This window comes from Carassius gibelio, chromosome B5 (genome assembly GCF_023724105.1).
Source record: "Carassius gibelio isolate Cgi1373 ecotype wild population from Czech Republic chromosome B5, carGib1.2-hapl.c, whole genome shotgun sequence".
NCBI lineage: Eukaryota > Metazoa > Chordata > Actinopteri > Cypriniformes > Cyprinidae > Carassius > Carassius gibelio.
The window spans coordinates 19,487,736-19,559,824 of NC_068400.1; the positions used below are offsets into that span (position 1 = coordinate 19,487,736).

The 72,089-nt window shown below is 38.4% G+C and overlaps 1 protein-coding gene across 9 annotated transcripts; it reads right to left on the bottom strand.

Annotated features, from left to right (window-relative positions):
• Positions 1-1,734: 1,734 nt before the first annotated feature.
• On the bottom strand, positions 1,735-27,929 carry LOC127958869 (phosphatidylinositol 3-kinase regulatory subunit alpha). Of its 9 annotated transcripts, none has more exons than XM_052557902.1 (16): positions 27,589-27,929; positions 25,926-26,562; positions 14,834-14,929; positions 14,665-14,739; positions 13,162-13,293; positions 11,374-11,575; positions 11,209-11,291; positions 6,361-6,463; positions 6,160-6,258; positions 5,885-6,065; positions 5,639-5,764; positions 5,368-5,510; positions 5,103-5,279; positions 4,877-4,951; positions 4,621-4,791; positions 1,735-4,432 (listed from the first exon to the last, which is right to left on the bottom strand). In XM_052557902.1, the coding sequence occupies exons 2-16, from the start codon at positions 26,254-26,256 to the stop codon at positions 4,243-4,245; spliced, it is 2,184 nt and encodes a 727-aa protein (XP_052413862.1). In that variant the 5' UTR covers positions 26,257-26,562; positions 27,589-27,929; the 3' UTR covers positions 1,735-4,242. The 9 variants fall into 9 exon arrangements, with proteins under 9 accessions (XP_052413862.1, XP_052413863.1, XP_052413866.1 ...); XM_052557903.1 differs by having other exon boundaries at positions 6,160-6,254; positions 6,357-6,463; positions 27,589-27,923; XM_052557906.1 differs by lacking the exons at positions 11,209-11,291; positions 11,374-11,575; positions 13,162-13,293; ... (2 more) ...; positions 25,926-26,562; positions 27,589-27,929 and adding exons at positions 7,863-7,968; positions 8,110-8,452.
• Positions 27,930-72,089: the final 44,160 nt, after the last annotated feature.

Consider the following 72,089-nt stretch of genomic DNA (forward strand, 5'->3'; position numbering starts at 1 on the left):
CAGTATGATAAATAAAAAATTGGTCCCATATTTATCTTTTAAGATAAGACTCCTATGTAGAATTTTTAAAGATAAATTAGTAACTTTCCTAGAGGATTCTTAGAAGCTTTAAAAATAGAAGGAGTATGATAAATACACTACCCTGTTGCATCACTGTGAAAGTAAAAGAGCGACATATCCTCCTATACTGACAAACACAGTCAGATGGCCTCTGTCTACATGTTGCACAAGTGAAGAAATCTCACAGTCTTTCAGTCATACTCTAGATTTTTTCTGCATGCCATTCTGAACCTATTACGATCTACATGACATGCTGGCAAATGCACGGTATGCTTGTATATCAGACAACTTTGTAGCTGTGACCTGTTTTAACAATGTGAGAAGACGGTTTTACACTCTTCCCTTTTCCTGAGAACAGTGCATTTGACGCTGCTATGACTGTGGTTTACAGTTTCCGTCTTCTCTTGCTACAGAGTGGCGTGGTAAAGAACTGCATGGTCAACCAAATCCTATAGTACGACAGAAAGTAGATCACAACTTTAAAAGTCACTTCTCAAGTCTTGCATTATCAATGTTATTATTTTCTTAAAAAGGTGACAATTGCAAATATTATTGCTGTTTTGTGGTAAGTCACATTTGATATTCGGTTTTAGAATGTACACATTGTTGTTAGAGGGGACACAAATGCGTATACAAAGTCTCTTTCACAATTCATCAATAGGACTACTGACTTCTGAATACTTCAGTTATGCAGGTAGTCATGTGAGAACGTTTCTGTCCTTAAGCACGTGGATTAATGTTTGGTGTTTTTTTAAGTGAGGAGACAATGTCTAATGTGTGTGACAGCTTTTGTACCTTTTTTTTTTTTCTGAGAGTGTGGTAGCCATTGACATCCATTGCATTGATAGAACTCAGCATTGATGGAAGTCAGTGGCTTCATTTCAATTTACATTAAAGTGCAGTGATATCTATTTAGACCTGCAGCATTTTTATTTATTTTTATTCATTAAATATTTTTTTATCAGCCAAATCAGCCATGAAAATAATTATCTGGTTTTCCGGCCAGAATTTGAATAGTGCATCCATGCAAAGTCAGTTAAGTTGTGTCACTTCATATTGGATGTTTTAACTACTATGTGCATATATCTCAAAATATTATCACTTTTAAACTAAGTTGCACATTTGTACATACTACTAAAAGCAGGGTCCCTATCCTAACATGTTTTTCTTTTCTTTTATATTTTATTACTGAAGTTGTTTAGACTGTCTCAAATTAAACTCTCCAACAATATTTTAGCATATTATTGGACTTATGTAAGGCATGCTCAATAGATTTTAAAGTTTTGAAAATCAAACAGTGTTAGTATTGTGTTGGACTGTCACCATTGAAATGTTGGGTTCTGAGGTACAATTAGTTAGGCCCTTGTTTAATTAAATGTCTTCACAATTTGTTAGCCAGGAAAGAACTAATATATATATATATATATAAGGCAAAAGCAACAACCTAATGAAGTAAACGTGCTACATTTTCAGTGCAAGAACATAACGTTCTGTAACCTTCACCCCGTTTAGTGACTTATGACATCAATGCCGTGCCATCATATCACACCATAACATTTGCATAACCTCAAAAGTCTCTGAAACGGTACAGGGAGTTCAACAGTCAACTGGCAAATTATAGATCTATATCTATATCTATAGAAAAGCCCCGAAATGATCACAAAACCCAAAGACTTTTAGTTTCTAAAACATCATTTTTATTTAACTTTTTAATAAAGCCAATACAGATCTGAAGCATTTTTTAAGAACTGGAACACACTGGTAAAACTCAATTTCAGCATTCTGGTAACAATGTCTGTAAACCAATGCTGTACAATTTCAAAAAAAGAGAGAGAGAGAGAGAGAGAAAAAAAAAAACTGGATTCACAAAATACAAGATTAGAACAGGGGCTGCAGAGAGAAGATTATCATGATTATGTGAAATATTGAAGTTTCTGGCCTATAAGTGAGAGGTGAAAGAGTAACATGCAGAAGGGGGGACAAAAAGAAGAAAAAACCCTAGATAAATTACCATGAAAGTTAAAAAAAAAAATGATTCCATTGCAATTCAGAGTGAGATTTGCAGAGACTCAATAAAAAAAAAAAAAAAAATAAGAATTATGTCAACTTTCTGACATTCAAAATCACAAGCAGTAAAAGTTTGAAACAAGTTGGCCTATGAAATTCAAATATTTACTTCAAACCACAAGCTAGTTTACTCAGTAAGAAGGGGACTCAGAGAGAGCCCATCTTATCATTTGAGAACTTTATGCTAACTCGATGGACAAATCATAATAGTATAGATCAATTGTGCGTATATGTCAGAAAAACGCAAGCATTACCATTCCTCTTAAAAATCTTACATCAAAAGACTTTCAAATACTTACAAAACGCAAAATGGTGAAATTCAGCAGTACTCTGCTTAAAAAAAAAATACACAACTGACTCATTTTAAGGCAATCAGGCCAAGTCAAAAGGAGTCAGACAAATTCAAAATATAGGAACAAAGAGTTGACCAAAAGAAAGTGACATATTAAGTGACAAATTAATTAATTGTGCCACACTGATGTTTATTTATGCGGAACATGAAATGCAAATTTGCATTTGTCAAGTGCAAAGCTGATATGAGAAGGCAAAAGCAATACTGATGTCAGTGATGATAAAATCAGAACTACTGTAGCAAGCTTTAAATGTCAGGCTGGTAGGTTCCCTTAACTTTGTTGCATCAAAGTAATATTTTTTTTTTTTTAGAGAATGTGACGCAAACTAGAACATTGTGTACTAGTCGAACTGAGTTGATCCATGTAAACACTAATAAGGATTTTCTGATACAGAAAAAATACTGTGTTGTCAGAATGAGAGGGAGTTATGTCACCGAAATGAATTTTTTTTTTTTTCATCATTCCAGAGGATCAAATCAATACGCTTTTCAAATATGGGAAAGATATCACAAAATGAACCTCTATATTGGATTAGCAACCTGTAGTATTATGTTGTCGTGAAATTAATCATTCAATTGCAGTTATTTCAAACATCATGGTTTATTTGTTTATGTTTGTTCTAGTGAAAATGTTCAGATATATATTACCATTAACTGTAGACAAAAGCAGCACTAATGTCCTCCAGGCTCTGCCCAAGAGAAAATCAGCAAGTGAAAAACACTAATAAAATACTCTTTAATTTTACCAGTGGCTGATAAAGAAATATGTAATATTACTTTTTCCAGACTTCTTCTGTAAAACTGAAGCCACTCTTCTTGGTGCTTTGACACTTAAAATATCCTCTTAGATACATAAAAAAAGACTTTAAGCAATAAAAACAAGTTTATATTATGGGTAGCAACGTAAATTAAAATCACAACTCTGCAGAGAAGATGGAAAATACAGAATTTGCATAGCAGATTAGAATACAACTGAGAAGGAACTGTGTTTTTGGTACAATATGGTTTTGTCACATAGCTTTTGATGCCATCTGTATGTACAGTTTGAAGTCCGTTTCAGTTCCTTTCTTGCCAGTCCATAAAGCAGAAATGGATTTAGAGTCTGTCACTATAATGCTCACAAAAGAAATGCCAAGCATCTCGTTTACTTCTCGTCACACTGCTCCTTTCAGGCGAGATGTGTCATATCAATGCTTGTGTAGGAGTCTCTTACAGGAAAACAAGTAGATACTGTTTCGAAAGTGCCATCTTGCTACATTGGATCAGCTGATTCCATGGTCTGTTCGTAAAAAAAATTAAACATGTTGAACATCCCGATAGCTTTCAGATACTGTAAGTTTTGGTCACATTCTCTCGTACACACACACACACACACACACACACAAATGGGGACCTGCACAGAGCAGGTCGGGGGTAGAAGAGGTAAAAAAAAGATGCACTCTAGAGGTTTAATCATTGTTCCACATTTCAGCAGCGGGTAAAGCTTTGAAATGAACAAGCACCATTTGGAAAAGGCCCCCGAAGTCCTCCAGTTTGGGAGAGAGAGTTACATTTTAGCAGTTTCCACTCAAAGAAAACTACATTCAGACTGGCAAAAGTCTCAGTGGCTGAAATTTTGGGTTTTGCTTTCTTGGCTTTCCGATATGTTTCAAGGCAAAACGCAGCCCTCGGGAGCAGCCTCACTGGAGGCGTCTCCATTCCAGGGGAGGCCCTATCTCAACTCCCGTGTTTGTAACAAGTCCCAAGGGTGTGTTCATGAGTTCTCATCGCCTCTGGTGCGAGTAGACTGGGTACGCTAATGTGACATTCAAAGAGTCATTGTGCTGAACCAGGGACGTATGCTGGTAGTGCAAGACCAGTTCTTTTAGAGAGCTGTAAAGGTTGTAGGGCTCAGCAAAGCCATATCCTGTGGGTGTCTTGTTGATGACGCAGTGCTTGACCTCACCATCCACACTGTGAGAAGACAAAGAGATGGTTTTAGTCATCAGTGCCTTTTGCAATTTCCCATTTCAACATGCAACTGTTCTAGTAGTCATTGAATTGCACAGAATGTCCAGTGATTTCTATGTATAAAAAAAAAAAAAAAAAAAAGAACATGTGAATTGATGTTGCCATACAAGCACGAAAAAAGTGGTACGTACACAACACTACAGGCGTAACATCCAGCTTTGCTGCTGTCCCTGACCAGGAATGTTCCGTCTCTCTTGCCCCGCAGCAAGGCCTCTGCCTGGATGCGGTTAATGTTACCCAGCTTCCAGGAGCGTTCGTCATGGTGTGGCAAATCCTCATCGTCATCCACCATTGAGTATTGACTAGCACAGAAGTGGAGAGTTTGATTTAGAAACCGGGAAAACTTTTAAATGTCAAGTGGCAATAACATGATAGCAGAATACTCACTCGTCCTGGTTGTCGTTTTTGATTCCCAACCATTCGTTGAGTTTTTTCTGTCGGACCCCTTTCTGTGTCAACCACCTGTCCAGCAAAAAAATTAAATAAAAAAATAAACAAATGAAAAAAAGAGAATTGCTTATTACATTGTACTCCATATAGTCATTCTGAATGTAAGATTGTATCCTGAGTGTTAAATTTGAAGTACAGAACCTATGTAGTACGAGTTACTTACATGAGGTACTGATCCCTGGTCTTTCTGAGCTGGATGAGGTCAGGCTTAATGCTGTTCATCCGCTTGTCGATCTCTCTGTAGTCTGCTGCTTGCTTCTTTAGATCTTCCTCAAGACGACGTTTGCTGTCCACAATTTCACTGATGCGCGATTTTAACTTCTCATAGTTGACCATTATGCTGCATTGAAACATTGCAGAGAAGCTGCATTACAAGTCTGATATGCTTGTCAAAAGACTACTTAGAAATTCTCAGCTTCAGGACTCACCGTTGGATTTCCTTCTCATTGCCTTCTCTCCTGAACTTCTCAATATATTCTTTGCTGTACCGTTCTTGCGTCTGGCACTGCTCTTCAAAGATCTTTATGGTCTCATTAAAAGCTTCAATAGCAGTCCTTTTCATTTGTATTTCCTAGTGAGCAGAACAAAGTTTGTCAGTATGTGAGCTTTCCCTGAAGAGATTTTCTCAAGCTCTGGGTGAAATACTTGACTGAAACACATATAATAAGCCATCTACTATAAACACATTTAAGGGCACACCTGTGATGTTCGAGTGTATTCCTCATAGAGTCGGTCGTACTCTTTGTTCTTTTCTTGGTACTGCTGGTGGTATTCGTGCAACTTCTTCCCAACAGCTTCAACATTGTCCTCCTTTACCACCTGATCCTGTAAATACAAATAACATACATCCAATAAAATGTTCTTAAATGAAACTTGATGATCTAGACTATAGAGTGAAGTTCTTCAGGACACTCTTTATTCTAAGTGAAATCAGAGGATAATTACCTGTTGGTGCTTGGACACAGGGTACAGTAGTTTCACATCTAGTTTGGGGTTGTACTGGGCGAGAGACTCGTGCCGATAGTGGTTGATCAACTCAACCACAGAGTTGAAAGTTAGGGGGTCTGAAAAGCCATATTTTCCATCACGATGGAAGATTTTGATCAGCTTGTTGTTACCTCCTTTCCTGTATGGCCAACAAGTAGTAGTATTTAGATCAAACTTTTTAGATCAAGGCAAGCACCTGCAATACATATGGGTTTTTACAAAGAAGAACGTACCTCAATGTCAGTGTGTAATCCCCATGCATTTTAGTGGAGGCATCTCGGACCAAAAATGTACCATCGGCAGTGTCCCTAAGCTTTTCGTTGACCTCCTCCCTGCATCAGAAAGGGAGTCAAACTTTTACAAAAAGAAACATTAAAAATAACAATTAAACAAAAATGCATGCTTATCTGACCAAAGGTATGATGAGTACTTGCCTGGAGATGTCCCCCCAGTACCATTCAGCATCTTGCAGAGCCATGTTGTTGTTCATACCGTTGTTAGTGACAGACATTGGTTTGGGTGGCTTGGGAGGTAGTGCTGTAAAGAGAAAAAGAGAAACTGGTTGAGACCAGAACTGCTGATGAACCAGCAGCACCCAATGTCATTTACACAGACAACATATGCAGGCATGCTCAAACTTGTGTGTCAATATGAAACAACAATATTACTAAAGGATGCTTTCATCTGATGAGGAGAAAGGAAAACCCCTCAAACATCTTTTGGTATGAATGTTGTTTTTCCCGTAAATGTGACAGTCATGTTTTAAAAAAATGCAACGGTTACTGCAGTTTTCTTCATGCCTCGTCCCCTTTCAGCGTTTTCCATTTCATTAAATGCAGCTGTGTACATGGCTCTTGAGCACTCAGCAGGGAGTTGGATTCTCTACTCAGTGAGAATGTATTTCATTGAACCTTCCTAAAAATATTTTCATCACCATTTCTGGATCTGGCCAGAATTATACCACATAATTCTGGCCAGAATAGTGGGTGGGGGGAGTGCATGTACAGTTCTCTCTCCACCTTCAATACCACGACTTAGGTGCCCTTGAGCAAGGCATCGAACCCCAAACTGCTCCCCGGGCGCCGCAGCATAAATGGCTGCCCACTGCTCCGGGTGTGTGTTCATAGTGTGTGTATGTTCACTGCTCTGTGTGTGTGCACTTTGGATGGGTTAATTGCAGAGCACAAATTCTGAGTATGGGTCACCATACTTGGCTGAATGTCACGTCACTTAAGCTGTTCCTGAGATGCACAATCAAACATATAAGTCACGGAGATACAAGACTGGGAAAGGAGCTTTTATTTGAATTTGATATCAGTTATTTGACCTTTACAACAAGTGTTTCAGAATAGAACTAGCCCCATCTCTAGAAGTAATGACATTTGCCAGCATGCACAGACCCAGCCATTGCAATATGCACATTCATGCAAGAATCCTTAACCATTGAGAACATGTTGCTTTGCTGAATAGAGGCAGAGATTGCATCTGATTGGCTGCTGGGCCGAGTGACGGGAAGCAGCAGGGCCAGTGCAGTCTCCGTGGAGCACGGGGCAGAGCTGAAGCGGTGGGCTATTTTTATCTTCCAACCCCCCCACCCCCTCATGCACACTCACTGTCTCCCCTTTGTTCACTTCAGTCACTATCATCGCTAAGCATTTTCTGCCTAGTGCAATCACACAACGATATTAAACTAGATACCCCTACAAGAATCTATCTGACAAATCACCCAATGCTCTGCGGGACTTGCAGAAGATACATCCTCCATAAAAGACTCACAATAATCTATGTAATGACTAATCCATGTTTCACCATAAGAACAAATATAACAACGGTTTTGAGATGAACGAATGCATCCAAGACAACATACAGTGCTGACACCAAATCAAATTGAGCCTTAAGAATGACATGTCTGTTATGTACAAACTTCAACAGTTACCTGGCACATCTATTTCTATGCAAAACAGCAGGTCTGATCCAGCTCCTGATCCAGTGTCAAGTCTCAGGCTCTCTAAATCTGCCATGCTTAATTGTTTGTTGCTTATCTGGAAGGATTCACATACAGTTTTTGACAAACTTCCTCTGAATAGATACTTTAAATCCAGGTTCTTCTTGCTCATTGCTTCCAGATCAATTTTCGAAAAGCCTTGGAGAGTGGGTTCAGTGAAAACCATTGCATCACTTACCCCAGCCAATGGTGCAGCAGGACTGTTTTTTAGGCACTCCTGCCTCATCACCTGCTTCTATTTCTAAGTCCTGAGAGCAGTAATGTCATTGCAACAGTGCTTGGTCCATTCAAATGTCAGCAATGAGAAATGTATCAAAGAAAGATGTATCTGCTCCAAAGTATGTGACCCAGCAATGTCCTTTATCCATGTGGAACATAAGCGTTGTCTAAGCTGTTTCAATGCTGCCAAACTCTGGGAGGTAAAACACTGACAAGGTTCACTGCAGCACAGCATCTTTCAAATGAGGAAAGGAACTGAAGGCTCACACAGTCTTTCTCTGTCACCCCCTCCCTTCCTGTATCTATGATGCAGCTTTGCTAAGCCCCTCCTTTCTCTGAAGCGATCAGTACTGCCCCTCTGCTGGTAGGCAGACAAAAACAGAGCTCTGATCGCTGCTGCAGTGGCACGTAGGCAGTCCCTACGTCAAAGACAATGCCAGAGTAGGAGGCAGGCAGGCACAGCTTGCAAATACTTCTTATAATCCCCAAATGCGACTCATGGAGGACTGTAGAAGGGGAGAGATCAGCTTTTTGAGCTTGAGAATGTACCTGAAATAGTCACAGTTCTAAGTAGGGTTAAAACAGCTCCAGGAACGTGGGTTATTGTCATGCTCAGCACTCTAATGACAGGTCAGAGAGGCACTTCAGCTGGGGTGTTTAAAAGTCATGCAGTAGGTCAAGTGTAACTGACTGTTTCTGGATAAAGCAGCATATTAAAAACCATTAAAACTTTAGTTTAAAAAGCAAACTGACTCTTTTTTTTAATTTTTTTTTTTAGGTAATTTATACAAACACGTTCACCTCACGTGTTCAGACATGCCAGTGTCAGTCAAACAGGTTAACCCACTTTGGGTAGCAGGTTGCACTTGTGCTAGTCTTGATACACACAAGCAATAGCCAATCACACAGTGGAGAAGCATGGATATTCAAGTCTGTGAAAGAGCTAAAACAGGATATCTGAGAAGAGCCACTACCCATGCTCTCTGAAAAGCCGGGTAACTTTCCCAAAGCAATGACATAATTTTATTTGCATAAAATTAACCAATCTTTCGGAGACACCAAAATCACACACTTACATTGCAGGTTGTGCATGTTCAGCATAAGTCAAGAAACCTTTTATTCAGCAAATCCGTCCGGTAAGCATTTCTTGTGATTCTTGGTAAATCAAAGAGATAGTCCTTTTGAAAGAAATATTCCCACTTGACAGGCGTCGGAGCCTTGTCACTGTACCAGACTTAAGAAATTCAGCAAAGTCCAAGCTGACAACAAGAAGCTGAGTTCGACAGGTTGAAACCATAGAGCCTGACGAACTAAAGCAGGTCTGAGGGGGGGAGAATGACGCCTGCTCCAGCACGGCTAGGTTAATGATTGCTGAGGTCGCACTGCTGCTAACTAACTTTCTCTCTCTCTCTCTCTCTCTGCTCATTCACTCCGTCTAGCTCCAAGGGTTCAGTCTCATGATTAACTTGCTCAGGTTCAAATATTTGCTGAGCTGTGCACCCTTATGTTTTGGGAGGGGAATGTTTCACAGGCAGGAGGGGGCCAGTGGGTGGAGTAAAGTCCTCGGAAGTGAATGTTTGCAAGTGTGTGAGAATGCACGCAAGACAGAACAGCCATCGTTGCAGGGGAACAAGAGATCTCTGTGGAGCAGACCGCACTTCATCCATCCCAATCCAAGTGTGCCTTTTGCCACCAGCTTAAAATAGACACCCAGTAACTAGGAACATGCGCACACATGCACCCTTACACTTAAATTTACACACATCCACAGCTATCCACTGCCACATCTGCAGGAATCGTGTATGGGCAGGTTGGTAAGGCAACAAGTAGCAGTTAAAGGTGGCACTTGTGTGATCCGTGTTTGTTTAAAAGCTTGCACATAAGGTACAGGAAGAAATCGAGCTGCCCGAGCAGAAAGGAGGCAAGTGTGCTTTTGAGTCTGGGCTCGCCCAACCCAGCCTCCTGCAGGTGCAAATTACTGACAGCTGAGCTCGCTCCATGCCAGGGCAAGGTATAAATAGGCCCTAACAGGTAATAAAACATTTAAACAGTCACACAGCCAGACTTGGGGCCCCTTGCAGCCTGAGAGAGATAGACTGATAAAGACAGGGAGAGAGACTTTACTGCTGCTATAAAGGCCCAACTAGACAACTAGTCTGTGTTGAGGGCAGCATTCACATAGCAGAAGTGTCTCTGTGGTCTGTCCCATCTCTAAATGAACCTGACCCAAAAAAGCAAGGGAGTGGAACAGAATATACACATTGATGAAGTGAAGGGGCACAGCTACTTTATATAAGAATTAAGAACATCAATGCTGTTTTCTTTTTCCTGCATGATATGAATCACAACTGGACATCTCCCTTTTTTACAACTCTTTTCTGCCCATTTCAGCAATATTTCAGAGTATATTGTACTGTTGTTGCTGCTCAAGAGTTTGCTAACGTTTCTTCAGCAAAGTGTGGATATATTCACCCATATCACAACCAACAGCTGAAATGCATCATCTACAACATATTTGTCTCTTCTCTACAGGTACTGTTTACCAACCAGGTGACAGCGCCAACTACTGGCCTGGCATACATAATACAGTGTTTTTGCGAATGTGTGTAAACGCAAATCATTTTGACAACATTGTTTTGCATATGTGAAACTTTTTAAAAACACAAGCGAAAAACTTTCCAACTTTTGACTACATTTTTTTTATGTAATTGTAGCCTCAGTTACTTATTCCACTTCCACTTGTTCCACTGTTGCCTACCCTCCATCTACTCTAATACATTACAAATAAAGTGCATGTGAGACATTGAGCCATGGTTCAAAATGTTTGGACAACACTAGTTTGAATATATCTTGAATGACTGCACTATTTGTAATGCCAAAGAGCAGTGTTTCTCAACCTTTTTGACTTCAACACTGCATTTGAATATGGTTTCAAGTTTTACTTTTTTTTGTTAATATAACTAAATTCCAATAAATTAATTTAAAATAACTTATTGGTTGGGAACCATTGCTTTGTAATTTGTGGTCTGTACTCAACAGAAAAGTTTTTTTTTTTCACCTGGAGCCGCCTGACTGTCACTCCATTCACTGGTCACCAGGACTTCAATTATCCGGATGTGTGCCTCTGGGCTGGGCTCACAGCTGGGAAGGGAAATGGAACATTACGTTTGTTTTGCTAGCTGGCAACAACGTGATATGCAAGCATATATGTGTGAGGGTGTACCTGGTGGGCTGTTGCCTGAAGAGTGCCGGGCTGAAGATCTCAGCGAGGGCACGAGCACTAAGCAGGTTGGCAGCTGAGGCCTGGCATACACGGGAGAAGTGGCGCAGCAAGCTCTGCAGTGTCAGCCAGTACTGCGGAGGAAGTGCAGAGGAGCTGGCCACCAGCCGCAGATGATGTGCGCATTCGTCTGTACCCTGCACTTCTGAAGAGATAGAGAGACAGAAGAGTGTTAAAAAAAAGGCCATCACACCCACTTTAATACACTTAGTGTGTCGTCAGAACATGACCCTCGACCTTTGTCTCAAGGGCTATGTATTTATAGTGAGCTAAACATAATAATCAGCGAGGACATGCAAAAAAACGTGTACATGCAGTCATGTGGAAAATTGTGCTCAGTGCGCAGTGAGCAACTAACCGCACAAGATCTTAAGCGAGACAATGACAGAGTAAGGTACTCTGAGAGTTGATTGGTTGACAGCGCTGATGTTGCAGATAAGTTTTCAGGTTTTCTTTAGGTCTATTAACCACAGATATCCTGTTTCCAGCCACGTGACTGTACACTACCCGAAAAAGAACTGAAAAAAAACAAAAAAATAAATAAATATCACAGTGTTCTCTTTCAAAAAAGATAAGTGCTAGTTTACACCGCTTAAAGTTTGTTCTGCACACGGGCAAAATGTTCAGTCACACAGCAAGGGCAGATAAAGTTAACATCCTCAAGCCAACCACCAATACAACACCTGGAATACTTTTTACTGTCAAATTATCTGGGGTTTGTAGACACAAAATCAGGTAAGTGTTGGAAAATGTGTACTCATAAAAGCACACGCTGTGATGATACAAACACACGATCTTCCTAGATGAGTCAGCAGTGATGCTTTCAGAAGTTCATGGGAGTGTGCAAAACTTCATTTTATTGCAATTGAAGGAGGTTCACCATTTGGCTAACACACATCAAAACAATAGCACCACCCTGTGGCTCTAATAATGAATTGAGATCAATGAAAAAATTTCTAATTATTCCATACATTCTTTGGTTTTAGGGCCTTTGAGTTTAATTTGAAGGACCATCAGAGAGCAAGACAGAGCTCAGAACATGAGCGCTGAAAGGAATTTCTGTATTTCAAATAAAATAACTGAAAGCCCTTATTCTAAAATGTGTATTAGCACAATCAACCCAATCAAAATTCTTTAAAAATACATATTTTAGCTAAAAAGCTAATTTTAAGCTATTGTTATAGTGTGATTTCATTGGTGACTTGATAAGTTACCAAAATCTGATCTGTTAACATAGGAGCTGTACTTTCATAGCTAGAACATAGCATATTAATGTTACTATGCTGACCGATGAATTAACTGATTTTAAAAGGACTCAATCCACAGCATTTCATAGCATCTTAAACAATAGTTTTGTGGAAGAATTGGCAACTCATGCATCTGTAAATCCAATGATTCACATAGTTGTATTAATATGGATTATTATTATATCGGTAGCACTTTATTTTACAGTCCTGTTCCTCATGTACATTCTATGTACTTATTATAGTAATTACAATAACTATGTAATAACTAGGTAGTAACCCTGAACCTACCCCTAAACCTAACCCTACCCCATGTAGTTACCTTGTATTACCAGAACTTTCTTAGATAAATACACTGTAAGTACACTATAAGTACATGTTAGTACACGTACTGTAAAATAAAGTGCAACCATTATATCATAAAAACCCCGAGAATTGTAGGGCTGTTAATATAACGCTGAAATGCTTTAATCCTATAGAAACCCACCTTGAGCGATGCGTATCATCTCGCTATAGATCAAAGAGGGGATGACAGGCTGAGGTAAATCTTGAAGATACCTTCTCAGACCATCACACAACATCTGAAGGTCCATCTGCTCAAGATCCACTGAGGCAGGGTCTAATTCAGAAAACACAACACAAACATAAGTAAGCATTAGATCTTTTCGATCTATCGATAGCTACGATGTCCATTTGTAGTATGTTTAAAGAATGAGTGGTGCTCAATGTAACAATGCTAACTTGATCTGGGTGGTTGCCAGTACGTGGATGTGGTATCTAAAATTATTCAGAGTAGCTGTATATGGTTGCTAGGGTGTTCTGGGTCAAAATCCATTGCCAAGTCTGTGACAATCTTTTGGTGTTCGGCAAAAATGCAGAATAATATGTACCGAACAATGACTGTTTTGAAAGAAGTCTCTTCTGCTCAGCAAGGCTGCCTTTATTTGTACAGTAAAAATACGTACCTGATTCAAGTCTCAAAACTGGTGGAAAAATATTTTACTAACTTCTTAATTTTAGGTAAAATTTTATTTTGCTGGTATAATGTCCGCTAGAACATTATAAAATGTTCAGTGTTATGTAAATATTTTTAAATTGTTTTTTTTTTATAATTGAGCAAAACAGTAAAAAACACATTTTGCCAATTTAATTCATGCAATGGTGAGGAAAAAAAGGGGTCAAAATAGGACTATATGGGGGAAAAACATGAAAACCGTGTTTGGTATTCAACCTTCGGCCCAGCGTTTCATTTTGTTCGGCTTCGGCCAAGATTTTTCATTTCGAAGCATCCCTAGTTTTTTCTGTATTCTTCATCCTTTACTATTAACATGCTTGCTATGGAAAATGCTTGCTAAAAATACAGAAAATCGAACCAGGAGCATTTTTTTTAATGATGGATGAAAGTTTCGGAGGTAGTATAAACGTGATTGACACAACATGAGGTCTCGACTCTAGTGCTCAAGTATTTATGTTTAACATGTGCAAAGACCTTAAGTCTATGGAATTTTAGGTTGCACTTTATTTTACAGTACGTGTACATGTACATAAAGTGTACTTGCAGTGTATTTATCTAAGAAAGTTCTGCTAATACAAGGTAACTAAGGGGGGAAGGGTTAAGTTTAGGGGTAGGTTCAGGGTTAGTACATAGTTATTGTAATAACTATAGTAAGTATATAGTATGTACATGAGGAACAGGACTGTAAAATAAAGTGCTACCGAATTTTACCTGATGGTAAATATTGTACATCTGACTGCTTCGACAACTGACAGAACATTTTCTCAAGAAACAACGCTTGTAGCACCAGTTACGCGAGACATGTTGCACATTTTATTACATCAGGTTGAAGTTTTTGAAATTGGAGTGATAGTATCCAACTGTGCTGGTTAATGCAGTATTATTCCATGGCCAGCATGGACAGAAAGCTTTTGTTGCATCGCACCAGTTTAAGATGGCTAACGTTAGCAACACCTAATGGAATGCGTCACTCACCACTATCAAAGCACTGCCTGATATCCGGCCCTCCTCCAGCAGTGAAGTTTCTGTAGAGTGTAGGGTTGTCTAGACCTGTACAGAGTTTATATGAGAGTTAATACATGTAGAAAATGCAATAATTACAGTGTGCACATACAAAGAAATATGCATGATGGATTCGATTCACCTTTCCTCTCGATGGCCTCAAGGAACTTGAGTAGCAAGGGTGGTGCTACCTCTGGAGGTGCGAACTGCTCCACCAGGTCTTCCAGAGCGCTGGAGCCTAGAGGAGAGAAAGTTGAAAGCTCACATCAAAAAGGCACCAGGTACCTTTGAACAGCTACTAGCTTTTCATTAAGCACCAAACTTCATTTCAAAGCCTCCAAGGAAAACAAGAATTTTACACCATGACCCACTCCACAGTCACGGCATGCTTAGACCAATAATGGTCCTCATGTATTTATGTAGTACAGCAAGAAGCACATTTGGATGGCACATCTAAGAATGGCCGGAGGGGGTTTAGGGCTGGCGCTTATGATTAAGTGTGCATTAAGGGTGGACGAGAAAGCTAAAGCAAACAGAATGCAGCCGCTGGTGTAGGGTTGCTGAGATCTACAAGTCCAGGTGCGGGCATGAAAGGGCTGCGGGACTAGCTGGAGTTTTATTTGGATTCGCTGCACAGCATTTTAAAAGGCTGGGATTTCTAAAGGACTTGACTGTTACCAGCATCCGAGGCCATAGATCTAAACAGCAGATTATGAATGGATTCCCTTTACAGAGCCTTTTTTATAGATTTCTTAAAAGGAATGACTCAAATTAAAAGTTTGGAGGCTGCCTAAATAAAACAAAAAAAGTAAAAACACACAAGGAAATGGGGGTTTAAGCCATTAGACATAATAGTCTTGTTCAGTCCCAAGGCTCTGGGCTTTTTTTTTGCTAGCCTGGGAGATAAGCAAGGAAAGCTGTAGATATCAGACTGATTCTCTTGAACTTCACTTTGAAAGACAAAAGCCATCTGGAGTCCATTACTGCCAATGCAACATCGAGCATAAGGAGAGTTATTCATTTTCTTAGAACGGCTGAATGTGAGGAAGGGAGAGTGAATGACAGATTCCTCATATAGAAATGTGGAGTGTAGTGTCACTTTGGTACGCTGCAATGAGTCGTAACTTTTTGCCCAGACAGACACCCTATCCAGCCCACTGCTTCTTAGAATCTAGATTCAGAGTGCTGGGCTAATTTTACTTTAGCTCAAAATGTTCTGGTCAAAGGCAACGAATATGGTCTTTGAATTTAACAGATCCCTACATTTCTTATGTATGTTTGATGAAAAAGCGAAAATTGCTATGTTGTTTTACTTATCCAGAGTGAGAAAAAGGGCTGTCAAAATCACTCTGGACCCCTCACATCCAGCACACTCCCTCTTTGAACTGTTGCCATCTGGTCGACGCTACAGAGCACTGAGCACTAGAACGACCAGACACAGGACCAGTTTCTTCCCCCAGGCAATCCATCTTATGAACAGCTGATAATAACGGCGAACACACTACACTTTATATTTATATACACATACACTTTATTTATCTAACACACATACTTAGTATACACTTAAATTTTGCACATAATACACATGTACATACATAACTGCATTTTGTAATATACCTGCCTACAATTGTCAATTTGTATATTGTCATTCACTATCTACTTATTTGTATTTTTTATTCTTTTATTATGTGTTTTATGTTCTGTCGCTGTCATTCTGTTGTACTGTGGAGCTTCTGTCACGAAAACAAATTCCTCGTATGTGTAAACATACCTGGCAATAAAGCTCATTCTGATTCTGATTCTGATTGAAACTGGCTCAGTAAATAACACTACGGTGGTCTGGAATTTCAAAATAAATAAAATAAATGTAATAATTCATACCCCATATCAGGGTAGAACTGTATATTCCAAGAGTCTTGTTTTATTTACATGTGTTGGATGGGCATTTCCACAGAGACGTGAGACTGAAAGGCGAGGGGGGATTGAGTTGCTTCGAAGTAACTCATGGTGACCTGATAGCACTGGCCTTCTACATGGCTAGATTGAATGACATTCAAGATTGATGCTAGTGGATTGGTCCAAATGTTTTGGTTCAAGGTTCCACTATGTCCTCGAGACACTTTCTTGAAGTAACTAAAGAGGAACTAGACTTTAGTTCTTAGGTTTTGACCATGCAAAAACATTGCAATGGGTTGTTACTCACAGGGTCTGGGTCTGTTCTTTACTGTAATTCAATGGAATTTTTTGGCTATTTATTGTTCATTGAAAACTAAGTCTGACGACTTTCCAAAACAAGATACGTGACGTGTTACATGCCAAGTATAAGCAAGCTTCACTAAGAACTGGGCAGCCCAGCAAGATGCACTGCGCGGTGAACTCACGCAATATCATACTCTCGCCAAGCTCGTCAACCCACTGCGAGTAGCAATAGTGGGAACGTAGTGAGTGAGTGTTCCTGTGAACAATGCTTTAGAAAGATCCAGATGAAAACATCTTCTGTTTTCAACTACCAGGTTTAATTTATCCAAGCTGTGCAGCTGAGATCACACAATCGACCAGGCAATGGAAACAATTAAAGATGCATTCACTCGGTTACGAGTAAGGGGTAAACATTAGCAACATTTGTGAGTGAAAAACAGTTTAAAATGCCTTTAGTTCTCTGCAAGCAAATTAAACAAACAGAAAACAGGCAGAAAGCAGCCCAGCTCAGATTTAGACAGCCAATCAAAGTGGGCTTCAGATTCTGGTTGCCGTAGCAACTCCTGGAAGAGGGAGTCAGTGTGGAAGTCTGAACACGCATAGTGTCTGAATGTGTGGTGGTCCTGTTATTTCTATGACATGGGATGCAAGGAAAAGGAGTCCAGGTTAAAGAAGGGAAAGCAGCTTCCTGGGTTTGTAGAACAAACTCAGCACATCTGAACCACAGACTAAGATCAGAGAAAGTACACATGGTAATAAAAACATTTTTTTTCAGTAAAAGACAATGGATCATTGAATTCATTGATGTCATCGTTCAATTCAATACAAATAGATTTTCCAAAAGGCTTATAATTCATTTAATAAACTGAGCACTGTACATTTCAAAATTAAAATGCAGCGTGGGTGTTTTGAAAAAACGTCTCATCTTTGAAAAGAACCGACGGTCTTCAGAAAAGGTCAATGTCATTTTAATTTAGTCTTTCCTGTAATGCTTGATGAAGTAGCTTATTTGTTTGCATGCATTACCTGGAAAACCGCTATATCTCCCGCTCCAACAGTGCTTCCTTTTGGCAGATAATTAATTTGAATTTGCAAGTCTGTGGGAAACACTGGTGTGACAGTCAGCAAGCAAACAAAAAGCTTCATAACTTTGAGAATTTGCTTCAGTTTTGACCCATGTATTATTACTGTGAATTAGGCTGCTACTACTACTACTACTACTACTACTAATCATTGACTTGATTGCAAAAAAATGCACAGACACCATTTAAACTGAAGAGAGATGACATCACTGAATTCAATGATGAACTGCCTTTAACTGTCATTTTGCATTATTGACACACTGTTTTGCTAATGAATGTTGTTCAGTTGCTTTGACGTAATGTATTTTGTTTAAAGCGCTATATAAATAAAGGTGACTTGACTGGACTACTACTATCTTGTAACCTGCAATAAACATTTACTCAAGCAAATCGTCAAAACATATCGGCCAAAAAACAAACAAACAAAAAAAAAAAAAAAAAAAAACCTGCATCATACATTTGCCATCCGTTGCCCTGATTTCTTAATATTGGCATCGGCCAGAGAAAAACCCATATCAGTCGACCTCTGTTGCGAACACTTAAATTAATTTTACAACTTTTACACTTAATATTAAATGTGAAAAAGTGTTTACTTGTTATGCATGTTTATTAAAAACAAGTTTTGTAATAATCAATTGTTCCGGTCCGGAGTTTTGATATTTATGAAAATTCAGATTTGAACCTTTGAATGTAGACTTTGAGAACCCCTGTCCTATCAGTTAAGAGTATAACAGCTAAAACCAACAGAAGAAAAGGGTTTTCAAACACTTGTCAACAGAAAGACTTGAGACAAAAAGGCACTTGTGCTGTGTTTTGAAACATCTGTTATAGCAATGTGAGAAATTACAGTGATTAATCATTCAATGTAAAAGCAAAGGGACAGTGTCTCTCTTAGGACAGTGTGTGAAAACACCTCTGATGACACAGACATCAAAAGCTCACAGGGGAGAGAACTTTGAAACAAATCGCAATTAAGTCACAAGACACAAGATATACATTTTTCCTTAAAAGATGCTTGAACATTGTAAACTTGATTTTTGCTGAAACAAAAAGGCTGTTAAACACCCATTAGAAACCTGTACAGAAAAAAGGGTCCGGACTTCTAGGAAAATCGTCCTTTTTTAAACAAACAATCCAAAGGAACTGAATTAGTAAAATTAACTTGAAGTTGGACTTCCACTCTACTACATGGGCTTGGAAAAAGGCTCTACATCTGCTCTGTTTTCTCCCACCACTGGCGTTTAGTTTCTATTATATACAAACACTTCCATGTCTCTTCACATAACCAACATCCACTCCAACGATAAATGGGGGATGGGGTAGCACCAAAACTCAGTTATTCTTTTTGCATATTTCAGTTCAGCTTTTTTGCTGCTGCTCTTGCTCCTCCTCTTGCAACGTGTTTCTAATCCGCCAAGCAGACATGCTTGTCATTCAGTAAGAAGATTTTCCAATTCAGACCCATGTCTCTGGAGGCAATCATTAATGAAGACCACATGTACACACTCTCACGCACATCCCAATAAACAGCGGCTTTCACCACGGTACCACATCCATTGCAACAACCCTCTACTGAAGTCCAGTCCTTTCAGTATGACAAGTTCCTTTTCCAGGTTTTGCATGTTACTGCTTATACCTTATACAATTTCAATACACTTTTGACCTAGAGGCTCCAACAGATATGATCTCTTGTGACTGTTATGCAATGTAGCACTTAATTCTTCAGAAGGAGCCACAGAGAGTTTTTCTTGCTTTATCTGGCATCAGAGAACAAGTAGATTTAAAACAGTGGATGTGTAATGGCCATTCCATACCCTGTCAAACGCAGTCAACTGGAACAGCACAGATTTCTTTTTGCAAGAACACTTTTCCGCCGCCTACTGCACCAGCACTTAGAGACAATTGTACTGATTCGTCATGAAGCTAAATGTGGTGACTGGGCACAAGCAGTTTCCAGCTAAGCCACAGGAACGTGCACCATTACGCCGACAGCCACAAACCAGTCCTGCCCCGGTTACAACCACCCATGATCTAATGAGTGCCATTACTCTGCATAGGAACAATGCCTTTAGCAGGGAAATAAACTTTAAGAAATAGCAGGATGCACCTCACAAAGTTGTTTGAGAAAATGTCCTGTGCAGCATTCTAGACAAAGTTGTTTGACTGTGAAGGTGGTTTAAATTTTTATTTTTATTTTTAAATACATTGTCACTTTATACTTATTTTTCTATAATGCTAAATATAGCAATATATATTCAATAAAGAATAATATGTATAATAATCTATCCATCCATCCATCAGTGTTTTAGGATACCTAAAATATATTTAAAATGATCTAAAATAGATCAATAAATGTACTAACTTTTTAGGTACCTTGCCATATGTACTGCTTTACTGCTTGGTTAGAGGAAAGTGCACATACTTTACAAAACCCAGCAACAATTCTCCCTCAAAGAGCTGCTCCATGCAGCAGATGTTCAATCAAGAACTGAAGAGGCCCCAAAAAGGAGAGCAGCACATTATCTCAAACACCAGCAATGCCTTCGTCCAACTAGCTCACAATTTCAGTTAACTGTCACAGCTCTCCCTGGCAGTTTTCACATGTACTTTCTCACAGGAAGTTTTTTTTTTGTTTTTTTTAGTCAATTAATTTGTGATCTGCTTTCTTTAAACAAATGTTCAGGAACTGCACAACCACTACAAAAGGCCTGTAAATAAGATCATCACCTTTGACAACTCACATGCTAAAAGACTGCCATATCTTATCAAGCACAGGAATCTAGGCCTTGCATTTAAAAAGTTTGATCACATCTATTTTAATTAGCCATGGAAACAGAATACTGAAGTCCTGGCCTTAATGAACATTTTATTTCTAAAGCAAGCTGTACATAATTTCAAAAAAAAAAAAAAAAAAAAAAAAAAATTGCTTTAACTTGACATTCTTAAACCTAACACTGATGGGACACTCAAACATTCAGAAGGAAATATTAAATAAGCTCAATTATTTAAATTTAACAATGTTTTAAACAGCTTTAAGCACAGCAAGCTAACTAAAAGCACTGCTAAAATGAAAATATCAAATCACAAATCAGTTTTTGGATGACTAGTCCACTTTTGTAACCACTGCAACTATAATTTATTTAGCCATTTCCTCGCGTTTATTATTGAATTATATATTGGCCATTGAAGAGAAAAAAAAAAATATTTCCACTATATAAGTTGTATGAAACAGAATATGTAATAGCCTTCCCTATTGTGAGAAACATATCCAAGCTAAACAGCTTCTTGAATGAGAAAAAAAGTCGGACAGATTTAATTTGGTCCTTCAAGAATTGATTTGATCATTTGATTGTTGTTGTTTGCTCTTTCTGTGATCGAATGTGAGTGATGGATTGTCCCACTATGCACCATATGTAATCAGAGAAAAGGGAGGGGAAGTAATTTGAAATTTATTACAAGGGCATATGAATTTCTTAAAATAATGCATGGATGAATAATTTATAATAATCACTGCAATATTACATTTAAAAAAAAATGCTCATGCCATATGTTTACCAGCTCAGCCTCACAATTCTCAATGCAATAAAACAGAACAGTTGCAGATAAAGAGGAACTCTAATTTTCGTTGAATAGAAGTTTAAGCCATAAAAGATCTAATTCCCTGTTCGAAGTCACGCACAGAACAAAAATAAATAAATAATAATAATAATAATAATAATAATAATAATAATTATATATATCAAAGTCCAACTTGGAACCCAAGTGAAGGAAAAACTGAGCCATAGATTTTGTGGAACCTGAATGAAGTCGAAAGCTTTAGCAAGAATGGGTTAAGAAATAGAAAAAGATTTGCAAAAAGCTGGGCTGGGCAAATACGGATCCTCTCACTCCAGAGGCCCACAGAAAGGAGCATGTTAGTGTTAAAAACAGCCTGGGAGCCGGTATGGACTGGAATTCCACATCTGCTGTTCTCTGAAGTGAGCCCCTGCGGCTCAAAGAGAGAAAGAGAGAGCTAGAGGCCCCAAGCTGAACAATCTCCTTAAACCCATTCGTCAGGTTGGTCCACAGAAGAAGAATCAAAAAATTCAAAGAGGGAGATGGAGAAATAAGAGAGCTAGGGCGGACAGGGAACGAAAAAAGTCTGGAAGAGCATTCAGTGGCAGTTAATAAATCTGAAACACAGCGAGGGAATGAGAATTGAAACCAGTGTGCCATAACACAATACAATTCAATACACAATACATTAACAGTGATCTCAGTAATGACTTTTAACTTCACGGTACACAGTATTGGGGCTGGGGGTTATGGTAAAAAAATTAATTAAAAAAATAAACCATTACCATACCATTATGGTAACACTAAAATAATGAAACTTAGATGTAGGCTGTCACACAAAAGAATTCTGGGAATGTCATTTCACGAGTTTCAAAATTTTAGTTGAATTACTGAAATAAACTTTTCCTATGAACTAATTTGAGATGCACCATGACATTCTAATTTACTGAGATAAACCTGTATATATTATTAGGGACTAAGCTGACTTGTACAGCTTTCGGAACCGAAAAGAACATTTTCATTTCTGGGAGTCAAGTTTCTAGGATTTAGGATGCAATAGTTCCTATCACACATTAAATCACAGTCTAGTCTATAATGCTGTGAGTCTTTGTTAAATTTTCTGTTAGTACCATTTTTATGTTGTGGATAACACAATTTATATGAGACAATTTTCTTAGTTTTAAAGAAAAAGGGGAACACATTTCTAAATGAGCTCAGTTGGCTTTGGAGTTTCACAAGAAGTTGAATGACATTTGTCACAATAAGAAATACTTCAAGCATCAATTTGAGAATCATTTTCTGGCATTTCACTTCGCTCTACACTGATTCTTTATGCAACAGTAATGCAAATAAACTTACTAAGGGAAATTCAAGAAGAAAAAAAAAAGTTTAAGAATAAGTTAGTCATTTTAAATGAGGAAGAAAAACCAGACATTTTCTAGTAAGACTAAAATCATCTTCCTAAAAGTGTACCGTGTAAAAGAGCCTCAAGTTTCAGTCCTTTAAATTGTCACAGCCAAGTCAAAGGTGCTTGGGCTTTAGAGTTGGAATTATATGTGGCTTTAGTGGTGGTGGTGGTGGTGGTGGGGGGGGGGGGGGGAGTCAGGGTTTGAGTCCTGTTTCTCCTGTGTGAGAAGCATAATGCCAAGAGCTCTGGCCATCATCCAGATCTGCTTATGGTTCACATTCCACAAAAATCTGTTCTCTATATCTCTCCCCTCCGAATGGTCATTCAGAATAGAAAGAGGCCATAGTGACACTTTATCCCCAGTCATGCTGCTTAAGCAATCGTGACCTCCAGGAAAAGTAGAAGTTTTTGTGTGGTTTTATGCATCAAACCACATAGGACAAGGAAACAAGTTTGCCACTGCTTTTCAACAGCAATAATTCTGAGTGGCATATCTCACTTATAATCAATGTTTCATAACCTGAAAAACATCTAACTTTAGTTGTCACCATGACCACTGAGGCAAACAAGGGGGAAAAAAATCATAAGAATAGTGGCTGTATATGGGAAACTGGGTTAAATTTAACACACTTTAAAATGTAAATTCTCTCTCTACCATTAATATCACCAAATGGAAGAGTAAAGATACTGACTGTTGACAAACATTCCCACACAAACTAAACTTAAACAAACTAAATGGAAACTTGTCAAATGGATTTGGGTCCACAAAAGTTCAAGAATGAAAGCACTCTTAGAAATTGTATTGTATCATGTACAATAAATATAAAGATGAAACCTTTTTAGACTAGAAAAGAAATGTAACAGTTGGCATATGAAGACAGCGTAGACCAAAAATACAGATTAAGAGATCTGGGGGCCATTTCACAAAGGAGGTTAAGTGAAAACTCAGAGTATGTTAAATGAAATGAGGGAAACTCTAGGTTTTCTGTTTCAGAATGGGAGGTTTGTCAAACCCGAGAAAGCCGGGTAAGTCAAGCCCGTTTCTGAAGGAGAGCTAACTTATACTCTATGAACCTAACCTGGTCAGGAGCAGGTTTTCTTCGATAAACCCAGAGTTTCTTTCGGTCTCCTCCCCCTTTTTAAACACTTCATTGATTGCACACTGGAAAAATGCTCTTCTTACTAAGTGTTTTTTTTTTCTTTCATCCCATATAATATATAAAATAATAAAATAAAGATTGATTTTCTATATAAACAAAAAAATATATAAGATACTTAGTCTTGTTTCCTGGGGGGGATCTTAATTAAGTGCATTTTACTTAAATAAAATTATATGCCAGTGTGGTAATAAAAAAATCTTAATGCAAATGGAAAACAAGATAATTTTGAGTGTCTGTTTTGGGCACAGAAAACTAGCTTGTAACATGATCGATTGGGTTAGAGTCCAGCTTTTGCCGAGCTCGTTCTTCTCACTTTTCCCATCACATCACATTAGAATATATTTTCAATAAAAATGAACAAAATGTTCAAAAAGTGGAAGTAAAGTGCCTAACGAGTGTTTAATAATGATTCAACTATTTATAATTGTAATAAATATAATAATTTACAATCTGTTATTATTGCATCCTGTTAATGTATAACAATACTGAGGTGCAAATGTATCTGCCAGTATAAAGTATAACTAGCATCTAATTATTATTTACACTTAGCCTGTTGCAAAGAACTGCTACTTTTACATGGTAAATAAAAAAAAATGTATAGTGAAAATCGTGATATATTCTCTGTAAATAACATCTAGAGCAACTTGCACTTAACTTACTGTAAATAGGATATATCGCTAAGAAAGTATGTTAATTCCAATTAGTGTAAATAGCCACTGACGTATTTTTCTTACTCTATTGGCAGATCACTTGTAAAACAAGAAAAATGCACTTAAAATAATATTATTAATATTATTATTTTATATATATTTTTTGTCCATGAGATACCATAAAATGATTAAATATTAGTACATTAATCTAACGTTTTGCCAGTTCACCTGTGAAATTATAACACTGAGAAGAATTACATTTGTATCGAGTCTGGCTTATGAAGACGGCTTTTTGTAGTTGTGGTATACACGCTTAACTCAGAGTCAGTCAATTTAGAGTTGATTAAATCAACTCATTTCATCTGTTCTGTAACCGAAAACTCAAGAGTTTCCCATCTCAGGTTAAGTCAACTCAGAGTTTAAGTAAAAACTCCTTAGTGAAACAGGCCCCTGGGTGACATGTTGAAGGAGCCATAGGGGGCTCTAAATGCTCATACTGTGGCTGTGTGAAAGATGCAGCCACGCCAGACAATTACAAACTACTGTGTGCAGGCCTTCATCCAGATCTGGGCTTCCAGCCATGTTTGCAATTACGAATCATAGCCCAGTGCAAACCTAAAACAGCCTTAAATATTCAGGGGACATTTGTGTGCTGCAGCTATAAATCCAATCTCTTGATGAAATAGTGGTGTAAAATCTGGTCACTAGTTACAAAAATGGAAAAAGTGGCGAGTGAGTATTTTGAGAGAGGCACGTGGGTTTGGCATCAACATGAATGAATCTAGTTAAGAGGAAAGAGAATTATGCACGCTGAGATCCAACGAAACCAAGCTAAAATGGTTGATGACAATTTTTATACTGTATATAAAGGAAGACCTGCTTTGTGACCACTGGTTAAGGTCAACTCTGGTGACCAAATATTATCTAAAAGTTAACTATAGACAGCTTCTGTGGAATTAAGCAACTATCTAAACAGCAGCTCAAAATGGTAGACAGGTAGAGGGTTTGAGAAATAAATATTTTTAATTCTCAAGCTCATTTGGACTATAGTGCACCAAGCTGGGGTGCTTATGTAGCCAACGTAGGATTGAGCTGAGTCAGCAACATTTCCTGAGGACTCAATGTGGTAAAAAAAAAGTGCTGAAACCACCCCCCGCCCCCAACCCCCCAGCTCACTTACTTTGCTCAGAGTCTGAGTCTGGCCTTGCAGGCCCTGGGGCCACCGGTAGAGGCCTAGGGGGTCTTGGTTTGGGAGTTGGTGGAGAAATCTTTTTCTTCCCGATGAACTCCACGTACGTACCAGGAAAGTCCCCCTTTTCCTGAGTGGTTTCATTAAAGCCAGGCAGCCATCCGATTTCATCTGGTCTCTCCTCCATCCCCTCAGTGTAACCAACTGAGAGTAGTGCACCTTTATTGACTGTAAGAATGTCCCCTACATGCAGGTCAATATCCTCCTCCCTCTCTTTCTTATAGTCATACAGTGCTCTGTACTGATATCCATCTGCACTCATTTTGATGGTGTCGTCTCAAACTTTTGGTGTCACAAAAATGATAATGATCATTTACAAAGGTTCTCTGAACCAATATTTTGATGTGAGGCAAGAGTTAAAAAAAAAAAAAAAAGAAGTTTTTTTTTTTCTTTTTCCTTCCTAAGACTTAAAGCCTTTATTAACACCATCCACATTGTAGTCTCTAAGGAAGAGTAGATTATGTAAAACTAATAGTCCAATGATTGGGTGCACCTTCAAGGTGCTTCATACACACTTTTCCCATCTGTATGAGGCCTTATCCTGTGAATCTCACAGAATAACTCGAACCTGAAAAAACAGCAGAAGAAAAGCCATTTTACACACACCACACTACACACAGACTCAACTTCCATGGGGAAAACACTGTAAATGTACTTGTCTTCAATTGTGTGCAAATCAAAAAAAAAAAAAAAAAAATCCAACAAATAAAAAAAAATGTAAAAAATAAAATCAAGTGTGCAGAAAAAGCAACAATAGGTAAAAATATGTTGTAGCTTTAGAGTAAATGAATGATGTTTTAACACCACGTCTTAGAGATTTTTTTTTTTTTTTTTTTAGAATAATGACAAACTGACTCAGAAAGCATCACATGGATAACAATACGCAAATGCAGATAAACACTTTTTTGGACAAGTGCAAATAGAACAAATGGCGCAGAAGAAACTCCAAAGAGTCATGATGTTCCCCCGTGCAGAACTGTCGATTGAGTTTCAAGTTAACGGATTACGATAAATATTTGGCGCTATTTTGAGATCAGACGTAAACAATTTAGCAAGCAGAAACTAACTTAGGGTGATTTGTTTAAATAAAAAAATACAATAAATGAAATAAAGTCTAACTTCGTAGTATTAAAGTGCACTACTAAGACTGAAAAACAAAATTTAAATAAGATACAAATCACTCACCATAGATGCAATAAAATCGAATTTGCTGTAATCTCATGACCTGTGGCGTTAATCGGAAACGCATTTATTTATAGATTTATATTAATCTTGCGCCGGTCTGGGTTAGCATATTTGCTAACGTTAGCCTTAAATAACACAACTGATTATTATTATAGCGAAATACATAAACGCAAACGCAAAATAAATTTAAAACGATTATACTTCAATTACAAAGATAAAACGCACGGTTGCTGTAGAAAATAAATCGCCAGGGTCAATAACGTGAAGTGAGCGCGTACAGCCAGTTGGGACACGCTGTACTGGAACAAACGACAGAGTAAAGCTATCCTTTTAAACCTCCCATAAACTCCAATTACAATACATACCAATCCTAAATACCTTGCATATTTCATAGAACTGGTATACGTACCGGGGAATGGTGAAAATGGAGAGCAGCTGAAGTATATCTGCGAACTTTAGTAAGCTATTCATGAAAACCAGGGCCGAGAAAATCTCCTTCGCTTCCCGTAACTCCAGTTTAGCCAGCTCTCCAACAGATCCAACTCACCACAACCGCTATAAAACACACCTCATACGACGTTTCATCGGGGAAGTAAAATCCAGAGGTAAGCTCAATTTCAACACGCTGAGTTTGTTTGTGTGTGTGTGTTTGTTTTTTTTTTTTTTTTTATTTATTTAATACCGTACTTTAACTTAATGATTAAGCTCGTTTCCCGAAAGCAAAGCCGACTCCGCCCGAGTCACCGACCGCACACTGAATCCTCTCAATGGCTGGAACGCCAGAATACAGACCACGCCTTCTGGGTTGCGTCAGCGACAGTCCCCCTCTCGTGCCCCGCCCCTCTAGTGAATATATTCTCATAATACTACAGATGCCTATGGGCCAAACGTCTGGATATGCCTGGTTGCGTCCGCGCTAGTCTGTCACAGTAGAGTTATATAGTTTCCACATGTGGGGTGTTTCTCGAGCAAAATGTTAGCCTTGATAACTATTATAAAATAAACAATAGCTGTTATCCTAATCACAATGTAGCAATCTAATTTACTGCCTATGTCCCTCTTCTGAGAAAAGTTACTAGATCAGTGGCGGCTCCAGACAATTTTGATTGGGGGGGCAATGGAGGGTCCTGGTCTTTTCAAGGGGGGTCTCATGAAAACCAACAAAAAATACAGTGGACATGGCTAATAACTGCATATTACTGCTACTAAACAACAAAAACACCTTTGCAATGTAAACAAATGACAGGCTACATTTGTTATTCATATCCTTCACACTGCACTTTCATGTCAGGTATATTATGCATTTTTATTGACATTGATATTTTTACATTTATTTCCAGATAGATATTATTGAGTTTACAGGCTAAAGTGGTCTTTCTGTTGTAAACACTGTTGCTATTGTAGAAAAAATATTTGCATCACATTTAAAATATAATTATATTTTAATTCATTTCTGAATTGTTTTTATTTTTATAATGATAATTCAGTGAATGAGAAAAAATCTGAATAAGCCTTACCAGTGTTGTGATAATTATTTTTACGTGTTAAAAATAAATAAGTACTGTAAAATAATAAAAGTTTATTCAAATAACATAAAAAAGACCAGACCCCTCGATGCCTGTGAAACTTTTCTCCCTCAAACAGCACGCTTCTACTTCTACACTACAGGTTACACACAGTAATATAAACAACATATCTGCATGTTCTCACATCACATCGTTCTTGTAAAATAATAATAAGTAAATAAACATCAAAATCACTTCGCTGAGAATGAAACACCACTTACCAGCTGCCACGATGTTGAAAATATCCTCTAGCAATTAAAAAATGCGCTTTCAGCATGAGGAATCTTCCCGGTTGAATGAGGTCGTAGTCAGGTGAACGGTCATCATGTTGGTCATTTTATTTACGGCTAAATTATTATTAATAAATTGTACTAATATTATGATTGGTCGTGGGCAGGCATTCACAAAAGTTTATGTTATTACAAAAAAAAATTTGAGGAAATTTTGCTTTGACAAAAGGGCACTTAAGGGGCAAAGGAGCAGGTGCTCAAGTGAACCGGTTCTTTCGGACAATTCAATCAAGTAAACCAGCTGAAAAAAAATGGTTCACCGGTTCTTTTGCGCTCGATGTAATGCCGTCATTGGCGATGATTGCCCTTCATTCAAGCCTTTGGTTTACCCGCACTTATAACATTAGCACAGAATCAGTTCAGAATCAATCACCAAAAGAATCAGTTCGGTTCAGATGCGCTCTGTGTCAGTCTGCTTCGCGCTGAATCACGCATGCGCAGTTATCATCAGCTCATCGGTTCTCGAATCGGACGCGTCCGACAGAAACGGTTCTCGGTTCAGTGTATGAATAAATGTCGAAATAATTATTATTTATTATTGTTCTGCGTTGTTTGAAGAGAAACATTTTTGGATCTTTATCCCGTATATATATATTTTTTAATCAGGAAGAGGCTGGGGGGTCAAATGGGGGGTCAAGGCATTTTTTGGCAGGGTCTTGAGACCCCCCAAGACCCCCCCTGGCGCCGCCGGTGTACTAGATTGGTCCAAAAAAAAAAAAAAAATTCAGTGATGTATCAGATGTCACAGTATTTTGATACTGCGGTACTGAATAACACAAAATTATTACATAATGTTGAAATAAATAACCTATGTCACTTCTTCTTTTCTTCTTCTTCTTCTTCTTTTTATTTATTTATTTTTTTTTTTTTATTTTTTTAAGTGGTACAAGTTTATTTTACTGAAAAATAATTTAGCAACGTGTTTGATTGCCAAATGATGTCAAATGTAAAAGCGGGGTTGTAAAATAAAACAAGATGAGAACAACTTGGTTATCCAGCATGGTGCCAAAAATACAAGTAAAATGATATGGTATGATATTTTTTGTTTCTTGATTTAAATAATGAGGTGCATGAATATGGTAATCATTTATTGCTTAAAATTATTTGATTAAAAATTAAAGTAACAACTTTTTTTGAAGAGGATTCACATTTTTAAAATTATTTATTTGTTTTGTTAGAATGTTTCTTTGCTTTCTTGCAGATGGTGCATAAAGAATAAAGAAAGATTGTAAGCATAAGAGTCTCATGCAACTTTTTCAATCTAACTCCCTGTTCAGTTTGCCTAATTAAATCAAGCTGAATTTCTTCCACAGTCACCCTGTTTCTCAGTTCTGGAACACTTAGTCTTCTCAGAATTGAGCAGAAAATGTCCTCAGTGTATCACTGAGCACTAAGGATGGTGCACTAAAGAGGACACTGTGAAGCAGTGATATTGAAGAAAAAACAAAGAAAAAAACAAACAAGCACATTAATCTTAATTTTGTCACATTTTACTCATAAAATTCTCAATAATGAATTTCAAGGAAAAGACAAGAAAAATTGAATGAAAGGGCAATACAATAGAATATACCATGCTGTCTGTGAGGGGAGATAAATGCAGTGTGATCTTGTCACCTGATTTCAACCTTATGTTCTAAGAAAATATTTTCTTTCTTTCTTTCTTTCTTTCTTTCTTTCTTTCTTTCTTTCTTTCTTTCTTTCTTTCTTTCTTTCTTTCTTTCTTTCTTTCTGGCTTAGAGCAAAATAAATAACTATTGCATTTATAACCAGTAACTTATAAATTATCTATTTCTTTTTTTTTGTTTTATGAATTTATTTCTTTATAAAACTAACTTTATAAAGGAACTTCACACATTTACATTTAGGCAACTGATGTTAACCTTTCTTTCTCTCAAAAGTATAAGAAATTCGATTTCCTTCAGTCTTTTGTGGGCAAGTTTCATTCAACATCTGCAAAATCTATAGCACTTCAAGATAAGTTTAGTGGTCATATCAAAGGAGGGGCCATTTCCTTTTTTCCATTATTCCCTTTCAGTCAGGATTCAATATGGAGTACACTTGACTAATTTAGAATGGCCTATCCAAGCCACATGACTGTGAATGTGGGTGGCCTGATAATGGTGGAGGTTAACTGGCAGAAATTCCCTATTATGAGTACCATCCAAAGGATACAGAGAGCTTACATCATTTTTTTTGCAAGATTTTTTTTTAAATAAAGCTATGTTATAAAATAACTGCAACCAATGTTACTGTGACATTAGAATGTAAAACAATATATTAATGTATCACATTCTTCCAGTAGCCACATTAATCATCTAGGTGGAGTTTGGCAAACCTCAGACAGGCAGTAGTGTTCTGTTTGGATAGCTGTGGTTTCCTCCTTGGTGCATTCCCATGCACACCACCTTTCTACAGTGTTTTCTGAATGATGAATTCATGGACAATAATGTTAACTAGCATGAGAAGGGGGAAGTCGTGGCCTAGTGGTTAGGGAGTTTGACTCCTAACCCTAGGGTTGTGGGTTCGAATCTCGGGTTGGCAATAACACGCCTTAGGCAATAACATGACTTAGGTGCCCTTCGATTTGGTGCCCCCAACCCCCAACTGCTCCCCAGGTGCTGCAGCATTAATGGCTGCCCTCTGCTCCGGGTGTGTGTGTGCGAGCGTGCACTTTGGATGGGTTAAATGCAGAGCACGAATTCTGAGTATGGGTCACCATACTTGGCTGAATGTCACGTCACTTTTAAAATGCCAGCACAATCTATTGGAGTAGTATACTGCTTATTCTTATTGAGTTACTTATATAAATGAATGAGAAGATTAGCAAAAGTTTTGAATGTTCTTAAATTGCAAATATTCCGTTACCGGGGATGTATGGAACACACAATTAAACCATGTGCTTTAATATTCTAAAAAGGTGCTAAACAGCGCTTAAAGTGGTTCTTTGCCTCGTAATCTTGAGGGGACCACTTTAAGTGCTACATAGTACCTATATATTTAAATATGGTGCTATATAGCGCCTTAACCATCCCAAACAACCACTGAAGAACCATTACATGTTCCTTACAAGTGCTATATAGCTTTTAAATTGGTTCCCTTATGATTACGAGCTGAAGAACCACTTAGCAGTGCTATATAGCACCTAAACTACCACAAAAAAACTGCTGAATAACCAATTTGTGTGTGTGTAAAATTCTTCAGATCAAATATGTGCTTTTTTAAGTGATCTTAAACACACAACTTATAATATGGGTCATTTTAGATTTGGGACTAGTTATATGCAAAAGTGTACAATAATACCAATACTGAGTACAGTATGAACAGCAGCAGCTGAAGTAAATTTTTTCTTCTTCTGACAAATGGCTGTGGAAAATAAGCATTCAAACACCTGTATACCATTTTAAAAGAAATTTAGTATTTTATTTTTTATTAAGTACAATTAGTTGAGCTTGAGAATGCTTCTTTGATCCACTTAAGACTTGTTGTAAGTATATGTTTAAATGTAATTTCAATTTTATCTTATATATTATTACAAGGTGCACTTTTTAAAAGTGTACTCAAGTGTGTTAAGAAACATGTTCATAAAACTCATTATAAGTACATTTAATAAGCAGCCTTAATAATAATAATAATAATAATAATAGCAATAATAGTAAACCAAATAGTTTTTTTAATACTTTTAATATTCTTAGTACTCTGTATTCATATTCTCTTTCAGAAGCATATTTTTCAGTCTGATTTGCACATAGTGCTTTACATATCCAGTGCACAGTTAGAGGAGAGAATTGCATAATCATAAATTAGCCAAACTCATTGTGACATCCCTCACGAGTATCCCTCATAAGCAGACAAAAAGAGTATGAATTTCTCCCTGATGGAAGTGTGCTGATGTTGGCTGTGTTCCAGGTCATCAGCTGCAGCCATCCTCCATCGTTCAACTGATGGAGGCTGTATATGACTTATTGTGTGGAGCAGTTTGCTCTGAAATGATGCTGCTTTGTTTTGAATTTTCACCTATAACACCCTATATAGAAATGAATTAGGCAATAGCAAGTTACTGTAGTTCACAAAACTTGAGCAACAACATTCACTCACAATGTTTGCATTTTAGAGCTGAGCAGACAGACCGGCAGGCAATATACAAGGTAATTACACCACTATAATCCCATCCACAGCTCTGAGCCTTTGGGTTGTAGCATAATGATTTTAATTATTTCTGTTTATTAGCATTATACCTGTTCTACTACCAGTTCACTTTTTTCACGATTTATGCGCATACAAAACATGTTCTTGCAAGTACTGTGGTAGATTGTTTTTATAAATATCACTGATAATTGTGTTTTTTATATTCCTCCAAAGCAGTTGTTAACAATACCATGCAAGTTGTACCATATAGGTACACTGTACTTTTATGTGTGCAGAATAAATTTGACCACTTTTAACCACCCTGTCTTGCATTATTTTCTTTCTTTCTTTTTCAATTTGTTTCAAATTTTTTTAATAGTTATTCTATACAAGCAAGTTACCATAATTTACTGACTTAATTTACTGAGATTTTTTTCAGATTTTTTGTTTTTTTTAAACTATTCCTTTATTGCCTTTTAAAATTAGATATTTGTAATATGTCAAACAGTTATATAAATTCTCATAATCTCAAAAAATCTCATTTCATGGCATTGAAACACTCTTGTATACTGAATGAGAACACTGAACTCCAATCAAATGTGTCTCAGTGCTTTAAAGCAAGTTCAGACATGTCTAAAAAAGATAACCGTCATCGTTTTCCTAGCCGCAGTGCCTCTTTGTTTCTATTTTTCCTTTGAGTTTACCATCTGCATAGACATTAGCCCTGATGAATTTCTACATAATATGCATCATTTGCAGTTTTGAAAGAAACTAAATCTCATTATTAAAATTTCATGCAGAATAAATTTCCCATTCTTTCCAACTAAAGAACACCTCCCCTAGTTCAACCATTTTTTCTCACAAGCTGAAAGCAAAGCAAGGCATCCTTTTTGCATACTGTTGCTTTTGGCTTTTGTGAGTTTTAGTTTTAAAATGTGTTTTATTAATGCCTGTACATGACCACAGAGGGGGTTTCCATAACATTCAGTGTATGCATGTTTGACACTTAAATAATATTCAGAATATACAGTGTATTTTTGATGGGATTTTGGATTGAGTGAACTGTTCCAAAGCCTAACCAATTTTGACTGGAACTGTCAGCTGGTATTCTGTTCCTGCTGTAAATTAGTTATGCTAAGGCTTCAAACCTGTGTGTAACCATCTCATAATACTGAGGGGCCACCAAACCAGCAAACTCTGCAGCGATGGCTATTATCATGCTAATCAAATATGGATATCTAAGGTCCTCACAGACCACCAACTGCCACTCAAAGATGTAGATGGGAAGCAGGATACATACCGTATTTTTCGGACAATAAGTCACACTTAAGTATAAGTCGCATCAGTAAAAAATACGTCATGACCATAGACTGTAAAAAATAGATGTAGTGTCCGTGACGTCACCCATAGACTCCTCAATAGGGGTTTTGAAGCCCAAAGTGTGCAGAGCAGCCGTCGCCATCTTGGCAGCGCGTCACCGCGCGACTCTCCCGGATAATCGAAAATGGGCAAAAAGGCGGGAGCTGATTGCTGAAGCCACGCCCACCTAGCGCGATGGCATTGTCAGCAGCGGCAATCCACCTGTCACTGAAGTGGCCACGCCCTTAATTATGCAGAAATTTAAGGCTTAATATAATTTAAACGGATGATTTATAAAAAAAATCACCCCCCTCACAGTTGTCATGAAGGGCAAAATTAGCAATATAGACCAAAATCATTTTTGAACCAGGCTGTAAACATATTTTTTTCTGCTGTATACAGCTTTATAAAGTTTTAACATGGGGAGTCTATGGGACTGACTCCCTTTTGCAGCCAGCCTCAAACGGCCAGTCGATGAATTGCAGTCACTTCCTTATTGGCTTCACGAGAGAGACCGAGAGGTTGCCGCTCGGTCATGACGAGGAAAAAAACATATATAAGTCGCATTTATTTAGTACCAAGAGAAGTCGCACCGCTACAGGCAGTGGCGGCTCCAGACAATTTTGATTGGGGGGGCAATGGGGGGTCCTGGTCATTTCAAGGGGGGTCTCATGAAAACCAACAAAAAATACAGTGCACACGACTAATAACTGCATATTACTGCTACTAAACAACAAAAACAACACAGCACATCAACTACTTTGTTTATAATTAATTAATCAATTGCAGTTTGCAAACAATATGCTCAAACTTTAAAGGGTTGGACCTAATCAATAAGTCCACCTTAAATATTGATACAAAACATAAAAAACTGATTCACTGGAATATAGTGATTCATATTATTATTACTGTTGTAGTTGTTGTTGCCTAAAATCGAACACCTTTGCAATGTAAACAAATGACAGGCTACATTTGTTATTCATATCCTTCACACTGCACTTTGATGTCAGGTAATATTATGCATTTTTTTATTGCCATTGATATTTTTACATTTATTTCCAGAGAGATATTATTGAGTTTACAGGCTAATGTGGTCTTGCTGTTGTAAACACTGTTGCTATTGTAGAAAAAATAATAATATTTGCGTCACATTTAAAATATAATTATATTTTAATTCATTTCTGAATAGTTTTTATTTTTATAATGATAATTCAGAGAATGAGAAAATCTGAATAAGCCTTACCAGTGTTGTGATAATTATTTTTAAGGCACTCTATTTGTTAAAAAATAAATAAGTAACGTTAGTGTAAAATAATAATAGTGTAGTCAAATAACATAAAAAGGACCAGACCCCTCGATGTCTGTGAAACTTTTCTCCCTCAAACAGCACGCTAGCGTTACTTCTACACACAGCAACATATCTGCATGTTCTCACATCACATCGTTCTTGTAAAATAATCAGAAGTAAATAAACATCAAAATCACTTCGCTGAGAATGAAACACCGCTTACCAGCTGCCGCTGTGTTGAAAATATCCTTTAGCAATTAAAAAATGCGCGTCGGATGAGGTCGTCGTAAGGTGAAAGGTCATCATGTTGGTCATTTTATTTACGGCTAAATTATTATTAATAAATTGTACTAATATTATGATTGGGCGTGGGCAGGCATTCACAAAAGGGAATGTTATTACAAAAAAAAACGAGGAGATTTTGCTTTGACAAAAGGGCACTTAAGGGGCAAAGGAGCAGGTGCTCAAGTGAACCGGTTCTTTCGGACAGTTCGATCAAATAAAACTAGTTGGAAAAAAAACGGTTCACCGGTTGTTTTGCGCTCGATGTAATGTCATTCGCGACGAATGCCCTTCTTTCAAGCCTTCGATTTACCCGCGCTCATAACACTAGCACAGAATCAGTTCAGAATCAATCATCAAAATAATCAGTTCAGGCGAGCTGTGAGTCAGTCTGCTTCACATGCGCAGTATCACCAGCTCCTCGGTTCTCGAATCGGACGCGTCTGACAGAAACGATTCTCGTCCAGTGTAAGAATAAATGTAGAATAATTATTATTTATTATTATTCTGCGTAGTTTGAAGATATTTTTATTATATTTATCCCGGATATATATATATATATATATATATATATATATATATATATATATATATATATATATATATATATATATATATATATATATATAATCAGGAAGAGGGTGGGGGGTCAAATGGGGGGTCAAGGCGTTTTTTGGCAGGGTCTTGAGACCCCCCAGGACCCCCCCTGGCGCCGCCGGTGGCTACAGGACTAATGATCTGTGATATAGAGGTCGGGATCGTTGCGTCACGTCGCAATGCATTGTGGGAATCGCGGTACAGAAGTAGATGTACTGTATAGTAGGCATTAGGTAACGTTGGTCATTTGGTCATTAATTTTGATTATTTTTTGGAAAATGGTTCAGTATTGCTGTATTGTGAACTGCTGTAATCGGTTTCATGATCGACAGGGCAAACGCCTCGTGAATCATATTAGTTTTCAACATTTTCCTTAAAAAAACACAAGGTGTCTGAAATCACCAAGAGGCGTCAGATGGCTTGGGTCGCCGCTGTACGGAGGGAAACCATCACCTTCGATAATATTATAATACATAGTTATGGTGAGACATGTTGTGTATGGTCTCTCTCTCTCTCTCTCTCTCTCTCTCTCACACACCTACACACACACACACACACACAAACTCAGACACAAACACATTACGTTTTCTCTAGTTTTTGGCCAGTAAGGGAGTCAGTTTAGTGTCTGTATTTTTTGTTTAAACATTTTCTTTTGACCCAATCCTGAACTTAATTTGCTTTTTGATATTTGTGTGCTGACTGTATTTAACAAATTTGAACAACTTGTTTAAAAAAAATAAAAATAAACTGGAACGAACTTCAAAATAGGAAGTTAAGCGTCTTGTTTTGGTGAATGGTGGGTTGTGTCTGAGGTGAATGTTCGTCAATATTATACCGGATTACAGAACTACCGGAGGAAAACAGTGGATTTTTGCAAGTATGATAGGTGAGTAATTACTCCTGAAGTGTAACAAACCCGCATAGACAAGCTTCATAGCTCGCAGAATCTGATAAGTGTGTGTGTGTGTGTGTGTGTGTGTGTGTCACCACTGATGCTTGGTTAATGTTAACATTTCCTTAGTGAGAAAGATTGTTTTCTCCACGTTTAATTTGCAGATCCATTTATGATCTGCAGGTGAGCCTCCAGTGACTTTTTAAAAAGTGAAAGTGACATTTTTAAATTGATCGGAGGTGTAAGCGCTCACTCCACAGACCCGGTAGGAGAAATGATCAGGGAAACTGAGGCTTGGTAAACTTTCATGTGTTCATAGGGATCGATTCCGCCTACAACCTCTTTTTTTTTTTAAGTAGCGTTGTTTGGCTTCATTATTAAGTTTGTCCGTATAGGTATAGGCAACTTTTTTTGTCACGTTCTATAACTTTTTCTGGAGACTGGCTATTATCTTATTACAAACCTGCTTTGCGATGCCTCTAAAATGGCCGCCGTTACCCACAATGCACCATTCCATGACGTCTACGCCCGAGCTCTATACTGGGAAAGTGGGGGGGGGGCTGCAAGATGGCGGATTGAGTAGTCAAGTTGTTTCGTGCTCTCACAAAATTTCCCAAGTTAGTTTAGCTTGATAAGTTTTTTTCCACCTCCACCTGCTAATACACATACCCGAAGTTGTGGTGCCGATATGGAAGATCATTGTTACGAAATGGAAATAGCAATAGGTTCGAGCAAAAGGGAGAGAGGAACTGATTCTGATCCACCCACACCGAGTAAACCCCAAAAAGGAAAAAAGGCTAAAAAACCAACAGAGTGTGAGGAAAACGAGGTGCCCAATTCGGCTATTTTGGATGCAATTAAAGCCCTTGGAACTAAGGTAGATTTACAGCACGAAGAATTAAGCACGCAAATGAAGCAGCACAGTGCGATGATTGCAAGCGTTGCTAAGTCCGTCCAAATAAATGCGCAGGAGTTACGAGAATGCAAAGACAAAATTAAAATGATGGAGAAACAAATTGAAAATCTATCCGAAGTCAATAATGATCTGAAAATTCGTGTGCTGGAAGAGGAAAGATACAAGAGGAGATGGTGTCTTCGCATAAAAGGCCTCAAGGAGAACTCATACGAGCGCATAAGAGAGGATGTGATTCAACTTCTGGGCAAGATAACGCCTGAGTTTGCTTCTACTATGGAGGAGGCTGTGGATGTCGTGCATCGTGTGGGAAGAAAGGAGACCGGTCGTTCGAGAGAGGTGATCATTCTTTTTACCCGCAGATTGGTGCGAGACGAAGTATGGAAGAGAACCAAGTCGTCAGCAGTGTGCAAAGAAGCTGGCATCCGTTTTGCCGAAGACCTGACGAAAGAAGATAGACTGTTGAGAAGTGAATTATGGCCAAGAATCGCACAAGCCAGAAAGGAAGGCAAGGCGGCTGGGTTTAGAGGTCCATTTGGGTATATAGAGGGTAAACGTATCACTTAAAAAGGGTATGGACTGCTTCTCTTTGATATGAGGTGAGGTGGGGTGATAAAGGAATGGGATTCAGTTTTTTCTATTCCACAAACACTAAACGTAGTTTACATCTTTATTTGGATTTAAATTTTTAATTTTTGTATTCAATTTTTTGTTTTTATCTGTTTAATTGTTCATGTTCGTGTTAAAATCTGATATCTCATTTTCTTCTTTAAATTGTAGGGGTTTAAAGGACTCAGTTAAGAGAAAGGCAATTTTCTTATTTTGCAAAAGTCAAAAATCACATTGTTTTTTTCTACAAGAAACACATTCAGAGTTGGCAGATGTTACCTTTTGGAAAAAGCAGTGGGGGGATGTTATGTTATTTAGTCATGGTTCAAATCGGTCTGCAGGGGTCGCTATATGCATGAATAAATGCCCAGGCAAGATTATTACACACAGGGCTGATGTTAATGGCCATTGGCTTGCAGTGGTCCTATACTTAGACGAAATATTTTTCATTTTAGTTAATGTGTATGGGTATAATGTTCAAACCCAGAATAAAGGCCTGTTGGAGACAATAACAAATGTCATAAGTGACCAAAAAACTAGTTACCCTACAGATTATATTTTAATCGGTGGCGATTTTAACATGTCACCAGATGAATACATGGATAGACAACCGTCTAAATTTGATATTTCTCATGCTAACAGTATTATTCAAAATTTCTGCTTATCCAATGGATTAATTGATATTTGGAGAAACTTAAACCCCACTGCCAGACACTTTTCGTGGTTCAAACCGAATGCCACTTCAAAGTCAAGAATTGATTATTGGCTCGGATCTGAATCTCTTTCAAGTAATGCGACTAAGAGTAATATTTCAGGTGCTCCCTTAACAGATCATTGTGTGATCAACTTAATCTTAGAACAAAGAAATAAACCTTGTAATACTAGAGGCTATTGGAAATTTAATGCAGATTTGTTGAATCATACTGATTTTTGTACATATATTAAAAAAATAATTGCTGAATTTAAAGTAAAAAAGATGCCAAGTGGTATTAAATGGGAGTATTTAAAACATAAATTAAGAGAATATTCAATGACCTTTAGCAAAAATCTGATGAAAAAGAAACGTAAAAAAGAATTCCAGTTAATACAAGATATTAATAAATGCTGTTGTCAACCTAACATGTCAGATGAAGATAAAGAAAAACTTATTAAGCTTCATTCCATTCTAGATGAATTCTATATTAAAAAGGCAAAAGGGGCATATGTGAGATCCAGAGCTAAGTGGCTGGAAGAGGGGGAAAAAAATAGCTCATACTTCATTAATTTGGAGAAAAGACGACAAGAAAAAAATTCGATCAGTAGTTTAATTGTGAACCAAGTAGAACAATTAAATCACAACTTGATAGTAAAAGAGGTGTTTAAATTTTACTCCAATTTGTATTCCTCTTCTTTTTCCTCTGTTAATTCAAATTCTTTTTTTCAGATGATAAAAAATAATATACCATCTATTGATAGTGTATTTAAAGAACTATGCGATTCAGACCTAACCTTACAAGAGCTTGATGCGGCGATTAAACAGAGTAAACCTGGTAAATCACCGGGTCCTGATGGGTTAACCACAGATTTTTATAATTTTTTTTGGGATGACCTAAAATATCTTTTATTTGAAGCCTTACAAGAGTGTATAAATAATATTGAATTATTGCCAACTATGAAACAAGGGCTTATAATTTTGATACCAAAGCCAGGAAAAGATAAAAGGATGTTAGATAATTTACGCCCCATAACACTACTTAATACTGATTACAAACTGTTTACTAAAGCACTGGCTTCCAGATTAAAAACAGGAATATCACAAATTATCAGTGTGACCCAATCAGGATTCTTAAAGGATAGGTCAATTCATAATAATATCAGGTTAGTTTTTGATTTGGTTGAATATGGTCATTTAATTGAAGAGGATGGTTTAATTTTATTTCTGGATTTCTATAAGGCCTTTGACATGGTGGAGCATTCTTTTATTTTTCAAACTCTTAAACACTTTGGTTTTGGTCCTAAATTTATTAGTATTGTTGAAATGCTTTATAAAGACATAAACAGTTCTGTAGCTCTTACTCAAGGTACATGTCCAAGATTTGAGGTTAGAAGAGGCATCAGGCAAGGTTGTGGATGTTCTCCTTTATTATTTATTATGGTAGCAGAAATGTTGTCTATTTTACTCAAAATGGGAACCATATTAGGCATTGATTTTGAAGGTAATAATTTTATTGTCAGTCAATTTGCTGATGACACTACTCTTTTTTTAAGAAATGAACAGCAAATACCCCTAGCACTTCAGTTAATTAAGTTTTTTTCAGAAGCTTCAGGTTTAAAGCTAAATATGTCAAAATGTGAGTTATTGGCCATCCATGATCATCCTAATGTAACATTATACAATATCCCAGTGAAAAATGAAGTCAAATATTTAGGTATCTGGTTATCTAAGAGGATGGATAATTTAGAACATTTAAATTTTGATAAAACTTTGGATAATTGTAAATTAATAATGAATACTTGGCTGCAGAGAGACATAACAATTTTTGGAAGAATTTTATTGACAAAAGTAGAGAATCTTTCTAGATTCATCTATCCATGTTTCTCTTTATCAGTTTCTGCAAAAAGGATAAAGGCAGTTAACAAATTAAACTTTGATTTTATATGGAAAATGAAAAGTCATTATATACGTAAAAGTGACATGATTAAAGATTATGAAGAAGGAGGTCTTAAAACGATTGACTTTGATATTATGAATGGGGTCATTAAACTTAGATGGTTGAAGGCTTTCATTAATGATAAGTCCTCTTTCTGGTTTGAGATTCCTACTATCGTATTTAATAAATGTGGTGGCATAAGTTTTCTGCTGCAATGTGACTTTGAACTTTCGAAACTCCCTGTAAAACTTTCTGCTTTCCATCAACAAGTATTATTATACTGGAAATTGATTTTCAAGCATAATTTTAGCCCTCATAATATGTCAATCTGGAACAACAGATGTATAACTGTGAACAGAAAATCTTTGTTTATTGATGAGTGGTGGCAGAAGGGCATATGGTCACTAACACATTTAGTGGATAATGTGGGAAATATACTAAGCCATGTTGCTTTTTGTGGTAAATACAATATAAGTTGCTCTTCTAAAATGTATGAAAAAATTATCAAGAATATTCCATTACAGATGCTTAAATTAGTAAGTGAACATCTGAAACATTCAAGGATAATACCTAAAGTACAAGAACTTATTATAGAAAATGTAAGCTTTGTTGACAGAAAATGTTCAAACAAATTCTTAAGAGACTGTTTAATACATCAATGTTTCCCAGGACCGGTATTAAGAAATTACATTTTTCGTCATTATGAGAAGAAAGAAGTGTGTAAAATTAGGACCAATTTTCTTTCATTTCCTGTTAATCCTAAATGTAAAGAGGTGCACTTTAAAATTCTGAATCATATATATCCAACAAAAGAATTTTTAAGAATGAGATTTAATGTTGGGGATTCAAATTTATGTCAAATATGTAAGGTAGAGATAGAAACGGTTGAACACTTGTTTTTTCAATGCAGTTTGGTAAACAAATTTTTGAATGATGCATTGAGATGGATGCAACAAAGAATACCTGTAAGGTTGATACTGTCGTGGGAATTTATTAAATTTGGGCTATTAATAAAGGATAAAAAGGTATCCTATGTTATTAATAATGTGTTGCTTTTGCTGAAATTTTATATACACAAATGTAAATTTTTCAAAATCCCTCCAAAATTAGTGGTTTTTAAGGAGGAGTTTAAAGTATATTTGGAGACCGTGAGAAGGATGAAAAGTCCTAAAGCAGTGTATTTGTACTCCTTATTGGAAGACTTTGATTTTATAAATTGAATATTGTCCTACTCCCCTACTTTATATATTTATTTGTTCATTTAATTTTATTTGTATTTTATTTTAATTTTTTCTTTTTCTTTTAGTTTTATTTTCACCTAGGCTTCAACTTTTCTTGCCTGCTGATGTGAATATGTATATTGTGTTGTAATATTTGTATGTACGCTCAGGTTTGATTGTAAATCTGAAACTTCGAATGCCTTTTTTTGTTAAGGTTCAATAAATGTCAATAAAAAAAAAAAAAAAAAAAAAAAAAAAAAAAAAAAAAAAAAAAAATACTGGGAAAGTGCTGGGAAAAAATTAATCGCATCCAAAATAAAAGTTTGTGTTTGCATAATATATATGTGTGTACTGTGTATAATTATTTTGTATATAAATACACACATATGCATGTATATATTTAATATTTTTACTTATTTATATATCAATTATTTATATTTATATATAATATAAATTATGTATAAATGTATATATACATGCAAAAAAAATAATTAATAATTAATTAATAATTAATGCATGCATACGCGTGTATTTATATACAAAATAATTATACACAGTTCACACACATATATTATGCAAACACAAACTTTTATTTTGGATGCAATTAATTTTTTTCCCAGCACTAATATATATATATATAGGGGTGTAACGGTTCACAAAATTCACGGTTCGGTTCGATACACTTGTGTCACGGTACGGTTTTGATACAGCAAAAAGAAAGAAATGCCAGAGAAATTTCCTTGATTTCTTTTTTTTTATATATTAAAACTAACATAATAAAGTGTGATATTTTTTACTTTTGAGTAATTCTGGAGCTATAATTGATTCTTCTTATGAGCATATAAAACAAAAAAGCTTCTTGGAAAAAAATGAAATTGTAGTAGTTATAAACCAAGGTTTATTTTATTTCAGATTATCATTTAAAAGGGCTAAGACATTGTCAGTCACCTTAAAATGCATATATATTTAAGTATGTTATATTACAGTGAAACGTGGTGAGTGGTGAGGACAGGCACAATAATCCTAATATACACACTTAGTGAGTGGTCGCAACCTGTGTCAGTACCAACCACACAAAGTCGTAGGTGAGCCAGTGCACATACCCAGAACAGAGACGAACCACCGGCTTGTGTCCCTCTTATCCTATGCCATGACACAATGTGACAGTGCAGACACAATAACACTGAATATCGCAAGGCTGGTACGAAGGTGAGCACCACAGTCTGGGTACGACAATGGCCCCTCCCCTTCTACCTATAATACCTAGTCGAAACCACCCACATAGTCAGTGGCTAGCAGTTGCAGGTAGAATCATGGGTCATACTCAATGACAGGACCACAGTTCCAAATCAAAGAATCTGGTGAAGGTATTCCTATGAAGACCATCCAGCCACCATACACATGTCTTTGATAGAAACGCCCTTAGTCAACGCCCACGAGGAGGCAATTCTCCTCATCTTATGAGCTCTTACACCAATTGGACATTCCATACCACACCTAGAATAGGCCAAGGCAATCACATCTACCAACCAAAATGATAGTCATTGTTTAGAAACTGGCCACCCCTTGGTGCTGCCTCCAAGCACACAAACGCTGCTCAGATTGCTGAAACTGATCCTTGCGGTCAATGTAAACTCACAGAGCCTGCACTGGACATAGCGTCTGATGAGGTCACTGACTCTGGAGTAAAAGCAGAAAGTGTCACCACTTGCGCTCAGAATGGTGTCGATAATGATTTAGGCATGTAGAACCATCTTGGCTGGAGTGTAACGTTACAATCACCTGGCCCAAACTGCATGCAGTCAATATTTACATTGAACGCTTGTACATGCCCCATGCACTTGACCGAAGCAAGGGTGAGCAACAGTGCGGTTTTAAGCGATAGTTTTCTATCAGTCCGACAGACAGAAGCAGTTCAAAGGGCGGAAGGGCCAGTACCCCAAGCACTAGAGCCAGATCCCAGAGCGGCACAGTGGGAGGACAAGAGGGTCTTAGCTGTCTCGCAGCTTTTAAAAGTTTTATCACCAGATTGTGTCTTCCCACCAAGCGCCCGTCGATAGTGGCATGAATTGCTGAGATAGCTGCAACATAAACCTTAAAAGTTGAAGACATACTGCCGCTATCAAGCTGCTGTCGCAAAAATCCAGAATGTCTGACACAGGACAGCTCTCCGGGTCATGACCATTCAATTCACACCATTTCACAAACACTGCCCATTTAAAAGCATACAGGCATCACGAAGAAGGTGCTCACACCCCCATAATCATGTCCATCATGCGGTGAGAAAATAGCTGCATTTCCATCAACCTACTTTTATATGAATTTAGGAATATTGCATGAAAAATACTTGATGGAAATGTTAAGATGCACATGAATTCTAAAAATGTGCATAAAAAACTTATGCCTGAAGGGCAAGTCAAGTGGATGGGCCCAGGAGATCTCACTGTTCCATCCAGAAGTGAGTTGCAAGCTTTTTGTAAAGTAGAAAGTGAGAAACCTCTGAAGGAGGAAGTATTGTGATGTGATTATGGAGAGAGAGATGACTCAAATGCAAGTGCAATGACAATTGTCCTTTAATGAAACAAAGTCTGGCCACAGGTATTCCAACAAAGGCGTAGGAGAAATAGACTAACAGAAGATGACCCATAGACTGGGTAGCTCAAATAAACTTAGACGACCTCTGTGGCAGGGGTGACCAGCAGACTGGTGAGGCGGAGGCTCTCGGGACTCACGAAGGAGCCGGCGGTCGGTGCTCGCAGAGCGGGGAGGCCGAAGCAACTTTCAGCAGGTAAGGTTCTGTGGGTGCAAATGGTGAGCACAGAGTAATTCCAGCAGTGGTAGTGAACTATTAACCAAACCCCGACAAGAAAGGACAGGACAGGACAAACTAACGTGCAGACGCCAATGATCGATACTCATAGATGACAACAATCTGACAAAGAGACAGGAAACAGAGAGGGTAGAAGTAGCCAAGATAATGAGACAGGATGAGAAACAGGTGGAGGGAAATTATCCTAATGGGAAGTGGAGACAGCTGTAGTAAAGAAATGGAGAGTGAAGGGAAAAAGGAGAAGAGTTACCAGCAGAGGGAGACAGAGAAAGAAACAAGATCATGACAGGATCATGACAAGTATTTGTCATAGGAACTTAATCTGATGTTCAGCTACCTTCCAGACTGTTCATTACCCCAGTATTATTAACATATTCTGCAGTAGAGGTCAACAGTTTCAAAGTGTTGGTACACAACAAGACATGCAAAGACATTCCCATTGTACCTTCAACAGTTTCATGACCCCTGATCAATATACTGCCCTTGGGATTGATGATGCACTAGACTACCTGTCTGACAGTAAGTGGTTCTCAATCTTAGATCTCTTGGCCACAATGAACATGCGTAAGAACATGAGGAGTGACTGCTAAGAGTTCTCAATCGACTAAAGCAGGGGTTGTAAACTCCAGTCCTGGACAGCTGCAGTCCTACAGAGTTCAGCTCCAACCCTTATTAAAACTCACCTGACTGTTACGCCCTTAAGAAAGGAAAATATATTTACCAATATATTTCTTAAAATATATTGTGATATATTTTAATATATTATTTTCCCTTTTTATTTTCTAATATATTATATATTTGAATACATTGAATAATATATTGATGATACATATATTATATAATATATTGCAAAACATACAAATGATTGCCGCTTTCAATGAATTGCAATATATTGGAAAAAATAAATATTAAATCCCATATATATGAATATATGCCTAATATTTTACATGATATTTTCCAATATACTTCAATATATTTTTGTTTCATAAGGGACTTTCTAGTAACCCTTCAGACCTCGATTAGCTTGTTCCGTTGTGTTTGATTATGGTTGAAGCAAAACTCTGCAGGGTTGCGGCTCTACACGACCGACATTTACCATCCCTAGCCAAGATGAATGTGAATTGAGGGTGTCAACCAATAAAAGCCATTTCAGCCAGTCTCAGGTTAAATATGTGGGACACATTTTTTCCTCTGTGGATGTAGCCCCAGACCCAGAAAAAGTAGCTGCTGTAACTCAATGGAAATCCCTGCAGACCTGAAATCATTGTGGCCAGTGTTTGAAATGTGTAAAAGCTCTTGGGGTGTCCCCCTAACGCCTTAAAATCCCCATTTCCACCATCAGGGAAATAATTAAGAAATTCCAATCAACTAAAGATGTTAAATATCTGCCTGGAAGAGGACGTGTGTCTAAATTGTCCAAATGCACAGTGAGGAAAGTTTGAGTGGCCAAAGACTCTCCAAGGATCACAGCTGGAGAATTGAAGAGATTTGTTGAGTTTTGAGTCTCAAAAAGCCTAATATATATAATATATAATTAAGAGCAAAGAACTTCGTGGCATGTCAGTTTTTAATTCGGCTCCCATGTTAACAGGTTAGAGCTTGCAGACTGTCTGCGTGAGACACGCATTTCAGGCGCGTGGAAAAAGCGTGCATGCTAGAAATAGAACCGACGCCTATTTTTCACGCGACATGCAAGCGTGTTGGAAGCATTTCCAGGCAAAATAGAATAGGAAAATATGTCTATATGTCATTTTGTACACAAATATATATTAATTTTTTGAGATTTTGATGTTTGAAAGTCTATAGGTTGACATAAATTCAGATATAAATGTAATTTTAAAAATAAATTAATAATTATTTAGATTTTCAAATATTGCACCTGTCAAACATAGTCTATTTTGCCGTCAATACTGTTGACGGTGTCCTTTATCAGTAGGCTTTATATTTAAGCTCAACATGAAGTATAGATATTGTTGTCATGAAGACAAGATCCTGGTCTTTCGGCGGCCTCCCTCTATGTCACCTACAACAGCAGCAACACGTCAGCACTGGGTCAGGCACGATTCTGGTGTGTAAAGACACAAAACGTGAAGCCATAAATGTAAAGCCTACTGATAAAGGACACCGTCAACAGTATTGACGGCAAAATAGACTATGTTTGACTGGTGCAATATGCTAGTGTGTCACCGGCCTAAGGTTTTCAAAAGGCATCACGCGAGTGTGAACATCACTACAACTAAGAAAAAAATGATTGTAATTCAAACGCACCTCCTGTTGCCATTTAAACAGGCCTTTGCTCTTAATTCCGATCGGTCCAATGCAATAACAAAATCTAGGTCTAAAGGTCTAAAAACTGAAACTGTTGATGCTGCAACTTTACACTTTGGAAAAGTTATATACTGTATATATATATATATATATATATATATATATATATATATATATATATATATATATATATATATATATCAAACCTATATCTCCACAAGTTTTTCAGGAGGGTTTCAAGACAAATCCTCTGCTCTCTTTCGGAAAAAAATGTCAGCATATTCAGGTGTCAGACAAGACTGGAACTTCAAATAGGGACCAGCTTTGATGGTCAGATGAAACTAAAAAATAGAAAACCACCAGATGCGTATGTACGTATCCAAACCAGATGGTGGATCAGCACCTACAGATGACCTCGACAGCTCTGAATGTCTGTTGCCTCAGGCTTGTTTTGTTGGGGACACTTAATATCCAGCGATACTGTCGACTTAATTGCACAGATACTATTTAAACTGAACTGAGCTGGATGATGACATCACTGAATTCAATGATGAACTGCCTTTAACTGAAAATGTTATGTTTAGTATTGTGATTAAGGGTTAGGGTTGCATTATTGACACACTATTTTCATATTTAAAACTGTAAAGTGCTTTGACACAATCTGTGTTGTTAAAAGCACTATATAAATAAAGGTGACTTTACTTGACATAGATGAAAAAGTACCCCATGCTAATACTGCTGAATCTTTAATGTTGTGGGCCTATTTTTCTGCTGGAGGTCCTGGACATCTTGTTCAGACACATGGTATCATGGAGTCTATCAAATACCAACAGATACAAATCTAAACCTGACCACTTCTGCTAGAAATCCAATTATGGGCTCAGGTTGGATCTTACATCAAGACAATGCCACGGCTCTCCCAGTCCTCTGACCTGAAGCCTAAAGAAAATGAGTGGAGTAAATTAAAGAGAAGCACCAACATGGAGCTGTGAATCTGAAGGATCTGTAGAGATTCTGCCTGAAGGAATGGTCTCTGATCTTTTGGCAGGTGTTCTCAAAACTCATCAGGCATTATAGGTGAAGACTCAGAGCTGTTATCTTGGCAAAAGGAGGTTGCAAAAAGTATTGAATAAAAGGGTGCCAAAAATATTTCATAATGTGACCAATAATTCTGACCACAACTGTATATGAAATGATTGTAACAATATTAAAAACTCCATGATCATGGGAAGAAAGGAGGGGGGAACCGGCGGACAATCAAATCAAACTTTAATTACAAAACAAACACAAAACAGCGCGACAGCCCCTCACGGACGACTGACAAAAACCATACACAAAATAAAGTCCAGGCCTGGTCCTCTCTTGACCTTCAATGTTGTTGCTGCTCTGTGGGACTCGAGTCCGGGGGATCTAGCAAGTGTCGCTCATTTCCAATCACTCCACCGGCCTTGCTGCGTTCCCATGGCTCTCGGCCCCACCCCACTCGTCACATACCCCCATCGCCCCTCGCAGGCCGGGGGGTACTCATAAGACTGCGATCTATGTCTATGTCATGTGTTCTTTACATAATGATATAGATCATCTTGGAGTGGAGCAGACAAGTGAGCTCGTAAGAGACTGTTTCTACTGGCCATAAATGATCACTGACATAGAGAATTATGTCAAGAATTTTGGTAGGTGCATTACCATAAAGACTGCTACTTTGAACCACATCATCAGCAGTGGCCCACTAGACCTTGTCTGTATTGATTTCTTATCACTAAATTGAGTGACGTGACATACAGCCAAGTATGGTGACCCATACTCAGAATTTGTGCTCTGCATTTAACCCATCCGAAATGCACACACACAGTCTGCCTGGGGAGCAGTTGGGGGTTCGATGCCTTGCTCAAGGGCACCTAAGTCGTGGTATTGAAGGTGGAGAGAGAGCTGTTCATGCACTACCCCCACCCACAATTCCGTCCGGCCCGAGACTAGAACTCACAAGAGCTCACCAGTCGTAAGAGGGAGACTGGTGAGCACCTCTTCTCTGGACCCTCAACCACGCCTCCGGACCACCTTCCCTGTCTTTCTTCGCTGGTCCAAATCCGCTGCATCTTGTTCATCCTTAATAGACTCTGGGGCAGAAGGGAACTTTATGGACAGGAGTTGGGCTTTGGAACAGGGTCCGGTAACCACAGAGAGACTATTTCTTTTTTAGTTATTAACTCCCCGGAGACCCCTGTAGTTTTGGGCCATCCGTGGTTGTCTGAACATAATCCTCATATTAATTGGGCTAAAAATTCCATACTCTCCTGGGGTTTGTCATGTCATGCCAGATGTCTTGTGTCTGCTGCCTCTCCCGTGTCTTCTGTTTCTGTCTTTCAGGAGGAGCCAGGTGATTTGTCTGGGGTTCCTGAGGAGTACTTCGATCTGTGGGCGGTTTTCAGTCGTTCCCGGGCCACATCTCTTCCTCTGCATCGGCCGTACAATTGCAGCATAGAACTGCTTCCTGGTACCAATCCCCCTCGCGGGAGGCTCTATTCTCTTTCTATTCCCGAGCATAAGGCTCTTGAGAAATATCTCTCAGTATCATTAGACGCGGGCACTATCGTTCCCTCCACCTCCCCTGCGGGGGCTGGGTTCTTTTTTGTGAAGAAGAAGGATGGCACATTGCGCCCCTGCATAGACTACAGAGGCTTGAATGACATAACGGTTAAGAACCGGTACCCGTTACCCCTTATGTCATCTGCTTTTGAGATCCTGCAGGGGGCACAATACTTCACAAAACTGGACCTTCGTAATGCCTATCACCTTGTACGTATCAGGGAGGGTGACGAGTGGAAGACGGCATTTAATACACCTCTTGGGCACTTTGAATATCGTGTTCTCCCGTTCGGGCTAGTTAAAGCACCGTCCGTGTTTCAGGCTCTTGTTAACGATGTCCTTATAGACATGTTAAACCTGTTCATGTTTGTTTACCTCGATGATAGTATGATTTTTTCTCAGAATCTCCAAGTTCACATGCAACATGTTAGACAGGTCCTCCAATGACTATTAGAGAACCGTGTTTTTGTCAAGGCGGAGAAATGCACTTTTCACGCTCAATCAGTCATGTTTCTCGGTTCCGTTATCTCTTCCCAGGGTATTAGTATGGACCCTGTCAAGGTTCGCGCTGTTACTGACTGGCCTAGACCAGAATCTTGTGTCGCTCTTCAACGCTTTCTGGGTTTTGCTAATTTTTACCCAAGTTTTATCCGAAATTTTAGTCAGGTAGCAGCTCCCCTAACTGCGCTAACTTCGGTCAAGACTCAATTCTCATGGACGGAGGCTGCCCAGACAGCGTTTGAATGTCTCAAATCACTCTTTTCATCCGTTCCTATCCTTATCTCCCCCAATTTAGAAAGACAGTTCATCATTGAGGTCGACGCTTCAGAGGTGGGTGTTGGGGCCATCCTCTCTCAGTGCTCCTCAGCCGATGATGAGATTCATCCCTGCGCCTTTTTTTCGCATCACCTTACTACTGCTGAACAGAATTATGACGTAGGTAACCGAGAGCTGTTGGCCATTTGTCTCGCGTTAAGGGAGTGGCGGCACTGGTTGGAGGGAGCTGCGGTCCCATTCGTAGTCTGGACTGACCATAAGAATCTCGAATACATTCGGTCAGCCAAGAGACTTAATGCCCGTCAGGCTCGTTGGTCCCTTTTCTTTACGTGTTTTGATTTTACGATCTCCTACTGGCCAGGGTGCAAGAATCTAAAGCCTGATGCTCTCTCTCGCCAGTTTCCTTGTCCTGAGTCCGTACCGTCTGAAGAGGGCATCCTTCCTCAACGGGTCATTGTGGGCGCGGCCATCTGGGGTATTGAACGTCTGGTTAAACGCGTCTTGTCTCGCACTCGCACGCCTAGGCTCTGCCATAGGGGGCTTTTGTTTGTCCCTCCGTCCGCTGTCCTTCAGTGGGGACACTCATCTAATTTATTCGCTCACCCGGGGGTCAGAGGCACCATTGCCGCCATTCGCCAGAGGTTTTGGTGGCCCTCCCGTGAATGAGACATCCACCGCTTTATCGCGTCCAGTCCGGTCTGTGCCCAGACGAAGGTCAGTAACAGACCTCCTGCTGGGAATCTAAGACCCTTGCCCTTGCCGTCTCGCCCATGGGCGCAGATCGCCCTTGATTTCATCACTGGTCTCCCCCCCTCCAGAGGTAACCAGGTTATCCTCACCATTTTAGATCGCTTTTCCAAAGCCGCCCACTTTATTCCCCTCCCTAAGCTCCCCTCAGCCAGGGAGACCGCTCAGACGGTCGTAGAACACATTTTTAGGATCCATGGTCTCCCAGATAACGTTGTGTCTGACAGAGGGCCACAATTCTCCTCCCTCTTTTGGAAGGAGTTCTGTCGCCTCATCGGTGCCTCAGCTAGTCTCTCCTCGGTCAGGCCGAACGCACTAATCAAACTATTGGTCGGCTGTTACGCACACTCACATTTCGTAACCCTGCGTCTTGGGTAGAACAGCTTCCTTGGGCTGAGTATGCATACAATCCCGCCCCTGCGTCTGTTACCAGTCTGTCGCCATTCCAGGGTTGTTTGGGTTATCAGCCCCCCCTCTTTCCCTCTAACACCGAATCCAAGGTGCCTTCCGTACGAGCGTTCATTCTACGTTGCGAACGAACTTGGAGATCAGTCCGATCCACCCTTTGTAGATTGCGCTCTGTTATGTGCCGCTCCACTAACAAGCGCCGTGTCAAAAGCCCCCGTTATATTCGTGGACAGAGTGTTTGGCTCGCTACTACTAACCTTCCCCTTCAGTACCCATTGTGTAAACTGGCTCCTAAATTCATTGGACCTTTTCACATCATTAAGATTCTTAGCCCGGTCTCTATCAGGCTCTGGTTGCCGACCAATCTCTGACGTGTTTATCCCGTCTCTTGTTTGAAGCCTGTTATTTGCGCTCCCCCTCTTCCCGTCGTGCCCCCGTTTTGTGTTGAGGGCTCCCCCGTCTACAAGGTTCGTAGGTTGCTCGATGTTCGCCCCAGGGGGAGGGGCCATCAATTTCTAGTAGATTGGGAGGGTTATGGTCCTGAGGAGAGATGCTGGATCCCCTCCCGGGACATCCTGGACCGCTCACTTATCGACAATTTTTAACGCTCCCGTCAGTCCATCTTCTAGTGCGCCTGGAGGCGCACCTTGAGGAGGGGTTACTGTCATGATCCTGTTTTTTCTCCTTTTTTCCTTTCCTCCCTCTTCTGGTTATTTTTCGTCCTACTCTCAATCGTACCCCTCATTACCGCCAGCTGAATCCCATTCTCTTATCAATCACACCTGTTCATTATCTGCCCCTTTGCCTTCGTTATATCTAGCTCTCTTTTTCGTGTCTGTGTTGTCAGATTATTGTTAAAGCTAGATGCACGGAGCTGAGAGTTAACGTTGTAGTCTTTCACCCGTCTAAAGTCTAGTCCTACTTCGTCTAATTCAGTGTTTCTTGTAGAGCCTAAGTGTTGTGGTTGTGCTTACCTCCTCTGTGCTGTGCCCAGCGGGTTTCGTAGAGGGTTGCAGAGATCTGCGCTTCTCACCTGTGCTCCTGGTCTCACCGCCCAAAGAGTCGCCCGGACCTCCGGCTGTAATCCTGAGTTTTCCTTTGAAGAAGTGGTCAAGGACCCTGTTTATTTATATGTATACTCAGTTCTGTTAATCAGCCGTGCGGCGCATCCTTAGTTTACTTCATTAAAACAAGACTGAACCTGCCTTTGTCTCTGGACCCCACTCTTTATCACAGAAGTGTTGTCATCAATACATTGGATACTTATACTGTATATAATCTATTTATTTACTGACATATTTATTTGTATTTTTTCTATTTATATATTTATTGAGATTTGACTATTTATATATTCACTTACTGAGATTTGACTATTTATTTATTCACTTATTTATTTTGACAATAAAACATTACACACATAGTCTTAGTGTTTATACTTGACTAACTGGGGCCCAGGTCAGGAAGCAGACAGACTGGCTAAACCGACCGTCTGCTAGCTGCCTCCCGTCACAGAGGTCAGTTAATTCTCAGCACATAGAGACTCTTTCACCTAGATATCACACTATAGAGACTGTGTCTGTTCCCCGAACTAGAAAATACAAAAATGTCCAAACCAAGTTAAGGTTAACAATTTAATTGAGGTTCAACAAATAAAAAACAAATGCAATATGGATAAACAAATGATAAAGCTTGGCTTATTGAATATCAGATCCATTTCTACGAAAACACTTTTTGTAAATAATATGATAACTGATGATAAAACCTGATGATTATATTATTTTAAATGAGTCCACCCCCCAAGATTATTGTTATAAACACGAGCCACGTCTAAAAGGCAAAGGGGGAGGAGTTGCTTCAATTTGTAACAACGTTTTCAGGATCTCTCAGAGGACAGGCTTCAAGTATAACTCGTTTGAAGTAATGGTGCTTCATATAACATTATCCAGAGAAACCAATGTTAATGATAAATCCCCTGTTATGTTTGTACTGGCTACTGTATACAGGCCACCAGGGCACCATACAGACTTTATTAAAGAGTTTGGTGATTTTACATCCGAGTTAGTTCTGGCTGCAGATAAAGTTTTAATAGTTGGTGATTTTAGTATCCATGTCGATAATGAAAAACATGTATTGGGATCAGCATTTATAGACATTCTGAACTCTATTGGTGTTAGACAACATGTTTCAGGACCTACTCATTGTCGAAATCATACTCTAGATTTAATACTGTCACATGGAATTGATGTTGATAGTGTTGAAATTATTCAGCCAAGTGATGATATCTCAGATCATTATTTAGTTCTGTGTAAACTTCATATAGCCAAAATTGTAAATTCTACTTCTTGTTACAAGTATCGAAGAACCATCACTTCTACCACAAAAGACTGCTTTTTAAGTTATCTTCCTGATGTATCCGAATTCCTTAGCATATCCAAAACCTCAGAACAACTTGATGATGTAACAGAAACTATGGACTCTCTCTTTTCTAGCACTTTAAATACAGTTGCTCCTTTACGCTTAAGGAAGGTTAAGGAAAATAGTTTGACACCATGGTATAATGAGCATACTCGCACCCTAAAGAGAACAGCCCGAAAAATGGAGCGCAGCTGGAGGAAAACAAAACTAGAGGTATTTCGTATTGCTTGGCGGGAAAGTAGCATATCCTATAGAAAAGCATTAAAAACTGCTAGATCTGATTACTTTTCTTCTGTTTTAGAAGAAAACAAACATAACCCCAGGTATTTATTCAATACAGTGGCTAAATTAACGAAAAATAAAGCCTCAACAAGTGTTGACATTTCCCAACACCACAACAGTAATGACTTTATGAACTACTTTACTTCTAAAATCGATACTATTAGAGATAAAATTGCAACCATTCAGCCGTCAGCTACAGTATTACATCAGACAGTGCACTATAGACCCCCTGAGGAACAGTTCCACTCACTCTCTACTATAGGAGAGGAAGAATTGTATAAACTTGTTAAATCATCTAAACCAACAACATGTATGTTAGACCCTATACCATCTAAGCTCTTAAAAGAGGTGCTTCCAGAAGTCATAGGTCCTCTTCTGACTATTATTAATTCCTCATTGTCATTAGGATATGTCCCCAAAACCTTCAAACTGGCTGTTATTAAGCCTCTCATAAAAAAAACACAACTTGACCCCAGAGAACTTGTTAATTATAGACCAATCTCGAATCTCCCTTTTCTGTCCAAGATACTAGAAAAGGTGGTATCCTCACAATTATATTCCTTCTTAAAGAAAAATGCTATATGTGAGGATTTCCAGTCAGGATTTAGACCGTATCATAGTACTGAAACTGCTCTCCTTAGAGTTACAAATGATCTGCTCTTATCATCTGATCGTGGGTGTATCTCTCTATTAGTTTTATTAGATCTTAGTGCTGCGTTTGACACAATTGATCACAACATTCTTTTGCATAGACTTGAACACTTTGTTGGCATCAGTGGAAGTGCATTAGCATGAATTCGTAGCAGTGAATGAAGATGTATCATATCGATCACAAGTGCAGTATGGAGTACCACAAGGCTCAGTACTAGGGCCGCTACTCTTCACGCTTTATATGTTACCCTTGGGAGATATCATCAGGAAACATGGTGTTAGCTTTCACTGTTATGCTGATGATATTCAGCTCTATATTTCCTCGCAGCCCAGTGAAACACACCAATTTGAAAACTAATGGAATGCATAGTCGATATAAAAAATTGGATGACGAGTAATTTCTTACTGCTAAATTCAGAAAAAACAGAGGTGTTAATCATAGGGCCTAAAAACTCTGCTTGTAATAACCTAGAACACTGTCTAAGACTTGATGGTTGCTCTGTCAATTCTTCGTCATCAGTTAGGAACCTAGGTGTGCTACTTGATCGCAATCTTTCCTTAGAACGCCACGTTTCTAGCATTTGTAAAACTGCATTTTTCCATCTCAAAAATATATCTAAATTACGGCCTATGCTCTCAATGTCAAATGCAGAAATGTTAATCCATGCATTTATGACTTCAAGGTTAGACTATTGTAATGCTTTATTGGGTGGTTGTTCTGCACGCTTGGTAAACAAACTACAGCTAGTCCAAAATGCAGCAGCAAGAGTTCTTACTAGAACCAGGAAGTATGACCATATTAGCCCGGTCCTGTCCACACTGCACTGGCTCCCTATTAAACATCGTATAGATTTTAAAATATTGCTTATTACTTATAAAGCCCTGAATGGTTTAGCACCTCAATATTTGAATGAGCTCCTTTTACATTATACTCCTCTACGTCCGCTACGTTCTCAAAACTCAGGCAATTTGATAATACCTAGAATATCAAAATCAACTGCGGGCGGCAGATCCTTTTCCTATTTGGCGCCTAAACTCTGGAATAACCTACCTAACATTGTTCGGGAGGCAGACACTCTCTTGCAGTTTAAATCTAGATTAAAGACCCATCTCTTTAACCTGGCATACACATAACATACTAATATGCTTTTAATATCCAAATCCGTTAAAGGATTTTTAGGCTGCATTAATTAGGTAAACCGGAACCGGAAACACTTCACATAACACCGTACTTTCTACATCATTAGAAGAATGGCATCTACGCTAATATTTGTCTGTTTCTCTCTTGTTCCGAGGTCACCGTGGCCACCAGATCCAGTCTGTGTCCAGATCAGAGGGTCACTGCAGTCACCCGGATCCAGTACGTATCCAGACCAGATGGTGGATCAGCACCTAGAAAGGACCTCTACTGCCCTGAAAGACAGCGGAGACCAGGACAACTAGAGCCCCAGATACAGATCCCCTGTAAAGACCTTGTCTCAGAGGAGCACCAGGACAAGACCACAGGAAACAGATGATTCTTCTGCACAATCTGACTTTGCTGCAGCCTGGAATTGAACTACTGGTTTCGTCTGGTCAGAGGAGAACTGCCCCCCCAACTGAGCCTGGTTTCTCCCAAGGTTTTTTTCTCCATTCTGTCACCGATGGAGTTTCGGTTCCTTGCCGCTGTTGCCTCTGGCTTGCTTAGTTGGGGTCACTTCATCTACAGCGATAGATATGGAGAATATGTTCTCCCATAAAACCTTTGGCTTTTTCCATACACTCCAGACACTTTTATGTATTTACCTACAGAGCAATTAAAGATAAATGTTATTTTTTTTATTTTTGTCCCAGGTCCAGGCTTTCAGTTTTGTACTATGAAAACCCATTATTATTTATTGAATGTTTAAATCTTTGCTTAACAAAGAGTAACAGCAAATACATAGGTCGAACATTTTTTAAACATTTGGTCTGCTTGACATAGGTCTGGTACAAGAACTCAATAAGAAACATCAAGGTTACGTATGTAACCCTTGTTCCCTGAAGGAGGGATCGGAGACATTATGTCAGAAAGAGACTGACAAATGGGGTCTTGGCCAATAGCCCAATCACCTTTGAGTGGTAACTTGGTCTGTGTAATTTGTTGCGAGCTCCGCCTGCTGTGAGTGTATATAAGGAGCAGTGCAAGTAACTTACACTCAAGTCTTTGCACGTTGAGGAGCCGAGCCCAGTGACCTGACCGTTCAGTGGAACAGTGATGTGGCAAGGGGATGTTACGTCTCCGTTACCTCCTTTCGGGGAGCGAGGGTTACATACATAACCTAGACGTTCCCTCTTTAGTCGTTCATGTTCTAGATTACATCAGAAAGAGACTGACTAATGGAGTCCCTTAAAAAACGCCACATGTCTGTCTTTCAGTGACTCGTTTGAGTGAGAGCACCCTGTCGTGAGGCCAGCATGAGTGAGGGCCTATAGCTGAGACAGAGTGCACTGGGTAGCATATTCCAGCTGGATATATGCTGGCAGGCTGCCTGCTCATAGGAGGACTTACAAAGGCAGGTATCAACCGAGAGGTGGTGATACACATGAACCCTGAGGTACCCAGCCCGCAGGGTGGAAGTTTCAACGACAGAGCTAGCAAGGTGCTTGCCAAGGGAAAGACACGTGCCACAAAGAGACTCACTGTGGAAATACACACATGGGATTGCCCAAAAGGGGCAATAGGCACCTAGTCCCATACAGGGCTGACAAGAAGTGCTGGACATCAACAGTGCTGGAGGAACCCAGGGTTCTGAACTAAGGAACTCACCTGAGGGGAATAGCGCACGCATCCAGTCCATGGAGTGAAATGGCAGAGCAAGCGAATTGACACTGAGCAGGTCCTTACTGGTCCGAAGCGGCGAGTACCCGGGAGGACACAGGCTCTACACAGAGAATATAAAATCTCACAAATGTGTTAGGTGTCACCCAGCCCTCAGCTATACAGATGTCTGTTAGCGAGGCGCCATACACCAGCACCCAGGAGGATGCTACACTCCAAGTTGAGTGAGCTCTCACCCCTGGGGGCATGGCAGGTCTTGAGCCTGATAAGCCAGGACAATAGCATTCACTATCCAGTGGGATAACCTCTGCTTGGAGACAGCTTTTCCCTTCTGCTGGCCTCCGTAACAAACCAAGAGCTGGTCTGAGGTCCTAAGGCACTGAGTTTTGTCCACGTAAGTGTGGAGCGCATGTACTGGACAGAGCAGTGCCAAGGCTGGGTCTGCCTCCTCCAGGGGCAGCGCTTGCAAGTTCACCACCTGATCTGTAAAGAGAGTGATGGGAACTTTGGGCATGTACCCAGGCCAGGGTCTCAAGATAAAATGAGACCCGGCCCAAATTCCAGGCACGTTCCATCAACTGAAAATGACTGCAGGTCCCCGACTCTCTTCACCAAAGCCAAAGCTGTCATGAGCGTAGTTTTCAATGATAGAAACTCTAGCTCTACTGAGAGCAAGAGTTCAAAGGGAGCCATCTGCAGTGCCGATAGAACCACTGTAAGGTCCAAAGAGGGAACTTGTTGAGGACGAGGTGGATTGAGCCTCCTGGCCCTTCTCAGGAACCTGATGATCAGATCATGCTTCCCAAGAGACTTACCATCAACAGGGTCATAGTGAGCAGAAATGGCGGCCACATAGACCTTCAGGGTGGAAGGAGACAGCCTTCGTTCCAATCCTTCCTGAAGAAAGGAAAGCAGAGAAGGTCTTTCCTCAGAGGAATTGGCCAGGGAGGGGCTGTTGCGAGGAGTACAAGTTCAGAGAACCAGCTCCGGCTGGGCCAAAAAGGCGCAACCATGAAGACCTGCTCCTCATCCTCCCTGATCTTGCACAAAGTATGTGCAAGAAGGCTCGCTGGGGGAAATGCATACTTGCGCAGGCCCAGCGACCAGCTGTGTGCCAGAGCATTCGTGCCAAGGGTGCCTATTCAATTTAGGATCCATTTTAAAATTATGTTGTATGCTTTTAAATCACTAACTAAATCACTTGCTCCGCCATACCTCTCTGAGCTTCTACACTCATATAAACCTGTCTGCAGATCAGATGGTCAGGTGCTCCTGACTGTGCCTAAAACTAAACATAAGCTCAGAGGTGACCGTGCCTTTGCTGTGTCTGCCCCTAAACTATGGAATGATCTGCCTTTGCATGTTAAGCAGGCCTCTTCTTTTTCTGTTTTTAAAACCCTTCTTAAAACCCTTTCTCTTTGGCTTTTGACACCTAGTAAGATGTTGAATTTATTTAGTTGATTTAATTTGTTACTTTGAATGCTTTTATTGAGTGGTTATTAATTGTATATATGTAGATTTTTTACAGACCAAGTTACTCTGTGTGCAATTGGCTCGTTTTGTTACCACCCAAAGGTGATTGGGCTCTCAGACGAGACCCCATTCTTCAGTCTCTTTTTGACGTAACGTAGAACGTGACCAACTGAAAGGGAACAACATTTCCTGCAAGTACTATTTTTTTTACATTTACATTTAATCATTTAGCAGACGCTTTTATCCATAGCGACTTAAAAATTAGTACAATAGAAGCAATCAGACCAACAAGAGAACAACAACAGTGTACATACAAGTTCCATGACAAGTCTCAGTTAGTCTAGTTCAGAACACATAGGCAAGTTTTAATTTATTATTATTATTTTTTTTTTAAAAGAATATGATAGACAAGAAAAGAAAAGAAAAGGTAAGTGCTAGTATTAGTTGGTTAAGTGCTGGCAGTTTTCTGAAAATGAGTAAAGACTCAGATTGAACTAGTGAGTTTAGGTATGTTGGTGCCGTGCCAATGGAGGATAGGTCTGTCAGAAGTGGGATTTATACAGATTTAGAAGTATACAGATTTAAACTGGCAACATGCAGTAAATTTGTCATTATACAATAAATAAATAAATGAAAAATATATTATCTGTGTTTGAGTTCATACTTTTAGACCATCAAATGAAACTACTGGTTCAGTAAATGTGGGAAATTCTGATTTTTAAATGGTAAAACATCAGTTTAGGGCATTCGAGCTTTATAATTATCATGGTGGAAGATGTGACCCAATTACACTAACCAAATTCACACATGTAATTGTGTCATTTTGGCATGTGAGATTTTATAATGAAGTAATTACACAAGACAAATGTGGCAATACAAGAGATTAAAGTCAAAGACATGAAATACATGTTTCCAATAGGTAGTCGCTAAATATTTTTAAACCTCAGCTGTAATGCCGGTTCATTCTGTAATGACACAGAAGACTTTTTGAGCTGAATGTGTGGGTACATAATGTACTTTACAGTGTACCAAGCAGATCTGGCTTATATAAACCTGCATTTGTACAAATGGGTTCATGTGTACTTAATCAAATTAAAACCAACTGAAGCTGTACAAGTACTATTTACTTTTCTAAAACTAGTACATAAATATGTAAAGACCTAAAAATTAGTAAATAACAACAACAGCTTTGTTTTGAATACTCTTCCTGTGCTGTTCTCATCTTTGGCTCATCAAAGCCAACTCCTGAAGGTTTCTTTTGGTTTCAGTGGAAACCAGATTAAACTTTGTTGCATACACATTCGGGCAGGATTACAGAATAATCATAAACATTATGTATAAACTTTCTCACAGTTACTTAATGCTACTATGGTATTTATTCATTTATTTTTATTATTTTATTATGAGAAATGCAAATTCATCAATTTTAACCTGTCAGATGAGTACAATCTTTGGTAAGATAAAAAGATGGAAATGTAAGATTTTGATGGTCTTTTTTTGTAAGACTTTTTTTGGCCACCATTTTCCACATACTTCCATTTGGCAGTAAATAACTGTTTTGTTATAAAGAATGATTTTGGTAAATTATCACTGTAAGACAAAAAGTATAATGTCCTGCAGACAATGACCAGTACAACCTATTCGGTAACACTCTAGAATAAGTTTCATTAGTTAATGTTAGTTAACTACTTATGTTAACATGAACCAAGCAAGAACAATCCTTCTAAAGCATTTATTAATCTTAATGTTAATTTCAACACTTACTAATGCATTATTCAAATCAAAAGTTATACTCGTTAACATTAGTTAATGTACTATGAATTAGCATGAACTAGCAATGAATAGCTGTATTTTCATTAACTCACATTAACAAAGATTAATAAATACAGGAATAAATGTATTGTTCATTGTTTTCATGTTAAATAATACATTAACTAACATCAACTAATGGAATTTTATTCTAAAGTGTTACCAACTATTCCATTAAGATTATGGTAATTTCCTTCAATCCTAAAACACAACATAATGCAGTTTTATTCAAAATATGAATACAATTCCAGTGAAAATAATAATAATAACATTTATTTTATATTAACACGGTACACAGATTTCTGAGGGCTTTTCTTAGAGTGTAGTCAATTTTGTTTAAAAGTGACTGTGTCAAAACAAAGGATTCACTGTAGCTACATGTCTTGGTTTAATATTGAGTCCATGTTCTTTTCCACTTTCTCCTTCTTTGCATGCTCTGTAATGTCTAACCCATTACAACCTTTCTGGCCTCTTAATCTGCAGGCAGACAGTATGAAAAATGCAAAGAAAGGAATGGTAGCAATGATGTGAAGGCTAAGCACACACACATATTTTGTGCAGGGAATGGATACAGGAATATTTAGGCAAGGAAAGGACAAAGGGAATAGTGAAGTTGTTGGGGGTTGAGTAATACCCTGGAGAATAGAGCAGCAGTTTCACAAGCACACTGAAGTGATCTGGTTGATCCGTGAAAAGGAAGGGTTGACCCAGTTTTGCTCTGGTGTGGTTATGGGTGATGGGCACAGAATAGTGAATTCTCCAGCAGACAAGGCAATCTTGCCCTAGGCATTATTCTCAGTTCAAACAGCCATGCCGTAAAAATGATGCTGACATTACTTAAAATCTACTGGTCACATGGAAGATCTTGAGATTCATGGACAAGACAGTTCAAATTATACTTTGAGATCATGTATTAGTATGGTGTATGGTGTGTGAAAACCTAGAACTGAGAAACAAAGAAACAAAGAAACACACGCGCACACACACACACACACACACACACACACACACACACACAGTTAGCAAGCACCTTTCTGCCAGACCATTGAGTAATTCGCCTGTTAAGTCTGACGTCACGTAGCAGCGCTTCCGTGTCCAAACGCTCCATCAGTTACCATGAGAAAACAACAAAAGGTGCTAATATAAACTCACAGTGTGATAGAATATTAGCGAAAAAGTTATAATCTTAACCTTTAACTCCATACCGAAGTCCCAGATAGCCAGACAATGAAAATATAAATATAAAAAAATATATAAAAAAATTATTTGTGTTTGGGACGCTGTGAGCAGGGAGACTGTAGTGTAAACCGTAAGTTTGAAAGCGTTTAGCTTAAATGATTAATATGAATAAACAGTGCTCATAAACGGCTGCCATGGTCGTATTCTCAAGTGAAGTGAGTTGAGGCTTGGACCCGGAAACAGCGCTTCTTACGTCATCACTTAACAACCGAACATTTCTCACAATACAATGCTTAAAGAAAATAATTCAGTAGAATATATTGTTCCATTATAATATGCATCTGTTTTACAGTGCATATTAGCTGCATTTGCAAGAACTTTCCAACTGAGATGCCTTTGCATGTTTGGTGTGCCAAATTGGTGGCTAAAACTCTGCTGACGTAAAACCTTGTGAGTGACCTCCAAATGTAAATTGCAATTCACAGAAATGGTCAAGACAGAAACCAATATTTTTTTCGCAAATTAAAGTGACTAGAATTGTGAGCTGTAAGCATTGTATTATTCAGGTTATTGCTCTTAATGGTGAACATTCAATGTCTGCTAGATGTGGCTTGGATGTGGCAGATTACAACCAGTATGGTATGTCATGGTCCACATGAACTGACAAGCTTCATTGTTTCAATCTTTTGACATACAAATACTGAACTGTGCTTTGAAATGAGGAACCCCTTTTCAAAAAAGTCTATTTGGTGTATATAGTTTGAATTAATTGTACTTTTCTTACTCCACTGAGGATAGGGAGACATAATGTACAGTTACTAGCATTGTTCTTAGCTGATTACTTACTAAAGATAAGTCAAAAGAGTGCACCTTTAAATCATATAGTGCTTTATACAGTAAATTTTGTGTCAAAGAAGCTTTACAGTATTAAACAGGAAAACACTGTGTCAATAATGCAAGAGGACAATACCAAACAGTCAATTGTTCAGTTAAAGTCAGTTCATTGTTGACTCAGTGATGTCATCATCCAACTCAGTTAATTTCAAATAATATCTGCGCAATCAAGCTGACAATATTGCCTGAAATTCAGTGTCCCTAACTAAGCAAGCCAAAGGCAACATTGGCAAGGAACCAAAACTCCACTGGTGACAGAAATTGAGAGAAAAAGCAACAACAACACAACATTGGGAGAAACAAGGCTCAGTCAGGGGGCTAGTTCCAGGCTTCAACACAAGTCAGATTGAGCAGAGAACTTTGATTCTCATGGTCTTGTCCAATGACCGTTCAAGTTGATAAGGTCTTCACAGCAGATCTATCTCCGGGGCTTATCTAGTGGTTGTGGTCTCCACTGACATTCAGGCTGTAGAGGTTGTCTCTAGCTGCTGATCCACCATCTGATCTGGATACAGACTTCCGGTTGACCTAATTAATGCAGCCTAAAAATCCTTTAATGGATTTCTAATAAAATAAATGTATTAATGTGAAATGTGTAAGACATGTTAAAGAGATGGTTCTTTAATCTAGATTTAAACTTACAGTGTGTCTGCCTCCCAAACAATGTTAGGTAGATTGTTCCAGAATTTGGGGGCTAAACGGGAAAAGGATCTGCCAGCTGCAGTTGATTTGGATATTCTAGGTATTATCAAATAGCCAGAGTTTTGAGTTCTCAATGGACATGAAGGGCTATAATGTGATAAGAGCTCACTCAAGAACTAATCCTAATAGTGATGGTTGCTTTAAGCAACCAAAATTGGAAAGGTTTAACTTCCCCAGCTTGAAGCCAGCATGATAAATCACTTTGTAATTATAGACAACTGCAGAACCATCCACTGTGTTCATTTTGTCACCAAGGCAACAAGGAATCAAATGGTTTCTGATGGGAGGAGGTAAATATAGTTCCCACTGCTTACTGGAATCATGAGTGTATCGTCACAACTGAGATCTCTCCATGAGTTACTTACGACTGTGAAGAGGCTGGATAAAAACTCCATAACCACATGAAACCAGACTCCTATTCACACTGTTCATGACTCACCCACTCCAAAGTCTTACAATAATGTCCCACTTCGTTTCATTGAAGTATTCACCTCCACTGCTGTTTTTTTTTTCAATTTTAACTTGTTTTTGTGATTGTAATATAGTTGTTATATGCGTTTTAATTCTAATTTTTAATGATTTATTTTTTCCCATATATAAAATTAAAATTCTAGTTCACTTAATATGTATGTGAGACAATAATTAAATTTATTAAAATTACATTTTCATAACATTTTTGAATAAATCCTTTATTTTTACTCCTGGCATAAAGATCCATCTCTGATAATCTGAACACAAGTGGTCAGGCTAGACACGTCACTATTTATCCTACTATTACTATTGGATCTTCTTGAACCAGTTTACCAAATCCAACTGAATCGTTTGAAATCGTTCGTGTGCAATAAGCATTAATCTACAGCTGTGAAGAGAGTTCAGTTCTTTTCCGTGAACCGATTCTTTCGGACAGTTCGATTCAATAAACTGGTTGAAGAAATCGGTTCACCGGTTCGGTGTTCATCTTCAGTTACATCGAGTGATTCATTCGCAAACCGGATATCACTACACTGCAGGGAACGTGCTCACAATACACCCTGAAGAGAGAACAATGCTGAGTAAAGTCGTAGTTATTGCTATTTTTGGACCAAAATGTATTTTCGATGCTTCAAAAAATTCTAACTGACCCTCTGATGTCACATGGACTACTTTGAAGATGTTTTTATTATCTTTCTGGACATGGACAGTATACAGTGCATACACTTTCAATGGAGGGACAGAAAGCTCTCGTACTAAATCTAAAATATCTTAAGCTGTGTTCCAAAGATGAATGGAGGTTTTATGGGTTTGGAATGACATGAAGGTGAGTTATTAATGACATAATTTTAATATTTGGGTGAACTAAATTTTTGTCTTCTACCCAACTGCTGACGGCCATCAATCAGATGGAAAGATAAATCATGGATCTAACAAATGAGGTAAAGTAAAACACAAGTAAAACACACACAATCCACCATAAAATGTCCAAGAAGAAGTAAATGAGGACGCTAGCTAGCGGTTGAAGCAAGCTAGTGGTTTGCTGGACGCTAGACACTACTTCCGCATTTGTACATGACACTTTTGTCATGTGGTTTCTATGTCAGTAAAGGCGGTAACAAAGGGTAATTAATGTCATTGACAGGCAACTGCACTGCCCGGTGTCACTGTTGAATGGGAATTTTCCCATGATTTACAAGTAGATGAAAATATTATAGATATTGTTAGTAATCAGCTGGACAAAATATATAACACTAGCCTAGTGGTTTTTGGATATTTTACTGCAAATATCTTACAAATTGTACCTTTAAGGATGTTAAGACAGCATTTGATCATATGGATGTGGGTATGTTTACATTAGCTGTGCAACTCAACACTGCAGTGTTTTCATGATTTTCCTAATGTCTGACCTTGATTGAATGAGTAAAGTAATGAATCTGAAAAGGTTTCTATGGTAAAGAAGGTGGAGTCCCAGAGCACCTATTACATAAACATCCTGGACCACCAGACACTGGCAGTTTGAAAGTGTTTAACAGCCAGCACAAATTTGTCTGAAAAATTCATGCTAGTCATCTGTTTTGAACCACTGAAATAAACTTCAACTCAACATAACTTTGATGATTTTGTTTGAAATGATGAGACACACGTTCAATCTTTCATGTCTTTTCCAGTATCACGACTAATGCACAATGTGTACAATATATCTGACATACTTAAAGGGGTCATATGATGCTATTTCTATTTTTCATTTTCTTTAGTTTGTTATGTAGATGTTTGTGCATGTAGGATATCTGCAGAGTTACAAAGCTCAAAGTCTCCCATAAAAGGATTTATTATCTATCTGAAAAAGAAGGTTGATCCAGACCAGGCTAAAATGCCTCATTAAAGCACATCCCCACATGTCTTATTCATGATGTGGTAATATAGTGTAATGCCACCCAAATGTTCACGCAAAGAAAGAAGGCGTGGTTTCAGGAACCGTTGTAGTGTTGATGCAGCCATGTCAGGGAGATGCTGTGTGTTTCTGTGCGAAAGTAAAAGCAATTTATTTTGGCCTTCCAAAAGTAGATATAATGAGGAATCATTGTTTATTTACAACAGAACAGCACAACCCAGATGTTTGAATTTGTGCAACACATTTTATGGATGACAGTTTTCTAAATCTAGGAGAGTTCAAAGCTGGCTGTGCAAAGGCTAATTCTAAAACAAAAGGGGTAATTTCCAACTTTGCTATGACCATCTGGTGCTGTAAGTATGTTTTCTCATTAGTTTAAGTATTTGCTGTTGACTTTTCAAATGTCGAGTTTTGCACAGTGTAGATTAACATGTTTTGTGTGTGTGAGGGGAACAGGGTCACATCACAGCAGAGTAAACAGCCTGTCAGAAATCATAGCACGTTGTTTATCTTTACCGCAGCTTGTGTACTGCATCATCACTGTGTCTGTCATCTGACACTTGCCCTTTCGGGCTTGAACTGGTGGTAAAAATAACAACATTATTAACTGTCTTGATATTTACTAAATGGCTGAAGCTCACGATTTTGGTAAGGGGCGTTACATTTCTGACACATGCTTGTGGTGTTCTGTTTACAATGTAATGGGTCAGCTGGCCAATCAGAACAGACTGCGCTTGTCACAAGGAAGGGCTTTGTAGAAAACTACATGTTTGAGAGAGGCGGGCATAGAGGAACATTAAAGCATGTCAATATATTCTGTTACACCAAATACAGAACATAATGATCTTTAAAATAGCGTCATATGACCCCTTTAAAAGACTGATTATAATATCCTTTCTCAAGTTGTGTACAAATGTCAAACCTATCTGTGGTTTCCTTTTTGTTTTAAATAAGAACTTTGAGTGATATTATTTTAAGCAATCAGAAGAAATTTTCCAATGCTTGTTACTCTAGTTGATCAAGAAATTACTTAAACTCATTGGCACAAAGCAAATATATTTGTACCGACAGATGTTGGTGCCAGCATCTTGTTATACATGGGCCAGAGATTGTTGATCTTTCTCACTGGTTAAGCCACACTACTAGTCTAAGCTCTTCTTCTGATATTAATTCGGCAGAGATAGTCAGCAAGTATTTTAGTTTAGTGCTAATGGAAGACAGGAGACAGAACAGACTCTGACTGCATTGCTTAAAGAGACAAGGTACATATCACACTGATCTACTAAACCTAAAGCTGGAGAAACAGCCATGGTATTTTTCACCTTGTCCTTAACAACGTCATGAACCCAGTGGACTAGGTATGCATCCAGTGTATAAGGTCAGAGTAGTTGGAGTAGTGTCCTAGTTGTTAGCACACAAGCTCCCAGACATTAAGTAGTGGTGCTCATGCAGGAAATACAGGTTTAAATCAGGTGTTGTAATGAAAATACTGATGTCAGTCAATCATAATGAGATAGTCCTGTCCTGGCAAGCCGTTAGTTGAATCATGTTCCAATCATATAATAACATTACAGTATATTATTTCTGTCTCTACAGAACATTATTACAGAAAAAAAAAACAATTATATTTTCATATAAAATACAAGCATAGAAAAACACATCAAATATACCTACACTTAATACATACTTGCAATTGTACTTAACTGTACTGAATACTTTTCAAGTATTTTCGTTTTACCCTGAACTGAATAAATTAAATGACTTCCATGTCAGAATGAATTATATATGTCATATTTATACAGAGAATATTGTACTGAATGTCGAGCAGCACATTATATTCTCTCTCTGTGTATTTTCTGCCAAAATAGCATTGGTAGAAGCACAACTCCTGTTAATGGAAGAAGTAAACAGTGGTTTTCTCAGTCCCTCAATATTCTCTACTCTTCCTTGTGTTGGAATTACATAAATTCTATGCCAACTCAAACTTCATGTTTCTCCTAAAACAATACCATGGTAAATAGGTTACATACAGGGAGATCAATAGTTCACTTAAAACTCAGAACTCTTATACTTTAGTCTGTGGAACACAAACCTTGAAGAACGTTCACATACAATGAAAACATACTGTGACAATAGACTGTCATGCTCCAAAAAGTACAAAGAAGCACCATTCCATGCAAGTCATGTGTTCCCTTTCAGTCGGTCACTCTTGATGTCATGTCGGTGATCGACAAATTGGGATATCGCTTCAATAGACCAATCTTTTTTTAGTTAAAACTGTCACGGGCCGGCAAAGAATGAACAGGGTCTGGGTCCAAATGCAGGGAAAATATATTTTAATGAAACAAAAGGCCAACACGGCAAAACCAAAACAAAAACAGATAATCCGGGCAAGGGCAGAAGCAGTAGAAATGCAAGACACGAGTAACAAATAACAATTAACATTAATCCATCCAGACATCCAGGTGTGAGAGAGGAGAATATGTAGCCAAGGGCAATGGGCACCAGGTGTGTGTGTGTGTGAGTGGGTGAAACAGGTGTGCAGAGTGAAGGTAATGAGTCCGGGGGCAAGGGAGAGACACAGGTGGAGCAACTAAACAATAATGAGGTGTGTGAACTTGCAAGCACGATGTCAGACACTGTAATATGCTCTGGTCCCCTCCCTGCTTACCGTGGTGACGAGATACATAGCAGATTGTTATCACTCAATGGCTGGATGTCTAAGTGGTGCCCACAGAATAACATAGGTTTCATAGACAATTGGACGAGCTTTTGGGGCAGACCTGACCTGTTTAAAAGAGATGGTCTTCATCCCTCCTGGGGTGGTGCTGCTCTTCTGTCTAGAAATATGGCACATAGTCTTAGTGTTTATACTTGACTAACTGGGGCCCAGGTCAGGAAGCAGACAGACTGGCTAAACCGACCGTCTGCTAGCTGCCTCCCGTCACAGAGGTCAGTTAATTCTCAGCACATAGAGAATCTTTCACCTAGATATCACACTATAGAGACTGTGTCTGTTCCCCGAACTAGAAAATACAAAAAACGTCCAAACCAAGTTAAGGTAAACAATTTAATTGAGGTTCAACAAATAAAAAACAAATGCAATATGGATAAACAAATGATAAAGATTGGCTTATTGAATATCAGATCCATTTCTACGAAAACACTTTTTGTAAATAATATGATAACTGATCATAATATAGATGTGCTCTGTTTGACAGAAACTTGGCTAAAACCTGATGATTACATTATTTTAAATGAGTCCACCCCCCAAGATTATTGTTATAAACACGAGCCGCATCTAAAAGGCAAAGGGGGAGGAGTTGCTTCAATTTATAACAACGTTTTCAGGATTTCTCAGAGGGCAGGCTTCAAGTATAACTCGTTTGAAGTAATGGTGCTTCATATAACATTATCCAGAGAGACAAATGTTAATGATAAATCCCCTGTTATGTTTGTACTGGCTACTGTATAAAGGCCACCAGGGCACCATACAGACTTTATTAAAGAGTTTGGTGATTTTACATCCGAGTTAGTTCTGGCTGCAGAATAAAGTCTTAATAGTTGGTGATTTTAATATCCATATCGATAATGAAAAAGATGCATTGGGATCAGCATTTATAGACATTCTGAACTCTATTGGTGTTAGACAACATGTTTCAGGACCTACTCATTGTCGAAATCATACTCTAGATTTAATACTGTCACATGGAATTGATGTTGATAGTGTTGAAATTATTCAGCCAAGTGATGATATCTCAGATCATTATTTAGTTCTGTGTAAACTTCATATAGCCAAAATTGTAAATTCTACTTCTTGTTACAAGTATCGAAGAACCATCACTTCTACCACAAAAGACTGCTTTTTAAGTTATCTTCCTGATGTATCCGAATTCCTTAGCATATCCAAAACCTCAGAACAACTTGATGATGTAACAGAAACTATGGACTCTCTCTTTTCTAGCACTTTAAATACAGTTGCTCCTTTACGCTTAAGGAAGGTTAAGGAAAACAGTTTGACACCATGGTATAATGAGCATACTCGCACCCTAAAGAGAGCAGCCCGAAAAATGGAGCGCAGCTGGAGGAAAACAAAACTAGAGGTATTTCGTATTGCTTGGCGGGAAAGTAGCATATCCTATAGAAAAGCATTAAAAACTGCTAGATCTGATTACTTTTCTTCTCTTTTAGAAGAAAACAAACATAACCCCAGGTATTTATTCAATACAGTGGCTAAATTAACGAAAAATAAAGCCTCAACAAGTGTTGACATTTCCCAACACCACAACAGTAATGACTTTATGAACTACTTTACTTCTAAAATCGATACTATTAGAGATAAAATTGCAACCATTCAGCCGTCAGCTACCGTATCATATCAGACAGTGCACTATAGACCCCCTGAGGAACAGTTCCACTCATTCTCTACTATAGGAGAGGAAGAATTGTATAAACTTGTTAAATCATCTAAACCAACAACATGTATGTTAGACCCTATACCATCTAAGCTCTTAAAAGAGGTGCTTCCAGAAGTCATAGGTCCTCTTCTGACTATTATTAATTCCTCATTGTCATTGGGATATGTGCCCAAAACCTTCAAACTGGCTGTCATTAAGCCTCTCATAAAAAAGCCACAACTTGACCCCAGAGAACTTGTTAATTATAGACCAATCTCGAATCTCCCTTTTCTGTCCAAGATACTAGAAAAGGTGGTATCCTCACAATTATATTCCTTCTTAGAGAATAATGGTGTATGTGAGGATTTCCAGTCAGGATTTAGACCGTATCATAGTACTGAGACTGCTCTCCTTAGAGTTACAAATGATCTGCTCTTATCATCTGATCGTGGGTGTATCTCTCTATTAGTTTTATTGGATCTTAGTGCTGCGTTTGACACAATCGACCACAACATTCTTTTGCATAGACTTGAACACTTTGTTGGCATCAGTGGAAG

Excerpts from the sequence above, each read along its gene's own strand:
- LOC127958869 (XM_052557902.1), bottom strand. The coding sequence starts at position 26,256 with ATGAGTGCAGATGGATATCAGTACAGAGCACTGTATGACTATAAGAAA. Across the intron at positions 5,280-5,367 it reads AATGAGAAGGAAATCCAACG|CATAATGGTCAACTATGAGA; the intron begins GTGAGTCCTGAA and ends GTTTCAATGCAG. Across the intron at positions 4,952-5,102 it reads ACCAGGGATCAGTACCTCAT|GTGGTTGACACAGAAAGGGG; the intron begins GTAAGTAACTCG and ends TTTGCTGGACAG.